Source organism: Dromaius novaehollandiae, unplaced genomic scaffold, assembly GCF_036370855.1.
Source record: "Dromaius novaehollandiae isolate bDroNov1 unplaced genomic scaffold, bDroNov1.hap1 HAP1_SCAFFOLD_41, whole genome shotgun sequence".
NCBI classification, from domain to species: Eukaryota; Metazoa; Chordata; class Aves; order Casuariiformes; family Dromaiidae; genus Dromaius; species Dromaius novaehollandiae.
In genome coordinates this window covers 85093-155626 of record NW_026991492.1, presented here as the reverse complement: position 1 = coordinate 155626, position 70534 = coordinate 85093, and the positions used below count along the sequence as shown (strand labels likewise).

Sequence of the window (70534 nt, the reverse complement as noted above, 5' to 3'; positions counted from 1 at the left end):
GATGCTGGGAAATGTGACCCAGGAACCATGAGAACCTTTCTGGAGCATTAGCTGGTCACCAGGAGAAGCATCTCCACATCTCTCAGTGGCAGGTCTATTTCCATCGACTAGAACGAGAAGTCCAGACAACTGGATTAGCCAGAGACACCTGCAATGAAGGGGTCTGGCATCGAATGAGCTAATCCCCATCCCTGTTGTCACCTCAAATGGAGTCACACTTCATGACCATGCAGGGAATGAGAAGGGAGAGTGGCTAGATGTGTAGGGACTCCTTTAAGACATCACTCTAACACAGGTACATTGAGATTGGTGCAAATTAGGGTATGGATAACTAGAGCATTTTCACTGAAGCTGATCAGCCTGCTTTCCTCTATCAGCTGTGAGCGTGCGACATCTCATGGTGCGACTCACTGTGTGCAAAGAGTGAGAAACTTCAAAAATATGAGCCCACTTTCATCAGCTCAGATGATTGGTTAATTTTAATGTCAATGCTCTCCTATGGTGAAATAGTGGAAATCTTCAGGAAGGGTTCCCAATGCAGCCAAGCCGGTCTCCCAAGATGTCCAGTAGTTTTACTAAGTATTGGGGTGGACCATCCTTGTGCGTGGCAGATGCTGTCCTTAAAGACCTGATGGCTTTCCAGAGCTCCTGGGCTCTTCAGAGCTGCCTCCCATGGGATCCCCCACCAGTCTCCTGAACAGGCCCAAGTCTGCTCCTCTGGAGTCCAGGGTCTGCGCTCTGCTACTCTCCTTCCTCACTCCCCTCAGGATCTGGAACTCTACTTTTTCATGGTCACCATAGGCAAGGCTGCTACTGCCTATCCCATCCCTGATCAGTTCCTCCTTGTTTGAAATTTCTGGATATAAGAAAGCATCATGAGTATTGTCCCATCATACACCTGTGCTAAGAAGTTGTCCCTGACGCCCTCCAGAAACTGCCTGGCCTGCTTGCACTCTGCTGCTTGCCCTTCCAGTTAATGTCTGGGACATGAAAATCACCACCACCACCACCCTAAGAACCAGGGCCCGTGATCCACAGACTTGTTCACATTGCTTAAAGGAGACTGGAGCCAAGCACTCACCCAAAGCCTTGTTTCTTCCATGGAAGAGCTCCACACATCTGAGCTGCCCCTTCACACCAAGAGCATCCCCCCTCCTCATTGTCCCTGACCGTGTCTCCTGAAGAGCTTGTGCCCTCCAAGGAGAGCCCTCCAGTCATGTGGGTGATCCCACCACATCTCAGTTATTCCAATGATGTTGCAGTCCTGTGACAGCTTGTGCTCCTGGCTGTGCCCTGGCTGTATGCATTTCCATATGTTTGTGCTGCAGAGCCTCAGCTGTGGCACAGAGAACATATCTGTAATGGTGAAACCTGTTACCAAGAGCCAAGGACACCGTGTGTGTGATGGTCTCACTTCAGAGCAGAGACCTGCTGGCATTGGTAACGGAGTACTGTAATGGTGAAAGGAGGTTCCCACTAAGAGGGAAAACCCTGCAGTGCCCAAGGCCAGGGAGAAACAGAGCTGGGCTGTGCAGGAATGCCAGGAGAGGGGTTTGGTGCTTGAGCTGATTCTGCAGCACCGTGGGGCCTGTGACAGAGGTGAACTGATCTGCAGGCAGGACAAGGTGCCATTGAAGAAAGTCCCTGGGCCAGGGCAGCCTGTGATCCAGCCACCCTGAGGTCATCATTAGCCCATTCCCTGGTCATAACATCCAGGGGTGAGAAGAGGTTCAGGGAGAGGAGAGCAAGAGGGTCTGAGAGTGCAGAGACTAGAGCAGAGATCTTGGTGTGATGTGCCTCCCAGTTATGCAGCACACTTGGATGTAGATAGGATGGACTTGGCCTGAAGGCAGTGGTGGGATCCAGTTGTTTGGGCACAGGTAGGAAAGCCAAGATGCCCCAGGGCTCTCGCCCAGCACCACTCCAAAGGGGCATGGTTTTCCTCTAGGTGCCATGGTGTATGTGCTAGAGACATGTGGTTTTGCTGGACACCCCAGGCATCTGACATGGTCCCTGCCTATGGCCTATCTTATGTCCTTAAATCACATGTCTGCACTGAATTCTGCTAGCTTTTTGGGCTGTAGAGGTCTGCCTGTGTCTCTGCTTCATGGTGAGTGGAGCTTTAGTAGGAGCATTAGGCATTTAGTGTCATTACAGCTGGCCATGGAAATTCCCCACCTGCCCCCCACCTGATGCTCTAGAAGGATGGAGGTCTCACAGTTGCTCCACCAGAGCAAGCAGACACTGGCACATGTCTTGGACCACCTCTGTCTCTTCAACTGTCACCAGGTGTTTGTGGGTGGGCAAGTGACTCCCACCCTCCATCTCCAGTGATTACAATGGGAGCTTAGACAAGGAGCTCACATTCAGACACCTCTGTTGTGCTCACTTCAGCTTGGGGAAGGGGAATCTCAGCTCCTGTGTGTTTGTGGAGTTCACGGGAGGGATATGAATCCCACTGCTGCTCAGGGGCTTCTAACCTGGTGTAAGATCCTTCAATGGACTCATCAGAATCAAAACCTGAACCATGTGTCAATGAGCTCCCTTCTTGTCCCTGTGTAGGTGTCCTGCCTAGTTAAGAGGTGGGAATAGGGACATCCACAGTGGGACATTTCCACCTCTTCCAGATAACCATCCTCTGATGAGACTAACTGTAATGCTGCAATCAGTCTTCCTTCAGTGTTTAGAGAGGGACCATCGGTGATTATTTTAGTCTACTTCAGTGAGCATTTCCCAGGAGGAGGGAGCCCAAGGGACAGAGAAATTCATGCCATCAGCTGGGCCTCTGCTCCTGAGTGGGGCCAGGCTCCTGGGATGGAGGGAGCTCATGGCAACCTGGCAGCACTGCCCAGAGACAGCTGTGTGCAGGAGCAGCTCCTCTGCCAAGAGCAGCAGGGCTGCGGGCACTGCCTGCTGCTGCTGACATGAGATGAGAGAAGGCAGAGAGAAGTGCAAGGCAGTGTGGAGTGGGAGGACAGAGGAGAGCTGATTGTGGGGGAAATCTTCACAGCCCTTGACATGGTAAGTCTCTGGCTGCAGGGCAATGCTACTGAGGATCCTGGAGGGGATTTCTGAACCCAGCCCATCCCATGAATGATGGGTTTTCTAAGAATTGCTCTCCCCGTTCTTCCAGTTCATAGGAGGAGGAGATGCTTTAGAGCAGGGATTCCCTGCCACACCATCAGAGGGACAGGGCATGCTGCTCCCTCCTGCCAGGGGCAGCTGCATGGGGGTGAAGCCTGGGTGTGCCCTCAGCTCTGGGCAGGGCTGTAATTCAGAGAAGTTCAGAGCGGTGATTCTGCCACCTGTGAGGGTCAGCACTCAGCCTGCCCAGGGAGCTCCCCATGGCACTGTGGGGAGAAGCTCTGGGTGAGAGGAGCGACCCAGCAGGGCAGGTTAATTCTCCTGCTGAGAGGGTGCTGTGTGGATCGGGGCTGTTCACAGCTCTAGCTCATGCACAGGACATGTCCAAGGATTCTTTTCAAGAGGAATATCAAGAGAAGGGCTACCTGAAAGAGAAGGAGATTTCCTTCTAATATCTGCATTTTCAGTTCCCTAATCTTGGCTGGGAGAATAAAAGAAAGAGTTTTCTGGTTTGGCGAGGAACTGGGACTCCTGAACCTTCACTCTGAGAGATTAGTAGGTCTGTGAGAAATCTCATCGAGCTGCTTTAGCCTCACCTTAGCCTACAGACAGCATTTGTGGCCTCATAGGAGTTTATCTGACTTGCTGCTTAGGACGTGCATGCACAGAGATGCCCCAGGCAAGTGCCCTGTCCTGGGAGGTTTCTGTAGGGCAGAACTGAGCACCCAGAGGGTGGGGTGGGGTCTGTGAGCACTGACTGGGAAAAGAAGCTGGGACAGAGAAAGAGCTGCCAGCAGGGACAGCTCCAGGCAGCAGAGATGATCAGGGAATGAGAGGGAATTGCTAACAGAGACATCATGGAAGAATGGATTTGAGCAAGTCTTGGTCAGTCCCTGCAATGCAGACAGCTTCTTCTGCGCAAGCTTCCCACGTCTCCCCTCCCACCCAGCAGAGCCTCTTCCCTGGCAGCCATGGGGTGCAGTGCATGAGCCCCCTCCTCTGCAGCCAGACCTGCAGCAGAGGAGAGGGGCCTCTCTCCTACCACGGGCCTGCTTACTGCTGCCCGACAAAGGGGCTGAGAGTGACTGCCCTGCGATGTCACTGTCGGTGAGGTGGCATGCCCGGCTGGGTAAGGTGGAGGCTATCCCAAGTGCCCGTCTGTCTCTCTCTCCTTGCCTGCCTTGGCAGCAGGATCATGATGTTGCTCCATGCTGCTCCTGCTTTTCTCCCAGGCTCCTTGGGGTCACTCCCTGGGTGGGGGGTGGGGGTGGGGGTGTTCAGCTGCAGTTCTGAAACCTGTCTGCAAGTTGTGCAAGAGAGGGGTCTGCTTGGGAGTGGGGTGTCCGCAGCCTTCTTCTAACGTGTGTGACTCCAGAAAATGCAGTCTGTGGGGTTAGGAGTTCAGGTGACTCTCCTTTAAGGAAATCCCATCTTCAGTCCTGATGGTCCTTTGACCATTCCCCTGTCATGTCCTGCCAGACTTTGAGCTGCCCTCCAGAAGGGCACCGCTGCCTCGTAGCATCTCTGTGATGTCCCAGAGACCCCTGAAGAAACTGTAGAGATGCTGAGAGTATGGAAATGGTGTTGGCGAACTGTATACAGGCAGCTGAAGAGAGCCCTGTGTGTCCTTGCCTAGAAGGGAGTGTGGAGACCTCCCCCTGGTGCCCTGAGAAAGGGAGAAATGGTTGGACAGCTGTGGTTTTGAAACTGGACTCCTCTGCTCCTAGCAGTAGCTGAGGTTTTTTTTTAGGGCAATGCATGAGAGTGATCGTCCTCCAGCTCAAAGCAGTGTGAGCACAGGACAGCTGGGAACAAGGCTAATAGACAGACAAGCTGTCCTCACTCTGTACCAAGTGGCAGTGAATCTTTTTGTTTTTAAAGACTCACAGTAGAAATGCTGAGAATTTCTGCCTTTGAGGAACATTCCCCAGGGGTGACAAGGACATCTCAGAGAAAATAAACATTATTAAAACTTCCCTAAAACTCTGTTCCTCAGCTGTCATTCCTTAGAGCAGGTAGTGAAGACACTGAAAAGCCATTCCACATGACGAATAGATTTTGTTTGACAGAAACTGTGAGTGTCAGAGCTGTTGACCCTGTTCCCATGTTCCCACTACTGTGCAGGAGGACTGGCTCCTCTGGAGCCCAAGGGCAGAGGCTTCTGCTCCTCACAGCACACTCAGCCAGCACAAACCAGAGCTCAAGCAAGGTGCCTGCCCAGTGATCCTCCCCAGAAAAGACAGAAGTAATGTGGTGTTTTCAAAGAGAAATGTTACTTTCTTTTTCCTGGGAAGATCTCTCCTAACTTTTCAATGTTGTTTCCTCCTTAAACAGTCCTGAAAGCCCAGTGGGACCAAATGACCAACGGCAGCTCCTTCAACGAATTCCTCCTCCGGGCATATGCAGACACACGAGAGCTGCAGCTCTTGCACTTCTCGCTCTTCCTGGGCATCTACCTGGCTGCCCTCCTGGGCAACAGCCTCATCATCACAGCCGTAGCCTGCGACCACCGCCTGCACACCCCCATGAACTTCTTCCTCCTCAACCTCTCCCTCCTTGACCTGGGCTCTATCTCCACCACTGTCCCCAAATCCATGGCCAATTCCCTGTGGAACACCAGGGCCATTTCCTACCTGGGATGTGCTGCCCAGGTCTTTTTCTTCTTTTTCTTATGTTCAGCTGAGTTTTCTCTCCTTACAGTCATGGCCTATGACCGCTTTGTGGCCATCTGCAGACCCCTGCACTACGGGACCCTCATGAGCAGCAGAGCTTGTGTCCAAATGGCAGCAGCTGCCTGGGCCAGTGGTTTTCTCCATGCTCTCCTACATACTGCTAACACATTTTCCATACCACTCTGCCAAGACAACACAGTGGACCAGTTCTTCTGTGAAATCCCCCAGATCCTCAGACTCTCCTGCTCAGACTCCTGCCTCAGGGAAGTTGGGCTTATTGTGGTTATTTCCTGTTTAGTCTTTGGGTGTTTCATTTTCATTGTGGTGTCCTATGTGCAGATCTTCACAGCCGTGCTGAGGATCCCCTCTGAGCAGGGCCGGCACAAAGCCTTTTCCATGTGCCTCCCGCACCTGGCCGTGGTCTCCCTGTTTGTCAGCACTGTCATGTTTGCCTGCCTGAAGCCCCCCTCCATCTCCTCCCCAGCTGTGGATCTGGTGGTGGCTGTTCTGTACTCGGTGGTGCCTCCAGCAGTGAACCCCCTCATCTACAGCATGAGGAACAAGGAGCTCAAGGAGGCACTGAAGAAACTGATCCGACGGGTACAAGGTCAGCACCAGTAGCTGTCCCACATTCATTCACTCACCAGGATATCCGTCATCAAGGGTGTGTGTTGTGCATTTATTTCTTTCTTACTTTTCTCTTTTACATCTACAGTAAAAAAACAAAGAAAACTATCCAGTTCATGTCATGTCTGCTCTGGAATCTCTCCTTTGAATCTGACCCAGAGACCATGTTGAAACAGGAAGCCAGGCTTCCCCCTTCATCAGCAGAGGTGGGGGAACCTCAGAGCCCACTAGTTTGAGCTCCCTCGGATGCCCCCAGTGCAATGGGTTTCCCTTTGCAGTGTCTCTTTCAGAACTGACACCAAGGATGCTCAGAGGCCCAGAGCCAGGCTCAGATGAGCATTGACAGGGTGAGACCAGAAGTCCGATGTCCATTAGGAGAGCCCAGATCTCCTAGCCACACTCAGGGTGTGACCTCACACCCTTCTCCTGCGAGGGTGGCAGACAGCTGTCACCATGGGCTGGTCCTTTCCCTCTTCAGTGCTCCAACAGTCACAGCGGAGCAGGAGCAGAAGGGAGGAGAGTCTGGACGCAGCTTGTGGGGACAGACCCTCTGCTCCTCAGGACCATCCCTACTACTCCCTACTACTCCCTACTGCCACAGCAGGCATATCCTTGCTGTAGCTTTGGAGTGGGGGCTGCAGCTTTCCTGGAGACTCGTCCACCAACAGCAGCAGGACTTTCTCTTTTCAAGGCTGTTCTCCTAATTTCCATGCTGTCCTGCTGTGCTCTCGTGTGTGTACGTGGCCTAAGCGCTCCTGTGACATGGTGCTTCCTTGTGCATTTCTGTGAGCTCAGGCAGGACCAGGCCCTGGGCACCCTTATGCCAGACCTGACCTCCAGAACAACATTTCCTTAATAAAAGAGGATCTCCTGTGTGACATGCCTGAAGTCTGGCCTTTCTTCAGAAGATGGAGTCAAAAATACACTCAAGGGGTTGCACCACTGCAGGGTCTAGCGTTCTGTTTGTGGACTCCATGGGTTGTAGGGGACGAGCTCCGAGCACCTGGGTGATCTGTTAGCAACAGAGGGCTGCACTCAGAGCTCATTTCTCGGTGACCAGTGCCAGTGGAGATGGGGAATGGTCTCTGAATCGCCTGTGCCAGGCTGTCCCACAGGTGACAGTGCTGATGAGAGATGCCCATCCTTCTGGAGGGCAATCTGAGCCCCCAGGAGAGCTCACGGGGTCTCCAGGGACAGTGTGTGCCTGGGGGTGGGCAGTGAGTGGAGCCTCACAAAGTGAGGGATGGTCCACAGTGGAGTAAGCAGAAGGTAAAGCACTAAATCCAGGTATGTAGGGGGAAACGAGGGCTCTGCAATCCCCACAGAGGCAGTGGGGACCCAGGAGGCCCAGGGCAGGGGCACTGGAGAGTGATTCCTGCACCCTCAGTGAAACACCACAGGCTGGAGCTAGTGCCCACCCAAACACATCTCCTGCCATTGCAGGTGTGCTGGGGTCACTCTGAGCACCTTCCATGAGCACAGACAGGTGCCAGCAGTATCAGTGGTGGTGATCCCTGTCCAGCCGGGTCTGATTCCTGCCCTGACCAGCATGGCCAGAGCTGAGTCAGGAGTCACCCCGTGGCCCCACAGCTCACTCACTCTGCAGAGCAGCACCACCAGCCTGGGGCCCTGCAGGGAGCACAGGGCAGGGTTGCAGGATCAACCAGGCCAGCATGGACACACTGACCTGGGAAAAGGCTCTCTGGGAAGCAGGGATGCCCCAGGAGAAGAGCAGGGCAGCATTCAGAGATAGAAAATGAGAAGGAGAAACAGGTTTCTCTGGTCACCAGCTTGGGGCAGGCTGCTGTGTCCCTGGGGCAGCAGGAGCTGCTGGAGGGGCTGCAGGCAGACAGGGAGGGGGATCTGCTGGGCACATGAGCAGGGGAGGCAGAGAATGACCAGCCTCATTGCAAGGCCTTGACCCCTTGCCAGGGAGCTGCTGCCCTTGTCCTTGGGCCCGACCTGAGTTATGCCGTGAACACGCCTGTGCCTGGTCCTGCAGCTCTCGGGTGCTGACCTGAGCCTGTCCCCATCCTGCTCACCTGACTCCTCATGTCTACCTTGGACCTGCCTCCACACTACAGTCACGAAAACTTGGGCAAGGGAAGCTGGCACTGAGCAGATCCCAGAGAAGGCTGTAGGTACAGAAGGTGACCATATGTGTCCACAGCAGCAACCCTTGCCTGACAGCCAATCTGAAGGTGCAAGGAGGGCTTCGGATTTGCACCCCCTCCCCAGGTACCACTGCACAGAAAGTCTGAGCTGGATGAAAAAGCGAGCGCAGGCACTGGGGTCTGATTTTATGATACACAGTTAGGAGAGCAGGCTTTTCTGTGTCAGAGCTCGAGTGTTTATGCACCATTTGTGACGGGTGTCCTGTTACAGAGAGTGTGTTGTTGGGAGCAGCAAGAGCAGCGCTGCTCCAGGTGGGAAGCAGAGCCGGGAGCTGAGGGTGCCAGCAAGGCAGGCAGGGCAGTGCCCCACCGATGGGAGGTGCCATCCCCCAGTGCCTGGAAAAAAAAAAAAAGCAGAGCAGGTTTGGGGATGGTAACCAGGGTCAGGCACAGTCCAGCGATCACCAGACAGGACTGTAGGGCTCCAGCCAGCCCTGCTTGGTGTGGGAGGTTGGGCTGGAGACCTCCAGAGGTCCCTCCCCACCAAAACTCCCCTGAGACTCCATGAGTTCTTGTTCCTCAAGCTCTGCTCTGGCTCGACTGGCAGCAGGATGAGAGCTCCCAGGGCAGGGCAGAATGAGCCCAGCTGGGAGAGCCTCAGGGGGAAGATCCAAAGGTGCCTGGCTCAGTCCTGGGCTTTGGATAACTCCCTCATGCATCAGAAGAGGCTTCGTCTGCCTCTTCCACCCTGCCCTCTGCTCCCTTCCCTCAGCCAAAGCAGAGTCCAGCATCGCCTGGAGACTTTCTTCCCCATGGGGAGCAGAGGGAGGGCCTTCCCCAGCCCCACACTGCCTTTCCCACCCCCAGCCTTTGCAGTTGCATGTGCCTGGCTCTGCCCACTTGCCTTCACCACAGTCACGGCTGCACTGGAAGCCCAAGAAAATCCCGGAGCTCCTACCCTCGACCTGGCATCTACCCCAAACCTGGAGCCTGGCTGCCCACAAAGGCATCACCTGTCCAGTGCCCCAGCCATGCAGCCAAGGGCAGGGGTCTGCGTCCCAATCTCCCTGCTCCTCCCCATGCTCTGGGCACCATTCACACATGGGAGCTGCCTGCTGGTATTTTTCCTCTTCCAGGCCCTTTCCAGCACAGCCCAGACCCTCCCCAGCTCTCCCCACCTCACCTGCCCTCTCCCCAGCCCACCCAGTGAAGCCCAGGCTGGGGTGGCCCCACAGCAGTGCTTGTGGCAGGGTGCTGCAGAGCTCTGGGCACTCACCCCACAGCCCCAGCGCCTCTACAGGGCACAGCAGGTGCTGGGGGGCAGAGAGGGGTGTCAGCCTCCCCATCAGCCCCACACCTGAGGGCCAGCAATGGCACAAGGAAATGGTCTCATGACCAGAGATCCTTGACCCTGGCTGCCTGCAGCCCCTCTGGGCAGCCCCTCTCCCCAGCACAGCACAAGAGTCCTGGCCCTGGGGCTCCTCAGGCAGCTCCAGTGACAGAGCAGCCTGCCCGGAGCTGACACACACAGAAACAGGTTTTAAATTATTCCTCCCCACAAGCACACAATTGCTCTTCTCCAGGGACGTCCCTGCTCCCCAGAGAGCCTTTCCCCAGGTCAGTGTGTCCATGCTGGCCTGTCTGGCCATTCCTGCACCTCTCCCCTGTGCTCCCTATGGGGCCCCAGGCTGGCGGTGCTGCTCTGCAGGGCAATCGGCTGTGGGGCCCTGGGGTGACTCCTCACTGGCCGTGCTGGTGAGGGCAGACCCAGATGGACCAGCATCATTGCACCTGACAAACCCTCCCCAGGGTCTGTGGTTGTGGAGGATGCTTGGAGCAATCACAGGGCATTTCACATTGCTCAGGAGGTGTTCAGGGGTGTCATTAGACCCAGCCCACTCCCTCTCCTGAGAGTGCAGAGCCCTGATGTGGTGCATTGCTTGGTTTGGCCCTTTACCTTCGGGTGACTCCACTTGTCTTTGGGAGTCTCCACTCACTGCCCATTCCAGGCACAAACTGACCCTGGAGATGCCCTCTGCTCTCTGGTTGGTTGCATATTCCCTTCCAGAAGGATGAGAATCTCTCACCAGCCCAGTAATACGTGAGACAGTCCCCAGCAGAGACCTCTTTACCGCTCACCTTCCTCAGGGTCACTGGGCCCCCACAACTGAGGACTGAATCCAGCCCACATTCCCTAACACATCACTTTATGAGCTGATGCCCCTTAGCCCATGGAAAACCCAGATATAGCAACAGGGCCTTTTCAGGTGCAATTCCCTGAGCACATTCCTGTCTTCCACTTTGGAAGAAGAGCCCAGCCTGCAGGCACTGTACTGATGAAATCCCCTTTTATTACAGAGATGCTGCGAAGGAGGCCAGCTCTGACACAGGGATCGGTAGATTTAGGGAAGGTCTCTGAATCAGACAGATGGGGTTTGTGCCTCTGGAGAAGTGGGATGAATTCAGACATTTATGAACAACCATGCTTATCACAGACAGAATGCCCAAACCACAAACGTTGCCTGAGATCTCTTGGAAATCACTTATGAGGAGAGATGGGCAGCTTATTGCTGCTGAAACAGTACCAACTGAACCAGTTTCTTCAGGGCCTCCTTGAGCTCCCTGTTCCTCATGCTGTAGATGAGGGGGTTCACTGCTGGAGGCACCACCGAGTACAGAACAGCCACCACCAGATCCAGAGCTGGGGAGGAGATGGAGGGGGGCTTCAGGTAGGCAAACATTGCAGTGCTGACAAACAGGGAGACCACGGCCAGGTGCGGGAGGCACATGGAAAAGGCTTTGTGCCGGCCCTGCTCAGAGGGGATCCTCAGCACAGCAGTGAAGATCTGCACGTAGGACACCACAATGAAAATGAAACACCCCAACGAGAAACAAAGACTAACCACAAGAAGCCCAACTTCCCTGAGGTAGGAGTCTGAGCAGGAGAGCTTGAGGATCTGGGGCACTTCACAGAAGAACTGGTCCACTGTGTTGCCTTGGCAGAGTGGTATTGAAAAGGTGTTCGCAGTGTGCAGGAGAGCATTGAGAAAACCACTGGCCCAGGCAGCTGCTGCCATTTGGATACAAGCTCTGGTGCCCATGATGGTCCCGTAGTGCAGGGGTCTGCAGATGGCCACAAAGCGGTCATAGGCCATGACTGTGAGGAGGCAATACTCTGCTGCAATTAAAAAGAAGAAGAAAAAGACCTGGGCAGCACATCCCAGGTAGGAAATGGCCCTGGTGTCCCTCAGGGAATTGGCCATAGATTTGGGGACAATGGTGGAGATGGTGCCCAGGTCAAGGATGGAGAGGTTGAGGAGGAAGAAGTACATGGGGGTGTGGAGGTGGTGGTCGCAGGCTACAGCTGTGATGATGAGGCCGTTGCCCAGGAGGGCAGCCAGGTAGATGCCCAGGAACAGCAAGAAATGCAAGAGCTACAGCTGCCAGGTGTCAGAGAATGCCAGGAGGAGGAATTCATTGATGGAGCTGCTGTTGGACATTTGCTTCCTTGGGGCTTTGTGGACTGTCTAAAGAGGAACAGAGAGTTTCAGGTTAGCGCAGCCTTCTCTGAGCCAAACCCATTCTGTTTCTCATAGAAAGCCCCACCTTTCCTCTGTTCTTTACCTTCGTTGAAATCCCTTTCTGGAGCTCTGTTTGCACTGGCTGAGTGTGCTGTGAGGAGCAGGGGCCTCTGCCCGTGGGCTCCAGAGGAGTCAGCCCTGCTCTGCTGGCACGGGTAAATGGAGGTGTCAAACTGAGCCTGCTATGTGGTGGGATACCTGAGCATGGGCGCTGGGTGCTGGGAGCAGGGGAATTGGTCCAGGTACCAGTGGGAATATTCTCTCTTTACCATAATGAGAGCTCAACACAGCTCTCATGCCAGCTGTATTTGAAAGAGAAGACCCTTGTGAGAGATTCATCTCCCCCAGCCTTGCCCTCTTGAACAGAGGTGTCTGGATCTGGATCAGTCACACCAGTTCTCACTCCAGGAAGGCAGAGAAACAGTCAAGTGAAGGCAGGGGGTGCCTGACCCTTTCTCGATGTCTCTGTTCCAATGAGATAGACCCTGTCCTTCCACTAGTTTACCGTTTGCACCCTTCCTCCAGGCACTGCAGAGAGAATGGGAAGTGACTAGCTCTGATGCACACATCCTACAGCAGAATATGTCCAGCCCGTATGTGGAAGGGCTGTTCAACATTTGGAAACCCATTTTTCTCTGCAAAATGATCAGTGGAGGAGTCTGATGATATATTGATATACATATATATATATACATATATATGATGGCGTATACACACACACACACACACACACACACGTATGTCCATTTTAGATGCATCCTTCTCAGCATGGGAGCATTCTTTGACGGTGTAGAAATTTTGGCATTTCAGTTGGTCTCAGCCTGAGCCCTTGTGCATCCCAAGAGGGAAAAAGGACTCGCAGTGACTTTGTAGGGGGTCATGGGACCTGGTCTGTCAGTGAGTCTTGCCCTTCCCTGTCCTGCACTTGCACCTTACTCAGATGAAGGACAACCACACTCACAAGTTCCTCTAAGAAAGACACTGGACTGAGCTGGGAGCGGAGGAGTTCAGTTTCACAGTGATTTCCAAATTCTTCTCTCTCAGCCCAGAAATGGAGAGGGTGATGAAGAGTGTGACAAGGTTTCTGACTCACATGACCAGACCAAGGACTCTCAGATATTGCAGAAATGCTCCACAGAAGCTGTACATTTTTGGAGGGCAGCTTGCAGCTTGGCAGGACAGCCCAGAGAAGCAGTCAAGGGTCCTAAAGATGGACTCTCCTGAAAGGAGAGGCAGCTCATTCTTCAACCTGATGAAATGCATTGCCAGCAGCCCCACAGGTTGGAAGGGGATTGGGGCTTCTCACTGCCATGAAGACAACACCATGCAGGACACACAGGGCTGTTGCCTTAACTGCAGCTGAACACCCCAAAAAGGTCTGAGAGAAACCTCAGCAAGTCTCTTCATCCCCACCTGAGCCTACAGACACCACCAGAATCACCTTCCTGGCCTCGTGAGGGTTTGTCTGAGCTGCTCCTTAGAACCTGCAAGCACAGAGGTGCCCCTGGACAGTGCCCTGCCTGTGGGAGGCTTCTGGAGGGCAGGAATGAGCACACAGAGGGTGGGATGGAGTCTGTAAGCACCAACCTGGAAAAGACATTGGGACAGGGAAACAGCTCCCAGCAGGGACAGCTCCAGGCAGCAGAGATGGGCAGGCAATGAGAGGGAACTGCTAACAGAAACATTGTGGGCGGATGGAGTTGAGCAAGTCACGGTCAGTCCCTGCAGTGCCGACACCTCCCTCAGTGAGCTCAGTTCTCCCCTCCAGAAACCTCCCAGCAGCAGGACACTGTCCAGGGGCATCCCCATGTTTGCAGGTGCTAAGGAGCAGGTCAGCTAAACCCTGATGAGGCCAGCAAAGGGGAAGCTGGTGTTGTCTGTAGACTGAGGGATGGGTGAAGGGACTTTCAGAAGTTCCTAGCAGAAACATTAGCTGCTCATTGAAACTTACTGTCTCAGTCTGTTGTCCAAGCTTGACAGCTCCATTTCCATTTTCCCCTTGCCAGTGGTAGGATATCTAAAGCACCATCTCAGGAAATTGGTTTCTCTGTCAGGAAATCCCTGCCTTCACTTTCCTTTTGAAAAGTCCCCTCTGGAATGTCCTGTGCATGAGCTAGAGCTATGGGCAGCCCTGACCCACACAGCACCCTCTCAATGGGAAAATGAACCTGCCCTGCTTCTCCCTGCAGCACTGTGGGGAGCTCCCCGGGCAGGCTGAGTGCTGACCCTCACAGGCGGCAGCATCACTGCCCTGGGCACACAGCACCCTGGGGCGCAGGGACAGTGCTTTGAATTACAGCCCTGGGCAGGGGTGTGTGCACAACCCGGCTTCACACCCCTGCAGCTGTTCCAGGGAGAAGGGAGCAGGATGCCCCTTTCCTGTGGCACTGTGGCAGGGAATCTCCGCTCTGAAGCATTTTATCCTCTGCAAAGGAGAAACCGGGAGAGCAATCCTAATAAATTCAATCGTATGACTGGATGGGTTTCAAGACCCCGCCAGAAACCTCAGTAGCATTGCCCTGAAGCCAGAGACTTACCATGCCAAGGGCTGTGAAGATTTCTCCCACAAGCAGCTCTCCTCTGTCCTCCCACTCCACACTGCCTTGCACTTCTCGCTGCCTTCTCTCATCTCCTGTCAGCAGCAGCAGGCAGTGCCCGCAGCCCTGCTGCTCTTGGCAGAGGAGCTGCTCCTGCACACAGCTGTGTCTGGGCAGTGCTGCCAGGTTGCCATGAGCTCCCTCCATCCCAGGAGCCTGGCCCCGCTCAGGAGCAGAGGCCCAGCTGAAGGCCTGAATTTCTCTGTCCCTTATGGTCCCTCCTCCTGGGAAATGTTCACTGCAATAAACTAAAATAATCACTGATGGTCCCTCTCTAAGCACCAAAGGAAGACTGATTCCAGCATTTTAATTTGTCTCATCAGAGGATGGTTATCTACGAGAGGTGGAAATGTCCCACTCTGGAAGTGTCTACTCCTGTCCCTTCACTAGGCAGGAACCTAGGCAGGGACAAGAAGGGAGTTCATTTACCCATGGTTCAGGTGTTGATTCAGATGAGTCAGTCTGGGCACCTTATGCCAGGCTAGAAACCCCTGTTGTGGAGTGGCATTCCGATCCCTCCTGTGAACTCCACAAACACACAGGAGCTGGGATTCCCTTGGCCAAAACTGAAGTGAGCACAACACAGGTATCTGCATGGGAGCTCCTTGTCTAACCCTCCATTGGAATCACTGGAGATGGAGGGTGGGAGTCACTTGCTCACACACAAACACCTGGTGACAGCTGAAGAGACAGAGGTGGTCCCAGGCATGTGCCAGAATCTGCTTGTTCTGACGGAGCAACTATGACACCCACATCCTTCTGGAGCATGAGGTGGTGGCCAGGTGGGGAATTGCCTTGGCCATCTGAAATGGCCCTAGATGCCTACCGCAACTAGAGCTCCACTCACTAGGAAGCTGAGGCACAAGCAGATCCCGACATTACGAACAGCTAATGCAATTCAGTGCAGACAGTAGATTCAGTGACACAAAGATAGGCCATAGGCAGGGCCGTGTCCCATGCCTGGGGTGTCCAGCACAACCACATGTCTCTAGTAAATTCAGCATGGGACCTACAGGAAAGCCACGTCCTTTTGGAGTGATTGCTGGGAAAGCACCCCAGGGCCTCTCTGGTTTCCTACCAGTGCCCAAACAACTGAATCCCACCACTGCCTTTAGGCAAAGTCCATCCTGTCTACATCCAACAGTGCTGCATAGATGGGAGGCACATCACACCGAGGTCTCCACTGTAGTCCCTGCACTCTCAAACACTTCTAGCTTTTCTCTCCATGAACAACTTCTCGCCCCATCAGATGATATGAACAGGGACTGTGCTAGTGATGTCCACAGGTTGGCTGGATCACAGGACATTCAGGTCCAGGGAATGTTTCAGTGGCACTTGTCCTTCCTGGAGATTGGTTCACCTCTGTCACAGGCCCAACAGTGCTGGAGAGTCAGCTTGGGAAGCCAGCCCCTTCCTGCCAGGGCTGCACAGCCCAGCTCTGTTTCTCCCTGGCCTTGGGCACTGCAGGGTTTGGTCTCTCAGTAGCAAACTCCTTTCACCACTACTTTGCCACCTGTTATCTATGCGAGCATCTCTCTGCTCTGAAGTGGGGCCATTGCACATTCAGTGTCCTTGGCCCTTGGTAACACGTTTCATCATGACCGGTCTACGCTCAGTGCCACAGCTGAGGCTCTGCAGCCCAGATATACACAAGTGCATGCAGCTGGGGGAACAGGCACGGGCAGATGGAAATGCACAAGCCAGATAAGGGTGATGCTTTCCTGGATCTGGAAACTGCAAAAAAGGAGGAACTGGTCAGGGCTAGGATAGTGTCAGCTTTACCTACAGTGACCATGAAAATGTGGAGTCCCAAATCCTGGAGGGTGTGAGGAAGGACAGTAACAGAGTACAGACCCTGGACTTCAGAGGAGCAGACTTCCTGGGCTGTTCAGGGGACTGGTGGGGGATGCCATGGGAGGCAGCTCTGAGGGGTCCAGGAGCTCCAGAAAGCCAGCAGGTCTTTAAGGACAGACCTGCCAAGCACAAGGATGGGCCATCCCGATACTCGCTAAAACTAGCAGACACCTCAGGGACCAACTTGGCTAAACAGGGACCTTGCACCTGAGCTCCAGGATAATAGGGAAGCATGCAGCATGGGGAAGAAGGGAGAGGCAAAGGAGGATTTTAGAAATATTGTCCAGCGCCACAGGCATGGTGTTAGGGAGGAAAAATCTCCCCTACCATTGACACTTGCAGGGGATGTCAAGAACATGAAGATGAGCTGCTATTGTTCCAGTAAGAATCAAAGAATAAAAAGAAAGATGTGGCCTCCCTGCTAAATGGGACAGAGAATCCTCTAGCAGCAGATGCAGATAGGTCTGAGGAACTCAACCCATGGTTAGCTTCCATTTCCACAAGCAAGGTCTCCTGGGCTGTTGTGCCTTGAGTCAGGACTCCAGAGGAGAAAAACAGCCAATGGTGGATGAGGTTAGTGAGGGATTCCTTGTGAGAACTCAAACTACACAAGTCAGAGGGGTTGGATGGGCTGCATGTGAGGATGCTGTGAGAGCTGACTGCTGTCACTGCAAGGCCACTCGCTACCATCTTTGACAGGTTGTGGAGATGGGGCAAAGTCCCAATGACTGGAGAAAAGCAATGGTTACCATCTTCCAAATTGTTATCCATCTTCCAAAAAGGCCACAAGGACAACCTGGGGAGCTGCAGGCAGTGCAGCCTCACATTGGTGAGGAGTGAGTCCTCTTGGATCACAGTTCTGGGCACACGAAGGAGAAGAAGGTGCCTGGGAACACTTAGCATGGAGTTGCCCAGGGTAGATTGTGCCTCGCCAACCTGATTGCCTGCTATGAATAAAAAACTCTATTTGTGCATGGAGAAGAGTCAATGTCTTTTACCCAGACTTTAGCAAGGTGTCTGACACTGTCTCCCTCAATATTCTTGCATGCATGTTAGAACGTTACAGTCTAGAAGAGTAAACAACCGGATGGGTAAAAAGCTGCTTGGATGGTCAGGCTCAGAGGGCAGTGGTGAATGGGTAGCACTCTTCCTGGAGGTCAGGGAGAAGTGGAGCACTACAGGGTCTCTCCAGCAACTTGTCCTGTTTATCATCTGTATTAGTGACATGGAACAGGCAAAACTCATCATGCTTGTGGATGACCCCAAAGTGGGGGAGGGAGGGACCAGTCATATGCTCGAGGGCTGCCATTCAGAGACACCTAGACAGGCAGGAGGAATGGGCTGTCCGGAACCTCACGGAATTCAACAAGGACACATGCCAGATGTTGTACCTCGGATAAACCAACACCCCACAGTGATACAGGCTGGGGTCTGAGTGCCTGGGGAGTGGTTCTATGGAAAAGGACCCGAGGGTCCTGGGGGACAGAAGGCAAGACATGAGCCAGCAGCATTCCCTGGCAGCAAAGAAGGCCAGAAGCATTGTGGGCTGTCTGAGCAGGAGCACAGCCAGGAGGCTGAGGAAAATGATGATCGCTTTCTAGTCAGTATTCATTAGACCATGTCTAGAATACTGCATCCAGGTTTGGGTTCCCACAAAAAGAGGCTGATAACTGGGAGCGAGTTTGACCGAGGGCCCTCACGGTAGTCAGGAAGCTGGAGCACTTGCTCTGTGAGGAAATGGGGCCTGTTCAGTTGCAGAAGAGATGGCTTTGGAGGGATCTCATAGCAGCTTTCCAATGGCTACGGGAAGGTCATCCAGAAGATGGAGCAGGGCTCTTCACCAGGGTGCACAGTGGGAGGACAAGAGACAATGGGCATAAGTTGAAAGAAGAGATGTTTGTGCAGGAAATAAGGAAAAGCTTTTCCATTACGAGGATGGTCAAGCATTGGAAGTGGTTGTCCAGAGAGGCTGTGCAGTCCCCTCCCTTGGAGGTTTCCAAGACCAGACTGGATGAAGCCCAGAGCCACCTGGTCTGATCCCAGAGCTGACCCTGCTCTTAGCAAGGAGATTGGACTAGAGGCCTCCTGAGGTCCCCTCCACCTCAGTCTCCAAGACAGCCTTGATCAGTCCTTTACTTTGTTTTCACATTTCTTGGGTTTTTTTTTCTTTCTCCCCTTTTAAGTTTGTCTCCTTTACCATCCTGATCCCTTCCCCTACAATCGGCCCCACCCCTGCTTACCCTTAACTCATTGGTGCTGTTTTGGTTTCTTTCTTTTTTGTTTCTTTGTTTGCTTGTTTGTTTGTTGTTTTGACACAGGAGGAGCTACAGTCCAGAAGGATCTTGAGGAACTTGGGTGATTCAGACAACAGGTACCTCATGAAGATTTACAAGAGAAGTCTCAGTCAAGTCCTGTGCCTAGGCAGCAATAATCCCGTCCATGAGGAGAGGTTGAAGGACCTGGGCTTCTTTAACCTGGTGAAGTGCAGGCAAAGGGCAGTAGAGTAGTTGCCTGTGACTGCTTGAAGGGTGGTTTCAGAGATGATGGAGCTTTTCTTGGTAGTGGGAAACAGTATGAGAAGGAGAAAGAGCCACAAAGAGCAGCCTGTAGGGTTTAGATGTGACTTTAGGAAAAGAAAATGTCACTTGTAGGGTAGAGCTGTGGTGCAACAGGATGCCCAGAGGGAGTCTGTGATCAGCCCCTGGCTTTGTGTTTCAAGGCAAAGCAAGTGAGGACAGGAAGACATCAGGAGAGGTCGGGAGATCTCAGGGTGGGAGCAAGGTGGGGAAGCAGGTTGGGTGTCTACAGTGTGCAAGGAAACATGCACAGGCATGGGAAAGTACAGGACAGTCTGTGGTGGAGATTGCCAAAGGCACTACCAGGGTGGAAAGCTTCTAATAAAACTAGGTCTTTGTCCTCTTGGCTATGGCTGTTGTCTCTGCCACCAAGGCCTACGAGCAGACGCCATTCCTTAAAGCGCTGTGGCCTGGCTGCCTCCTTATCCCCTGGGAACCCGGGAGGTGCCATATCATGGTCCTGCACTCGGCATTGCACACCCCCACCTGCACACTGCCCTCAGGAACAGCCCTGAGCAATGCATCATGGAAAGCATCACCCTACCCAGGGGCTGGCTGTCAGTGCCTGGCTGCTCTGCTTGATAACACACATCAGGGTTGACTTGGCATCACAGCCACCTGCACATTGCCTTTGCCTACCTGCAATCAGGGCCTCCAGCTTTCTGCTCTAATCAGCCCCTGGGGAGACTTTCTTGGTAATGGCCCTCAGTGAGACCTGTTAGCACTGCAAGAAACTTGGGATTTGCTTCTGACTTCAACTTCTTGAGAGGTTTCTTCAGTCTCTTCTCAGCATCTGCAGTTCATGGGCTCAGCACCAAGTACACCCGAGGGGTGATTAAAAACCCTCTAAGGAGCCATGCCTCTTTCCATAATTTGCTTCAGTTCTTCAGATCTTGTGTGGCTAATTAGAAAGTTTTCAGGTGTCTATTGAGATTAGGCAGATTTCAATGAGCACCTGAAAACAAAAGATGTCTGCTTCTGAAGCTTTCTTTATTCTTCAGTTTTCAGAATAAGCGATACCCACATTCTCCAATTCATACTGACCCTCTGGGTCTCCGAATGAAGCCTGGACATGTAGGAAAAGCAGTATTTTTGATAGGAGACATGTATGGACAACCTTCCTCCCCAGCTGCCCAGCCCTGCCAGTTCCCTCATCAGCCACTGGGGACTTAGAGCACTCTGGTTAAAATCTCACCTTTTTCCTCTCAAGTCTGTAGCTGAAGGTTACAGCTCATGTGCACCAATTCCCACCTGCTTGCCTTAGAGAACTAGCTGCAAACATGCACAGAAGGATTTGTCTTAATTGTGATCAAACAAAAATAAATTTTGAAACATCTTAATAAAAGAGACTGTCCTCAAGTGTATGTTAAGTCCAAGCTTCCTCCAGTGAGCTTCACCACCCGCAAGAAATAACCTTCCTTGAAATGTTTTCAAAAGATTGATAGGGAAAAACAAAAAAACAGAACAAAGGAGGTGGCTAAAGAGACAATGAGACTGCTGAAAGACGAGGCAAGCTTCAGACTCCCAGATGCTCAGAGCAGCAACTGGAGAGTTGAGAGGTATCTGAATGGAGAAAGAGCAAGGGGAGGAGGAAAACTGGAGAACTATGGGAAGTGCATACACCCAGATCGTCTGAGCAAAGAGGACTTTAAATATGATTGAGTTAATCAGGACACGTGGAAATACGTGAGAGATCACTGAGATTACATCCACAGCCTAATAGACAGAGCAGTGGAAACAGAAGGTCAAGGGCCGGTCAATATTTCTTTTCCCAAGATTAAGACCCTTCCTGAAGATATCCACTCTTTGATCATAGCAAAACATTGACATTAACATTAACCAATCATTTGAGCTAATGAAAGTGGTCTTGTATTTTTGAAATGTTGAAACAATTCTTCACCTTTCCAGGCAGAGCTCAGGTGTCCAACCACAAGCAGCCAGTGGCACTTGGAGAGGCCCCGGTGTTTCTGAGGCACCTGCCTGGGCCTGGCAGCTCTCACAAGGAATCTGCTGGAGACCGGAGCCCCTGGTAGCTGCAGAAGGCCTACACTATTAAAAATACTATTTATGTGTCTTGCACAAGTCCAGTTCCCCTCAAACCACTCCCTGCCCAGGATCATTCTTGCTGCTCCTTGCTCTTTGCACACAGCGAGTCACACCATGAGGTGTTGCACTGTCACAGCTGATAGAGGAAAGCAGGCTGATCAGCTCAGTGAAAACACTCTATTTATCAATGGCCTAATTTGCACCAATCTCAATGTACCTGTGTTAGAGTGATGTCTTAAAAGTGTCCCTACACATCTAGCCACAAACCCTTTTCATTCCCTGCATGGTCCTGAAGTGCAACTCTATTTGAGGTGACAACAGGGATGGGAATTATCTCACCTAATGCCAGACCCCTTCAGCGCAGATGTCTCTGGCTAATCCAGTTGTCTGGACTTCCCTTTCTAGTCAATGGAAAGAAAGAAGTTGTCCCCCTGAGAGGTCTGGAGATGCCTCTCCTGGTGACCAGCTAATGCTCCAGAAAGGTCCCCATAGTTCCTGGGTCACATTTCCCAGTACCGCATGGGAACACAGCTCCACAGGGCATCTCAGGCAGCAGTGGCCTCTGTATCTGTCTAGAAGGGCCAGAATGTAAAGTTCTCGTCATAGCCTTAAATGTATTCAAAAAATAGCTCTATGCAAGAACTGAAAAAAAAATCTCCATTTTCAGAACTTTAAACATTCTAATGACTATTTTCTTCCTTTTTGATTGGCAGCACCATATGCATGCGCTGCAGAAATTACCCTCTGTGAGTTTACATGTGTATACCTATGTCTATGTTATTCTTCATGATACACTTCCCGGCAACACTCTGAATGGAGAAACTTTGTTCTGAGAAATGACTACATTCAAATTGACATGTCTCCTCTCTCTTCTTCTGCCTCTCTGTCCTCTCTTCCTCTGCCTAGTGTGTCTTTACAGAGGGCTTAAGGCCCCTCTGCCCTCCAGGGAAGTCTCCTGGGGGATCCTGCCAAGAACATCCTCTGTTAGCTGAAATCAGCTCTCCTGCAGCCTTGGGCTGTGATTTGGCTTCTTGTCTTACGTCTCCACCATCCCACAATCTTTGCAGCCATAGCTGCCCTCAACCTTTACATCCCCATCCAGGTCTGCTTGTGACGGACAGAGTCCAGCTGGTGTTGGCTCATAGATCGCCTGTGCCAAGAAATTGTTTTTGGTGCTCTCCAGGAATCTCCTGGGCTGCTTGTGTCCAGGCCAACTGCCCTCCCAGCAGATTTCAAGGGGGTGAAACCACCCTGTGAGAACCAGGATCTGGGACCATGAGGCTTCCCCCAGCTGCCTGCACAAGGTTTCAGCTACTTCCCTTCCCTCCTCAGGCAGCCGTTAGCAAACACAGGATGTCACCCAGGCTGCTGTGTCCTCTTCTCCTTCCTACAAGGTCTCCACTGGCTCATCACCTGCTCCAAGGCAAAGGTCTCTGCACTCCAGCCACCCCTTTGCACAGAGCACACCTGCACCTCCTCGCCACCCCAGCAACCATGTCCATCCCCCTGGAGAGCTAAACTACTGCTGGGCACCAAGGGACCATAATGCTCCTGAGGTATGGTGACCACCAACCCCATAGTCACAAGAGGACGGCTCTCCGGTTCCAGGGTTATTTCTTTGTGTGGAAATTGCAGATCCAACCCTGCACTCCCGGGCATGGCTCACATGGGGAGGCAGGCTTGGGGGTGCAGCCGTTGCACTCTAAGCACATGCGGCCGCTCCATGGATTCCCCTTGGAAACAAGCATATGGGATAGAGCCACGGCGTGGGTGGTCCTTGAGGCAGGCAGTTGTCTGATGAATGTTTTTGCTCCAACCCCTGAGAATACCAGAAGAGGACAATCTGTGCAACTGCTCTTTGAGCAGCCTGTTCATTTGCTCTGTCAATCCTGCCCTTTGCAGATGGCAGGGTATGTGATATGTCCAGGCTATTCCCCACTCTTCAGACCAATTCCGAACATCACTGCCTGGAAAGTGAGTGCCCTGATCACTTTGGATTTCCATTGGGGAACCACATAACCCAGTCAAGACTTCTAATGCCTTAACGGTGTGAGCCTGGGTGGCTGTGGTGCAGGCGTGGGTGTACATAGACCAGAGCAGGTATCTACAGCGGTCAGGACATATCTGTGCCGCTGGCTCTCTGCTAACCGTCCAATGCAGTCAATTTGCCACTCCTCGCTAGGCTTTTGTCCTCTGCAGATATATATCCCTTATTGGTCCACAAGCGCTGTGGAGCTAAGCAGGTGCAACGGGGGGCAATGCTGCCAGGACCCTGCTTGTGCCACTGGCTGCTCCCCCTCTGTACATACTGCTGGTGGGGCAGTGGGTGTCGGGGATCCCCCTTGCGCTCTCCTGGGACCCTGTGACAGAGCCCCCATCCTGCTGAGCTCCTCTCTAGTAAAATAAACTGCCTCTGCCCCATCATCCCACAACCTTAACAGCCACTCTAAGAACCCTTCACAGGGCGGCTGCCTGCAGCACCCTGCACATCCTGCAGCTCTGAGGCTTTAAAATCGCCAGTAACATTAGCTCTGTGCTTAAAATAGGGCCTGAGGTCACAGGCTTTTAGGATAATTCAGGTTGAAGGGGCCACAGGAGGCCTGTAGTGCAACCTGCTGCTCACAGCAGGGCCAGAGAGAGGGTCAGAAACCAAAAGATGCTCCTGCCAAAGGACTTCTGGGGTGATATGGCAGGAGAAGACAGTAGAGGGTTGATGGGATGGTATACGTCTCCTGGACAAAAGGGTTTCCTTTTTCCCTTTCTCCAGAGAATTAAATCCTGAGCTTTCCAGAGGGAAGAAGCTGGGACACTAACTTTGCCACTAACATGGAGGTGGAGAAGCTCCTGAGGCCCTTACAGACAGAGGCTGGTCCAAAGGCCACCACCCCAAAGGCACCAGACCCCCAGGCATGCCTGCCTTGCTGCTGGGCACCCTCCAGCCCCAGGCAGGAGGTCTGCTGGGAACAGCGTGGGGTCTGCAGCCTGCAGCCCTGGCCACCCAGCAGGTGTGGTGGGACCCCACTCCTCTGGATGAGACTGGGCTCTGCTGCATTTCCCCAGTGTGAAGACTGTGTTCCCTCCAGCTGGGAATACAGCCTGGCAGGGAGGGCCAACACAGGAAACACAATCTCTGTTCCGGGATGTGAAGAGAGAGGGGAGGGCAGAGGGGGATCTGCTCATGCCCCAGGCAGTGATTCCCTCCCTGCAGCCAGTACAGCCCTTCTCATGCCCTGTTACCTGTGAGCCCAGGACATGGGACTCCCATCTGCCCTGGCTCTAAAGATTTCTCAGCCCTCAAGACCCAGGATGCAAAGCACCGCTCTGGGGACACCTCAGCAGTCGAAGGGGCTGAATGCCTGACATGTTCCTGAGAACTTTTCTGCAGTCTTCTGCACTGGTTTGAGGCCTGTTGCCCATGGAGCAGAGACTCCTTTTGAGGGTGAACTCACTCCCTGTGTGACTCTGAGGACAGAGTTGACCAGGCAGTACAAATGCCAGCAAGGCCTCAACCCCACAGCAGTGTCCCCTGCCCAGGACTCCTCCTTCCAGCCCCTTCCTCCTGGAGGATTTGGGTTGGGAGGGACTGCTGGAGATCTCCAGGACCACCATCTGCTCTGAGCTGGACTATCTTTACAGTTAGATCAGGTTGGTGAGTGCTTTCCTCTGGTGAGTTTCTAAAAAATCCCTGGGCCCTTGCTCCAGTGCTGCTCAACTACTATGGTTATTTCTTTATTTTTTTTCCTTAATCTCATCTGAAATTTTCCTTACTGCATCTTCTCCTTGTTGTCTCTTCTCCTTTCCTCCCCTTGGCCCCCAGCCAGACCATCCCATCTGCTTTGACCAAGGACAATCGCAGCCTCACCTCCAAGCACAGCCTTGCTGGGAACTCCTGGGACTGTGCAGGCGGGCCGTGGTGGCCAGCTCCAAGCAGAGCTATGTGCTGCAGGTCCCTACATGGTCTCAGAGGAGAGTGTATGGAGACATAACATGACCCAGGGCAGAGGCTGTGGGCTGACACCAGGGCAGAGCTGAGATCAGCAGGGGTGAGAACAGCAGACCTCCAGCAGCTCCTCTCCCTGCCTGTGCAGGGAGTGACACACCCAGCAGTGTGCCTGGGAGAGGACAGTGACGCAGGACGGAGGGCACCGTGAGCTGCGTTACTGGGCTCCAGCCACCTGTGCTGGGTCTGGGAGTCCTGGCAGCCTGTGCCGCTGGCTGCAGCCCTCGAGAAATCCCCGACTCTGCTAGCAGCAGTGGTTCCCCTCCAGGACTGTCGGGAGCTTCTGGAGTGTCGTGGCTCCTGTCTCCCTCCTGTCCCTGCGCTGGCCCAGCCCTGCTGCCCTCCGTGTGACCCCATGGCCCCACTGTGCAGGCACCGCACAGGACAGGGTGCGTTCAGGGTGGGGAAATGTCCCCCCAGCATGGTTCCCATGACAGCCCTCAGTGCCCCCTCCCCCAAGGCCCTCCTGCCCAGCAGCCTCCCACCAGTCCCCAGCCCCTGCCCAGCCCTCATCCTGTCCCCCAGGGTTAGCAGAAGGCCATGCTCCAGGGTCTGCTGGGGTCTGGGCCCAGGGAGAGAGGCCAGGCGGGGTGGTCATTCCCCCCACCCAGGTGCTGAGCCCAGCAGGCAGACGGAGCTGCTCACATTCAAAGATCAGCCCTCACCAGGACCATGGGGAATGGCCAGTGCTGGAGATGGCTGGTACCAGGGGCTGGGTGTGTGAGGAGTGTCCTGGGACAGCTTCTCCTCTCTGTTCATGCAACAAGCAGCTGGGCTGGAGCTTTGCCCTGAAGCACTCTGCTTGAGGTCTCCCATGGGAGAACGATGGTCTACAGGCCGAGTAGACGGCCTCGGGATCTCCTCTGCATGCTCCCTGCCAGCCCCGCAGAGGATCCAGGAGAGGACTTGTCCTCCCAGGGGTCACAGCTGGACGCACGGTCCTCCAGCTGGGCATGGACCCCTTTCTGGATGTGACTTTTGGGGTGAGGACCAGCATGCAGGGTGAGGGAGATTGTCTCAAGGTCATGTGCTGGGGACAGGGCCTGAGGGACAGCAGCAAACTGAAATGGCTTCTGGGTCCTGCTTCCTTCAATGCAGGCTCCCACAAAGGGTTCCAGCCTTTTTTTTTTTTTTGTGCCACCCGCCAGGAGGGACGATGGCACTCTGAGCTGGGAGGGTGGGGAGCATTAATCCTTCTTCAGGCACTGCCCAGGCCATGTGGAGGGTCAGGACAGCGAGGACTTCTGGCTCTGCACCGTAAGCTCACTTTAGTGTACTCACACTCTGAAAGATTTTTTTTTTTTAAATGTACGTCAGCATTTTTCTCTCCAAGACACTTTCAAGCCCAGTTCCACTTCCTTCTAATTTCTCCCAGTCACTCCTCTGATCTTGCTGGCCATTCCCACACCCCCTCCCCTGCTCTGCAGGGCCCCAAGCTGCCGGCACTGCTCTGCAGAATGAGCAGGCTGTGAGGCCACAGGGCCATGACATGACTCTGCACTGGCCGTGCTGGTCAGGGTGGGAGCAGACCCAACCAAATGGGGATCACAGCCTCTAATCCCTGCAGGGGGACTGCAGATGTGGCAGGTGCTTGCAAGGACTGTGGAGCATTTCCAAGGGTGCTAGTTGTGTCCAGGTATGCTTCTAGATCCTACCCATGGTATTTCACAGAGAGTGACATGAAACGCTCTCCAGGCTCCCTTCCCCGTGCCAGCTGGGTCCCCACTGCCTCTCCTTTGCCTGTGGAAACCTTGTGCTGGCACTTTATCTTTGACTCCACCTTGGTGGACCTCTCACTTTGTGAGGCTCCTCTCACTGCCCACCCATAGAACATGCTGTCCCAGGAGAGTTTCTGAGCTCTCCTGGCACCTCCATCTTCCCCGCCAGAAGGACAGGCATCTGACACTGTGCTTTAACATGTGGCACAGCTCTGGCTATGTGAATCTGTGACCATTCATCCCCTCCACTGTCACTGGACACTGATGGGGGGGTCCTAAATCCAGCCGTGGTCTCTAAGAGATCATTACATGATCATGAGCTTTTTGCTCCTGAACCCATGGAGAACCCCATCAGCAGCAGCCCCTTTGGTCATGATTTCCTTGGGCCTATTCTTGACAGCAGCTTTGGAGGAAGCCCAGCCTTCAAGCTCTGCACCAGAAAGAACCTACTTGATTTCAGAGATACTGTGAGGGAGTCAGCTCTGACCGAGTGTTGGACACAATTTTATGTGGGCACCAGGGGAGACAGAGCAGTCTCAGTAAAGGTCAAATGAATCCAAGCATTTTCACAGCAACATGATAACAAATACTACTAATCATAGTAACAATAGTGAACAAACAATGCTCAGTCCTGGTATTGGATACCGTGGGAGTCATTTGTGGAGAGCTTTGGCAATGTTACCACTGCTGAAAAATGTCCATGAAATCACTTTCCTCAGGGCATCCTTCAGCTCCTTGTTCCTCATGCTGTAGATGAGGGGGTTCAGAGCTGGAGGTACCACTGAGTACAAAACAGTCACCACCAGATCCAGAGCTGGCGAGGAGATGGAGGGGGGCTTCAGGTAGGCAATCATGACAGTGCTGACAAACAGAGAGACCACAGCCAGGTGCGGGAGGCACATGGAAAAGGCTTTGTGCCGGCCCTGCTCAGAGGGGATCCTCAGCACAGCAGTGAAGATCTGCACGTAGGACACCACAATGAAAACAAAACACCCAAAGACTAAACAGCCACTAACCACATTAAGCCCCACTTCCCTGAGGTAGGCATCTGAGCAGGAGAGCTTGAGGATCTGGGGAACCTCACAGAAGAACTGGTCCACTGTGTTGCCTTGGCAGAGTGGTATTGAAAAGGTGTTAGCAGTGTGCAGGAGAGCATAGAGAAAACCACTGGCCCAGGCAGCTGCTGCCATTTTGACACAGGCTCTGCTGTCCATGAGGGTCCCATAGTGCAGGGGTTTGCAGATGGCAATGTAGCGGTCATAGGCCATGACTGTGAGGAGAGAATACTCTCCTCCAAAGAAGAAGAAAACGAGGAAGAACTGGGCAGCACATCCTGAGTAGGAAATGGCCCTGGTGTCCCACAGGGAATTGGCCATGGATTTGGGGACAGTGGTGGAGATGGAGCCAAGGTCGAGGAGGGAGAGGTTGAGGAGGAAGAAGTACATGGGGGTGTGGAGGTGGTGGTCGCAGGCTACGGCTGTGATGATGAGGCCATTGCCCAGCAGGGCAGCCAGGTAGATGCCCAGGAAGAGCGAGAAGTGCAGGAGCTGCAGCTCCCGTGTGTCTGCAAACGCCAGGAGGAGGAACTCATTGAGGGAGCTGCTGTTGGAGATTTTGCTATCTCCAGGCATGGGGGACTGTGCAAAGGAGGAAAGACATGGAGCAGTTAGGAGAGAATCTTCAAGCAAAAAAGCCCCCAGTTGTTGCAGTTCCCATACAACCCCCCACATTGCCTCTCTCTTTACTGAGAAGATCTTTGTGCAGCTCCCTTGCTTCAGCTCCACTTTGCACTGGCTCAGTGTGCTGCTGTGAGGAGCAGGGGCCTCTGCCCATGAGCTCCAGACGAGTCAGTCCTGCTGTACAGCAGCGCACACAGGGGAATGGGGGTGACGAGCTCTGACACTCACAGTTTCTGTCAGGTGAAAACTACTCATCGTATAGAAGGGCTTTTCTTCGTCTTCTCCCCCCATTCTAAAGAATGATGTTTGAGGAAGAGAGTTGCTGGGATTTTATATTTTATTTTAGATGGTATTGTCACCCCTGGGCAGTGTTCCTCAAAGGTAGAAATCCTTGGCATTTCTACTGTGAGTCCTGAGAAAAACGGATTCACTGTCCCTTCTTGCAGCATGAGGACAGCTAGTCTGTCCATTAGTCTTGTTCCCAGCTGTCCTGTGCTCACACCTCGTGGAGCTGGTGGACGATCGCACTCATATGTTGCCCTGAAAGGAAACCAACCACTGCTGAGAGCAGAGGAGTCCACTTTCAAAGTGCAGATCTCCAACCTTCTCACCCTTTTTCCAGGCACCACAGGGAGGTCTCCACACTCCCCTTCTAGCCAAGGACACACAGGGCTCTTCTCAGATGCCCATATACAGCCTCCCACCACCATCTCCATACTCTCAGCATCTCTGCACCTTCTTCATTTGTCTCTCAGCTATTACAGATATGCTATGAGACAGCAGTGCCTTTCTGGAGCTCTCAGCCTGGCAGGACACCCTGGGGAAACAGTCAAAGGCCCATCAGGACTGAAGATGGTTTCTCCTTAAGGGAGGATCAGCTCATTTCCAAACACAACAGACTGCATTTCTTGGGGCTGCACAGCTTAGAAGGGGGCTGCAGACCCCTCACTTCCATGCACTCACAGTGTTGGTGTCTGAACTGCAGCTGAAAACCCTGCAACCCCGGACAGCCTGGGAGAAGAACAGGAGCAGCATGGATAGAAGAAACAAGGAGCAACACCATGATCCTGCTACCAAGGGAGGCAAGGAGAGAGACAGAGGGACACTTGGGAAAGCCTTCACCTTACCCAGCTGGGCATGCCACCTGGCAGATGGTGACGCTGCAAGGCAGTCACTCTCAGCCCCTTTGTCGGGCAGCACTAAACGGGCCCATGGCAGGAGAGATGCCCCTCTCCTCTGCTGGAGGTCTGGCTGCAGAGGAGGCAGCTCATGGCCTGGACTTCATGGCTGTCAGGGCAGAGGCTCTGCTGGGTGGGAGCAGAGACGTGGGGGGCTTGCTCAGTGCAGTGTGTTTGCATTGCAGGGACTGACCATGACTTGCCCAAATCCATCCTCCCATGATGCTTCTGTTAGCAGTTCCCTCTCCTTCCTTGCTCGGCTCTGCTGCCTGGAGCAGTCCCTGCTGGCACCTTTCTCTGTCCCAACTCCCCAGGCAGTGCTCACAGACTGCATCACACCTTTTGTGTGCTCAGATCTGCCTGACAGAAACCTCCCGGGACAGTGCACTGTCCAGAGGCACCTCTGTGCCTGCAGGTCATAAGGAGCAGGTACCATAAACCCCAGGGAGACCACACAGGTGATGCTGATGCTGAAGCTGTCTGTAGATGGAGGTGGGGTTGAAGGGGTTTGCTGAGCTTTCTCCCAGACCTCCTGATCTCTGAGAGGGAAGGTTTGTGAGTCCCTGTTCTTTGCCAAAACAGAAAACTCTCCTTTTTTCTTGCTGCCAAAATTAGGGAGAAAATAGAAAGCACAGACACCAGAAGGAAAGCTCCTTCCCTTGGAAGTAGCCCTTCTCTTGATCTTCCTCTTGAAAAGACCCCTTGGACATGTGCTGTGCGTGAACTAGAGCTGTGAGCAGTCTTGACACACGCAGCACCCTCTTGATGGGAGAATGAACCTGCCTGGCTGGGGGTCAATCCCCTCACACTGAGCTTCTCCCTGCAGCACTGACCCTCGTAGGTGGCAGAGTCACTGCCCCGGGCACACAGCACCCTGGGGTGCAGGGATGCTGCTCTGAATCACTGCCCGCTGCAGCCATCTCTGGAAGAAGGTGGCAGGATGCCCTGTCCCTGTGATGGTGTGGCAGGGAATCCTGCTCTGAAGCATCTTCTCTTTCTGCTGTGTCCTGCATAATCCAGGAGAGAGAGCATTAAAAAGCCTATCAGCCACGGTATGGGCTGGGTTCAGAAGTCCCTTCCAGGAACCTCAGTAGCACTGCCCTGCAGCCAGAGACTTACCGTGCAAAGGGCTATGAAGATTTCTCCCACAAGCAGCTCTCCTCTCTCCTCCCACTCCACACTGCCTTGCACTTCTCTCTGCCTTCTCCCATCTCATGTCAGCAGCAGCAGGCAGTGCCCGCAGCCCTGCTGCTCTTGGCAGAGGAGCTGCTCCTGCACACAGCTGTGTCTGGGCAGTGCTGCCAGGTTGCCATGAGCTCCCTCCATCCCAGGAGCCTGGCCCCACTCAGGAGCAGAGACCCAGCTGAAGACACAAATTTCCCTGTCCCTTGTGCTCCCTCCTCCTGGGAAATGCTCACTGCAATAAACTAAAATAATCACTGATGCTCCCTCCCTAAGCACTGAAGGCAGACTGATTCCAGCACTGCAATTTGTCTCATCAGAGGAGGCTTATTTTCAAGAGGTGGAAGTGTCCCATTCTCGAAGCCCCTCTTCCCATCTCTTCACTAGGCAGGACACCTGGACAGGGACAAGAAGGCAGTTCATTGACACATGGTTCAGGTATTCATTCAGATGGGTCAATCTGGTCATCTCAAGACGGTTTAGAAGGCCCTGGGCTGGAGTGGCATTCAGATCCCTCCCATTATATCCACAGACACACAGGAGCGGAGATTCCCCTTGCCCAAGCTGAAGTGTGCACAACAGAGAGATCTGCCCATGAGCTCCTTGTCTAAGCTCTCATTGCAGTCACTGGAGATGGAGGGTGGGAGTCAGTTGCCCACACACGAACACCCGGTGACATGTGAAGAGACAGAGATGGTCCAAGGCATGTGCCAGTGTCTGCTTGCTCTGTTGGAGTGACTGTGGGCCCCCCATCCTCCTGCAGCCTCAGGTGGGGCCAGGTGGGGAATTTCCTTGGCTCAAAGGGCACTAGATGCCCACTCCAGTTAGAGCACCACTCACTATGAAGCTGAGACACATGAAGATGCCAACAGTGCAAACTGCTAATGTAATTCAGTTCAGACACTTGATAGAAGGACATCAAAATAGTTGGGCAGGTCCATGTCAGAGGCCTGGGCTTCTAGCACAACTGCATGGGTGGGACCTATGGAAAAACCATGCCCTTTTGGAGTGGTTGCTGGGCAAATGCCCAGGCTATCTCATGTTTTTCTACCTGTGCCCAAACAAATGAGCCCCCACTTTTGCCTTTAGGCAAAGTCCATCCCGTCTACATCCAAGTGTGCTGCATAAATGGGAGAGGCACATCACACCAAGGTCTCCGCTCTAGTCTCTGCACTCTCAGACCCTCTTGCTCTCCTCCCCATGAACCTCTTCTCACCCCCCAATATGATAAGAACAGGGACTGGGCTAATGATGTCCACAGGGTGGCTGGATCACAGGCTGCCCTGGCCCAGGGACTTCTTCAGAGGCACCTTGTCCTGCCTGGACATGGATTCACTTCTGTCACAGGCCTCATAGTGCTACAAATCACCTCAGGCAACAAACTCCTCTCCTGCCATTTCAGCACAGCCCAGCTCTGTTTCTCCCTGGCCTTGGGCACTGCAGGGTTTGCTCTCTTAGTGGGAACCTCCTTTCACCATTACATTGCCACCTGCTATCTGTGCCAGCGTGGCTCTGCTCTGAAGTGGGGCCATTGCACACACGGTGTCTTTGGCTCTTGGTAACAGGTGTCACCATGACCAGTCTGCACTCTTTGCCACAGCCGAGGCTCTGTAGTCCAAATATATGCAAATGCATGCAGCCTGGGGTACACACAGGAACAGCTGGAGATGCACAAGCTGTCAGAGGTCTGAAACATCGTTGGAATGACTGAGATGTGGTGGGATCCCTCACAGGACTGGAGGGCAATGTTTGTAGGCTACAATCTCTTCAGGAGAGACTGTCAGGGAAGATGAATGGAGATGCCTGTTGTGTGAAGGGTCAGCTCAGGTGTGTGGAGCTCTTGCATGGGATGGACAAGGGTTGGGGTGGATGCTTGTGGGTGAGCATCACAGTAAGGGTGACATCATGATGGGAGATACAGACCACCTGATGAGGGGAAGGGGGTGGATGCAGTCTCCTAAAAGCAATGTGAGAAAGCCTGTCGATAACAGGCCCTGGTTCTTGTGGGGGGGATTTTAATGCCCCTGACATGAACTGGAAGGGCAAACCGCAGAGTGCAAGCAGGCCAGGAGGTTTCTGGAGGGCATCAAGGACAACTTCTTCACACAGCTGCTAGGTGGCTTGATAAGGGCGATGCTTTCTTGTATCTGGAAATCTGAAACAGGGAGGAACTGATCAGGGCTGGCATAGTCAGTGTCAGCCTTGCCTACTGTGACCCTGAAAATGTGGAGTCCCAGATCCTGTGGAGACTGAGGAAGGACAGTAGCAGAGTACAGACCCTGGACTTCACAGGAGCAGACTTCCTGGGCTGTTCAGGGGACTGGTGGGGGATGCCATGGGAGGCAGCTCTCAAGGGCCCAGGAGATCAGCAAAACCAGCAGGCCTTTAAGGACAGACCTGCCAAGCACAAGGATGGGCCATCCCGATACTCGCTAAAACTAGCAGACACCTCAGGGGACCAACTTGGCTAAGCAGGGACCTCGCACCTTAGCTCCAGGGTACTAGGGCAGCATGCAGCAGGGGGAAGAAGGGAGAGGCAAAGGAGGAATTTAGAAATATTGTCCAGCATCATAGGCATGGTGTTAGGGAAGAAAAATCTCCCCTACCATTGATGCTTGCAGAAGGTGTCAAGAACATGAAGATGAGCTGCTACTGCTTCAGTAAGAATCAAAGAATAAAAAGGGAAACATGGCCTCCCTGCTAAATGGGACAGGGAATCTTGTAGCAGCAGATGCAGATAGGTGTGAGGACCTCAACCCATGGTTAGCTTCCATTTCCACAAGCAAGGTCTCCTGGGCTGTTGTGCCTTGAGTCAGGACTCCAGAGGAGAAAAACAGCCAATGGTGGATGAGGTTAGTGAGGGATTCCTTGTGAGAACTCAGACTGCACCAGTCAGTGGGGTTGGATGGGCTGCATGTGAGGATGCTGTGAGAGCTGACTGCTGTCACTGCAAGGCCACTCGCTACCATCTTTGACAGGTTGTGGAGATGGGGTGAAGGCCCAATGACTGCAGAAAGGCAAATGTTTCATCCATCTTCCAAAAAGGCCACAAGGACAACCTGGGGAGCTGCAGGCAGTTCAGCCGCTGTTTGGTGAGGAGTGAGTCATGGAATGAATCCTCCCAGGTCACATTTCTGGGCACATGAAGGAGAAGAAGGTGCCTGGGAACACTTAGCATGGATTTACCCAGGGTAAATTATGCCAACCTGATTGCCTGCTATGATTAAATAACTGCATTTGTGGATGGAGAAGAGTCAATGTCTTTTCCTGGACTTCAGCAACGTGTTTGACACTGTCTCTCACAATATTCTTGCATGCACGTTAGAACGTTACAGTCTAGAGAGCAGACAACTGGATGGATAAATAGCTGCTTGGATGGTCAGGCTCAGAGGGCAGTCCTGATTACACACAGGAGGCAACAGTCATCATGCTTCTAGATGACCCCAGACTGGAGGTGGATGGGACAGGGGAAGGGGGGAGTCATATGCTTGAGGGCTGCCATTCAGAGGGACATAGACAGGCAGGAGGAATGGGCTGTCCGGAACCTCCTGAAATTCAACACAGACCAAATGCCAGTTCTTGCACCTGGGAGAAACCAACACCCCACAGTGTTACAGGCTGGGGCCTGAGTGCCTGGGGAACAGCTCTGTGGAAAAGGACCTGAGGGTCCTGGGGGACAGGAGGCAGAACATGAGCCAGCAGTGTTGCCTGGCAGCAAAGAAGGCCAGAAGCATTGTGGGCTGTCTGAGCAGGAGCACAGCCAGGAGGTCAAGGGAGATGTCACTCATAGGGTAGTGCTGTGGTGCTACAGGTCACCCAGAAGGAGTCTGTGATCAGCCCCTGGCTTTGTGTTTCAAGGAAAAGCAAGTGAGGACAGGGAGACATCGGGAGAGATCAGGAGATCCTGGGGTGTGAGCAAGGTGGGGAAGCAGGTTGGGTGTCTACAGTCTGCAAGGAAACAGGCACAGGCATGGGAAAGGATAGGACAGCCTGAGGTGGAGATGGCCAGGGGCACTACCAAGGCTGACACCTCCCAACACAGCGAGGTCTTTGTCCTCTTGGCTATGGCTGGTGTCTCTGCCACCGAGGCCCATGAGAAGACACCATTCCTTAAAGCACTGTGGCCTTGCTGCCTCCTTGTCCCTTGGGAGCCCAAGAGGTGCCGTATCATGGTCCTGCACTTGGCATTGTGCAACCCCACCTGCACACTGCCCTCAGGAAGAGCCCTGAGCAATGCATGATGGAAAGGATCACCCTGCCCAGGGGCTGGCTGTCAGTGCCTGGCTGCTCTGCTTGATAACACACATCCAGGTTGACTTGGCATCACAGCCACCTGCACATTGTCTTTGCCTACCTGCAATCAGGGCCTCCAACTTTCTGCTCTAATCAGCCCCTGGGGAGGCTTTCTTGGTAATGGCCCTCAGTGGGACCTGTTAGTGCTCCAAGAAACTTGGGATTTGCTTCTGAATTTAACTTCTTGAGAGGTTTCTTCAGTCTCTTCTCAGCATCGGAGGTTCATGCGCTCAGCACCAAATACACCCGAGGGGTGATTAAAAACCCTCCAAGGTGCCATGCCTCTTTCCATAATTTTCTCCAGTTCTTCAGATCTTGTGTGGCTAATTAGAAAGTTTTCAGGGGTGTATTGAGATTAGGCAGATTTCAATGAGCACCTGAAAATGAAAGATGTCTGCTTCTGAAGCTTTCTTTTTTCCTCAGTTTTCAGAATAAGCGATACCCATATTCTCCAATTCATACTGACCCACAGTGTCTCCTAATGAAGTCTGGACATGTAGGAAAAGCAGTATTTTTGATAGAAGACAAGTATGGACAACCTCCCTCCCCAGCTCCCCAGCCCTGCCACTTCCCTCATCAGCCACTGGGGACTTAGAGCACTCTGGTTAAAATCGAACCTTTTTCCTTTCAAGGCTGTAGCTGAAGGTTACAGCTCATGTGCACCAATTTCCACCTGCTTGCCTTAGAGAACTAGCTGCAAACAGGCACAGAAGGATTTGTCTTATGTGTTAAAACAAAAATAAATTTTGAAACAGCTTCATAAAAGAGACTGTCCTCAAGTGTATGTTAAGTCCAAGCTGCCTCCAGTGAGCTTCACCACCCGCAAGAAGTCACCTTCTTTGAAATGTTTTCGAAAGATAGATAGGGGGAAAAAAAAACAGAACAAAGGAGGTGGCTAAAGAGACAATGAGACTGCTGAAAGACAAGGCAAGCTTCAGACTCCCAGAAGCTCAGAGCAGCAACTGGAGAGTTGAGAGGTATCTGAATGATAAAGAGCAAGGAGAGGAGGAAAACTGGGAAACTAGGGAAAGTGCATATGTCCAGAGAGTCTGATGCAAAGATACCTTTAGAAATGATCAATTTAATCACGATATGTGGAAATATGTGGGAGATCACTGAGATTATATCCACAGCTTAACAGACAGAGCAGTGGAAACACAAGGTCAAGGGCTGATCAATATTTCTTCTCCCGAGATTAAGACCCTTCCTGAAGATTTCCACTCTTTCCTCATAGCAAAACATTGACATTAATATTAGTCAGTCATTTGAGCTGATGAAAGTGTGCTCATATTTTTGAAATGTTGAAAACAGTTCTTCACCTTTCCAGGCAGAGTTCAGGTGTCAAACCACAAGCAGCCAGTGGCACTTGGAGAGTCTCTGGTGTCTCTGAGGCACCTGCCTGGGCCTGGCAGCTCTCGCAGGGAACCTGTGGGAGACTGGAGCCCCTGGGAGCTGCAGATGGAGGCTGGGCAGAGGGGACCAGGGCACCTGCAATGGCACCACGTGTCCATGACCCTGTAACTGCATCCCACCCCAGGTCTGAAATTCTCTTTCTCTTTCAGGGAAAAAAAAAAAAAAAAAAAAAAAAGAATCTCTGTAGAAGACTAGTGTATCAAGAAAGAACTAAACAAAAAAGGGCAATAAGAACACAAAGAAGTGTCAAAAGGTCAAAAGTGTAACAAAACATTCTTTTTTTCACTTTCAATAATTTATTTAATTTATTTCTTCTTTCTTTTTTATTGACAGTTTCTAAAGTCTTCTTTTATAATATGTCCTACAGTATTAAAATCGTCTATTTTTGTATCTCATACAAGTCCAGTACCCCTCAAACCACTCCCTGCCCAGGATCTTCCTTGCCACTTCTCGCTCTTTGCACACAGTGAGTCACACCATGAGGTGCTGAGCTCTCACAATGATAGAGGAAAGCAGGCTGATCAGCTTCAATAAAATGCCCTAGTTATTGATGGCCAGAATTCAACGTACCTGTGTTACAGTGACGCCTTTAAGGAGTCCCTACACATCTAGCCACTCTCCCTTCTCATTCCCTGCATGGTCATGAAGTGCGACTCCATTTCAGGTGACAGCAGGGATGGGAATTATCTCACTTAATGCCAGACCTTTCAGGGCACATGTCTCTGGCTAATCCAGTTGTCTGGACTTCCCTTTCTAGTCAATGGAAAGAAAGAAGTTGTCCCACTGAGAGGTCTGGAGATGCTTCTCCTGGTGACCAGCCAATGCTCCAGAAAGGTTCCCATAGTTCCTGGGTCACATTTCCCAGCACCACATGGGAACACAGCTACACAGGGCATCTCAGGCAGCAATGGCCTCTGTATGTGTCTATAAAGGCCTGAATGTAAAGTTCATGTCATTGCTGAAATCTATGCCAAAAATAGATCTATGCAAGAACTGAAACAAATCTTTGTTTTCAGAACTTCAAACATTCTTTATCAATTCTAATGAATAATTTATTTCTTTTTTATTGGCAGCACTATGCCTCTGCACTACAGTAATTACTGTATGTGAGTTTACATGTTTATATGTATGTCTATGTTATTCTTCACGATACACTTCCTGGCAACCCTCTGAATGGAGAAACTTTGTTCTGAGAAACTACTGCATTCAAATTGACATGTCTCCTCTCTCTTCTTCTGCCTCTCTGTCCTCTCTTCCTCTGTCTAGTCTGTCTTTACAGAGGCCTCATGGCCCCTCTGCCCCCCAGGGAAGTCTCCTGTTGGAGCGTGCCAAGCAGATCCTGAATTAGCTGAAGCACCTACCAGAATGTCACCCAGACTGCTGTGTCCTCTTGTCCTTCCTACAAGGTCTCCACTGGCTCATCACCTGCTCCAAGGCAAAGGTCTCTGCACTCCAGCCACCCCTTTGCACAGAGCACACCTGCACCTCCTCGCCACCCCAGCCTGCCTTCCTCAGGAGCCCAGTTTCATCCTGCCACATGTGTGTAATTCTACAGGGATAGGGGAGAGGGAGGTGCCGGTAAAGAGGACATGGCTGGGATGTTGAAGGTGGGGGTCCAGAAGCGAGGATGATTCAGAAGAGGGGCGGGGGAGAAAAAGAAGTGACACTGCAGTATTGATGGTGAGGTCACCTCTTGTAGAGGAACCTCATGGGCTGTGTGCTGGTAGGAGCCATTTTGAGGTCAAGAAGAGAATCACACCACCACTGATCCCACCAGAGATGATATACGGGCAGGGGGGATGGGGAGAGGCAGGCAACGGGGACACGGCGCACAGAAGGCAGCAGGCTGCCAGCATCCCTGGCTCTCACCACCAGGGCAGCCTGGGCCCTGCGAGCCAAGTCACCTCCTCACCTCCCAGGGCTCCCCAGCTCCCCAGCCTGGCGGCACTCCCCACGCACAGCACCGCTCTCTCCAGACACCTCCTCCCATGCTGAGTAACACCAAGACACTGGGGCCACCACTCGTTCCCACCACAGGGCACCCACCACTGTGACACACCGCACCACCTGCCCCTCGCCTCATAGAGGGTTGCCAGCCAATACACACCTCTGCATCAGAGACACACAGGGGACAGGACTAGACATGGCAGCAGCCAGGGGACCCACAAGGGCCCCAAAACACACAAAGGCCACCTCTCCAGCCCTTCCATTTGCTTCCAGTCCTCCAAGGCCTTGCAACTGGGAATTCCTCTGCACATCACAGCCCTGGTCCTCTTCACTTCCCACCTCCAGCAAGCAGAGAGGAAGTGCTCTCACAGGGGCTCAGCAGGACAGCTCTTGCCTCTCTTTTTTGCCTCAACTTCTCTGAATAGGAGGCCTCTGTACACATGTGGCCCAGGCCTTTTGGAGTATGGGGGGGCATTCTCTCCGTCTCCTGCTAGAGCCTTTGCAGCCATTTGATAGGCGCCACACAGGCAAGCGCGGGACTCAGGATGGGGCAGCCCATGGAAGAGGGGTTTGCTCTGGGGTGCTCCCCAAGAGTTAAGGAACCCTGGGGACACCACGGCTGGAGTCACCACACCGTGCAGTTGCTGTAGCCTAGTGGCACACCCTGCAACGACCCCATGATCGCTGAACAAACCTGGTCAGCAAAGGGGAAGTGACACCACAGACTCACACCGCAGGCATCCAGGTACTGTGGAATTCTCCACTGAAGGACCTGCTGATGGGTGTGCTGTTATCGACTGAGTATGGTTGTCTGTTGAATATGCGTACTGTTGTCGACGGAGCACTGGGTTATCTCTTGGTATGCCTGTTGGTGTTGACTGGGGCCGTACGGCTGTTGTGTAACCATGGTCCAGCATTGTTTGACTGGATGATGAACTAAGCCCAGGAAGGCTAAGAGAGTAAGCCACACACCTCTGTGGGGACTCACACTCACCATCAGCTGGCCTGCGGACCCAACAACCCACCCATCAGTGGGGACGACGCTGAGGCCAACTGCCAGGGAGGACATGAATCATCCCAGTGCAGCTGGAGTGTGGTGAGAACAATCTGGGGAAAACTGTTACCGGAGGGGTGGCTCCATAAGGACAAGGAAAAAGCAGGAATGGTCACTACGCTGTGCATCCATGGCTTAACAGTAGGGCTTGGATATACTTTTAGGTGTGTTAATACTTACAGTTTGTAGATTGTTTGGTGTTGCCCAATGCTTGTTATATGTGTAGGACCACTTATCTCTAATGAACTGCTGTACTTGACAAACAATTTCTCTCAAGCTCAGTGTGCCTGGCCTATGAGGGCCTGAGGCAGAACTGACCTCACAAGTACAAACAGCAGCCATAGGCCTGCCACTGGCCTATCAGGGTTGCAGGCACAAGTGACCTCACAATCTGCATCAAAGACACGTGACCACTCCTGGCCCATCAGGGACTGAGGCAGAAGTGGCCTCACAAGTACGAACTGCACCAATATCCCAATATGAGGCACTGAGGCCAAGGGACACCTCACCATCTGCATCCAAGCCATGGGCCTGATGCTCGCCTAGGAGGTGCTGAGGCAGAAAGGACCCCACAAGAACAAACAGCAGCAACGTGCCTGCTCCTGGCCTAGCACATTTTGAGTCACCAGTGACCTCATCATCGCCACCAAAGCCATGTGCATGAGGCTGGTCTCTCCGGTTCTCAGGCACAACGTCCTCACCAAGACAACCAGCAGGAATGTACCTGACGCTGGCCTACCAGGTAGGGATTGAAAAGGGGCTTCACATTAAGCCCTGGAGCCATGTCCCTACAGCTGCCCTAGCAGGTACTGAGTCACCATTGACCTCACAAGCACCAATGACAGCCATGTGCTTGTTGCTGGCCTATCCAGTACCGAGGCACAAGTGACCTCACACTCAGCCTTGAAGCCATGTGCCTGCTGCTGGCCTATCAAGGACGGAGGCAGAAGCACCTCACAACCTGCACCAACAGCACTTAGGTGCCTCTCCTGGCCCAGGAGGTGCTGAGGCACAAGTCACCTCACAGGCAGCACCCAAGCCAGCTGCCTGCAGCTTGCCCAGCAGCTCCTGAGGATAAAGGGACCTCACAAGCACAGACCCTCCCCATGGGCCTGCTGCTGACCTGTCAGGTACTCAGGCAGAAGGGACCTCCAAGACTACACTGAAGCTATTAAAAGGTTTCTTGCTGATCAGGAGAAGACACAGAGGTGACATCCCAAGAACCTGCACCAACCAAGAGCCTGCTGGGCACAGCCCTTTCTCTACAGGAAGGTGCTCTGCCAAAGGATCTGTCACAGGGGGAGCTGGGAACCTCCACTGGTTCTTCAGGCATGAGAAACATCTCTGGGCCACTATGTATTTCACAAGAACACACGGGTTGAGGCAGGCTTCTCTCATGCCCGTCACAGAAGAGAAGCTCACCTGGGTCGCCCTCATGTACCTTGATGTCACTGTCATCACTCCTTTCATGACGCTCCTCTGCAAACGGCTGTCATCTCCTGGCAGGATTCTCTCCAGGTCATGTGACATCTCCACTCTGTCACCCTGGGCACAAATCACAAAAAGGAACAATTTCACTTGCATCTCCTTTACCATCAAGTCTTAGATGTGAGCCACTTATTCTGCAGCACCTGCTAAATGACAGCAGGATGCCACTTCCATTTCTAGGGCCTCAGTACAGAGATCAGCCCAGGGAGCAGCTGCACTGGAAAGGGTTTCTGACACTGTTAGATCCACTCAGCACTGCACCAGCCATCGACCTGATGCCAGACCCCGGCTGTGGCAGCTGGTCTGCAAACACACTGTCTCTGCCCCACAGAGCTGGCCCTTCTGCTAGATACAACCAAGTGCCAGCAAGCAGAGATGGGTGCAGGACACTCGCCACTTGCACACTGCCCAGGCACCGCTCTGCTCACTGCTTCCACACAGGAATCACAATGCTGGCTTTGGGGTTGACAGCTACAGGGACACACCCTGGCACCCTGCCTCCATCCTCGGGGGTTCCAGGGCTGCACTGGCAGCCTACCTGACCATGACTGGAGCAACCTAGGAAGAAAGAATTGGAGGGTTACCGTCAGTTCTGCTGGCCTTATATAGTCACAACAACCACGGGCCAATGTCTCCCCTCCATGCTGAGCTGCATTCATAAGAGCACAGACAGCTGGGCCACTGAGGAGACTCTACCTCTCTTTTTGGCACAGCTGAGGCCACATCTGGACACCGGGTTCTGTTCATGTTCTCCAGTTCCAGAAAGGCAATAGCACACAGGACGGAGCCCAGCCCAGGGCCACCAAGCAGGTTGGGGGCTGGAGCATAGGGCATATAAGGAGGGGCTGGGAGAGCTGGGTTTGTCCAGCCTAAGCAAGAGAAGGCCAAGGGGGATCTACCTGCTCTGCACAGCTACCTGATGGAGGGCACAGAGAAGATGGAACCAGATTTTCTTGGAGGTGCACAGTAACAGCCTGAGAGGCAACAAGGACAACTTGGAGCATGGGACATTCACCTTAGATGTTAAGAACAACCGTTTTTCTCCATGAGGGTGGCCAAACTGTGGCACAGGCACCCAGAGAGGTTCCCACATCTCCGTCCTTGGAGAGATTCGAAACTTCACTGGAGAACACCTGACGATACCTCATCTCCTGGGACCTGCCTTGAGCATGGCATTGGACCCCCACCTGCAGATGTCTCCCCCATTGCAGGCTCAAGGAATCTGCTCTTCTAAGACGCTATTCCAAAGGGACCAGAAGCTTTGGAGATGCCAGGTGCACAGCTGACCAAGGACAGGCATCTGAGCCACCCATTACCCCTAGATGCCCGACTTCTTGTGAGGTGGCATCTCCACTGTCTGCAAGGGTCTGGGCAGGCAAAAAGGGGAGAAGTAGCTCTGACTGCTTTGATTAACTCCCCATCTCCCTGATGGATCGGAATGGATTAGGGTCTGGGATGGGAAGATGCAATGAGGATCCAGATTCAAGAGAAAGCCTTCAAGGAGTGAGAAGGTGACTTTCCCCAGAAGTCCTGGTACAATCCCAAAGAGTCAGGGAAGCATCAAGAGCTTCAGAAACTGCAACCCTGAACCTCAGCTGACAGGAACCAGCAAACCGCGAGCATCCCTGGCTCACACCAGGATGCTCCAAGGAGGGACCATGGTCACCAATGGTCCCCACCCCAGGTCTCCCAGGAGAACACTGTAATGGCAGGCTATGGCCTGGGAGCACAGCACTGCTCTCTCCAGACACCTCCTCTCGTGAAGAGCACTAAGACATGGGGGCCGCCACCAATTCCCACCACAGGACACCCACCACTGTGACACCCTGCACCTCCGCCTCTCGCCTCACAGAGGGTGGCCAGCCAACACGCACCTCTGCAGCAGGGACACACAGGGCACAGCACCACACATGGCAGCAGAACAGGCCACCTCCAAGGGACCCAAAACACACACAGACCAACTCTCCAGCCCTCCCATTCCCTCCCAGTCCTCCAAGGCCTTGCAACAGGCCCTGCCTCTCAGCAGCCAGGCACAGCCCTGCGCCTGCTCACTTCCCACCTCCAGCAAGCAGACAGCAAGTGCTCTCCCAGGGGCTCAGCAGGCCAGCTCTTGCCTCTCGCTTTTGCCTCCCATGCCCCCGGGGTGCTCACCCAAGGGGCCTCCCTACAGAGGTGCCTTTTAGGCCTCCAATGCAGGAGGCCCAGTCTCTTTGGCACCACTCACCCTCTCACAGAGCTGGCGCAGGGGGCTCACAAATGACCACATGGTGACACACAGACACACTGCCCAGCACGCACAGGGCCAGGGCACCAGCCCTAGACAAGCAGGCTTCCAACCAGGAAAATGGCACAAGGCTTCCGCTGCTCTCAAGCATCTGCATTCCTCTGTCTCGCCAAGGGCTGGGATTTGTCTCCCAAGCAAAGCCTGGAGCCAAGCCAGCAGGTTTCAGCAGTGTGTATGACACGTGCAAAAGCCAGTTGAGGCCCTGCCTCCAAGGTCTCACATGGCATGGCACAGGGAGAGTCTGAGAGCACCAGCAGAGTCACCCACTGAAGGAGCTGGGGGTGTGGGAGAGCCAAGCTCCTTTGTCCTCAGGTTTGGTACAAGGAGCTCTCCTCTAAACCAGCACTGGGGGCAGGCTGGAGGAAGGACCACTTCTCTCTCTTCTCTTAGTAAGCAATTGACCCCCAGTGCTCCACTCCTTGGCACCTGGACTTTGCAGGGCTGGATTGAGACGATCCCATCAGGGCCTCAGCTGGGACGAGCTGGAAAACAAGAGTGGTCACAAGGCAAAAGCTCTAGGACTCTGCCCTCAAAAAAGGAGGAGAAACTCTAAAAGCACTCATCTGTAAGAAGCCAAGGGAAAGTGCTTCCAGCACACAGGGTCCACAATGCCTGCACAAAAGCTGGCAGCCTCCTTGGAGGACGACTGTGTTCCCCACCACTCCCTTGGCTCCAGCTACTTGCAGCAATGCATCTAGGGCTAAGTGGGACTCCTCACATCCACCCAAAGCTCAGGAAAAAACAGCCCCTTGCCCGTGGCAGCAGTGGCAGCACCTAACAACACCACACCTAGCACACTCATGCCTGCACGTGGGCTGCTCTCTTTCTTCCCCTGCTGCAGCACAGGAAGGTCACACTACAGCAGGACAGTGGAGGAACTTGCAGTGACTGCAGCTGGAAGGAAGAGAAACCTGAGCTGTGCATCCCTTGCAGGGCACTCTGGCTTGGCTTGCCTTCTCAAAGGCCCTGCTTGCCTAAATAGATCCGGCATGTGAAAGTAAAAGCCCCTTAACAGTCATCTGCCAAGAACAGTCTTGCCTGTCTCCAAAGACCACCTCTCCACAAGGCCTTCACTTCTCCAAAGAGCTGCCAGCACGCTAACAGCCAGCAGGCAGTGAGCATCTCCCACCGCCTCCTCCTCCCTCAGCAAACACTGCTGCAGGGGAAAGCTCTCATTGCAGAAAGCAAACAAGAGGGAAGGAGGGAAAAAGCAGGCTTGGTTCACATCTCAGAGCAAGCAGAAACACCGCCTGGCCTTTAGGCAGCATCCCGCCTGCACATCCTGCACAGACGGCAGCATGCTCCCAGATTCCCTTGGTCACGTCACCAGGGCAGCCTGGGCCCTGCGAGCCAAGTCACCTCCTCACCTCGCGGTGCTCCCCAGCCTGGTGGCACTCCCCACGCACAGCACTGCTCTCTCCAGACACCTCCTCCTGTGTGGAGCAGCACCAAGACACTGGGGCCACCACCCATCCCAATGACAGGAGACCGCAGCGTTGTGACACGCCACACCCCTACCCCTCACCTCACAGAGGGTGGCCAGCCAACACGCACCTCTGCAGCAGGGACACACAGGGCACAGCACCACACATGGCAGCAGCCAGGGCACCCCCAGGGCCCCAAAACACACACAGCCCAACTCTCCAGCCCTCCCATTCCCTTCCAGTCCTCCAAGACTTTCTAATAGGCCCTTCCTCCCAACAGCCAGGCACAGCCATGCGCCTGCTCACTTCCCACCTCCAGGAATCAAAGGACAGAGATATCCTTCAGATCTGGGAGAAAAATCCCAGAAGCCCCCTGGCATTTTGATGAGGCAGAATATTCTGTAGCACACAGACACTGGAGATCAGGTTACTGATCTCACTGCTCACACCAGCACTTCATTCATTTAGGAGCATAAAAATTGTAGGTGGACTCCTTCATCTACCAGGAGCAGGCTGTAAAGCTATGCTTAGCAAGAAGTACAAAGTCAAATGCTGTGTTTACATTTACCAGAGAACATCATCCTCATTTTAAATGTAGCACTACTAATTCACCATGATGGAGTGGAATAAGATTTGTATCAGATGATGTGGAATATTGTCTACTTCTGCTTGATTTATTAGTTGCATCTCTATCCTGCTGTAGAGCTCTGCAGGTGTCAATCCCTCCTCCCGGCACACTCACCAAACCCAGAAGTGATCTCACCACCACCATCCAAGCCATGGGCCTTCTCCTGGCCTATCAGCTGCTCAGACAGAAGTGACCTCACAAGTCCATACCTCCACCAGGTGCCTGCTGATGGCCTATGGGCTTCAGAAGCAGAAGTTCCCTTGAAATAACATCCCCTGCCATGAACATGCTGCCGACCTACCAGGTACTCTGACAAAGGAGACCTCATGATCTGCTTCCACACCTGTCTGCCTGCTGCTGGCCTATCAGGGACTCAGGCACAAGTGACCTCACAGGCAAATGCCCAAGCCATTAGCCAATTGAGAGAGCCTTGCAGAGACAAATGACCTCATAGCGACTCTCCCAGCAATGTGCCTCCACATAGTCTACCAGGCACTGAGACAGAGCTGAGCTCACAAACATTTCCCTGCCATGTGCCTGCTGCTGGCCTCCCTGCTGCTCTGGAGGAAATGACCTCAAAGTCAGTTCCCAGCAATGGGCCTGCTGCTGGCCTATCACAGATGGACACACAGCTGACCTCACCAGCACATTCCCCACTTCAGAGCCTGCTGCTGGCCTATCAGCTTCTCACCCAGAAGGCACCTCACAGGCACCTTTACAGCCAGGCGCCTGCTGCAGCCCCAGAGGCTGCTGGGACGGGAGGGACCTCAGAGTCAGTTCCCAGCCAGGGGCCAGCTGCTGCCCTGCCAGCTGCTCTGTCTGCAGTGACCTCACAAGGAACTTCCCAGGCAGGGCCTGCTGCTGGCCTATCAGGGACTCAGAAGGAGGTGACCTCACAGTCACCACCACAGCCCTGTGCCTGTCCCTGGCCTACAAGCCTCTGAGACAGCAGCTACCTCACGATAACTTCCCCAGCCATGAGCCAAATCCTGGCTTATCAGCTGCTCAGGCAGAAGTGAGCTCCAAAGCACATGTCCCAGCCAGGCACCTGCTGCTGCCCCATCAACTGCTCTGGCAGAAGTGACCTCACAATCACCTTTCCAGCCACAGCTCTGCTGCTGTTCAATCAGTTCAGCAATCACAAATGACCTCACCACGAACATCCAAGCCGTGCTCCTGTTGCTGGCCTATCAGGGACTCAGACAGAAGTGACCTCATCATCAACAGCTGAGCCACGGGTCTCCTGCTGGCCTGGCAGCTACTGACCAAGAGCTGGTCTGACACTGGGGATCTCCTGGCCCAGCTCTCGCACACAGCCGTGACCTCCCTGCCCACAGCCCGGCCACGTGGCTATTGCTGCCTGCAGCTGCCCCTGCCTCCCCCAAGGCTCAGCCAGCTCCTGAGCAGCCGCCCAGAATCACCCCGGGGCCTCACAACAATCACAGTGCAGAAAAACATCCATTATGCACCAGCTCCTGCCTCGGTAGCGCCTACACCTGGCCCATGAAACTCAGCAATTGCAGAAAGGCCTGCAAGTAATTCTGGGCAACATCTCCTAACAGGAGGATTGCATGGGAGCGGCGACCATGGAGCTGCAGACAGCAGGGCCTCATGGCCCAGGCAGAGGGAGAAGCCTTCCCACAACTCCCAAGTCTGGTTCCTGCCCCAGTGCTGAACACATCCAGCAAATCCTCCACACCCCCAGGACAACAAGCACTCTCCTGCTTGGGGCCCTGACACTCTGAGACATGGGGAAGGACTGCAGCCAGGGCATCTCAGCGGGGGAAACCAGCAGAGCCAGGATTCAGCAGCTCTGCAGCCCGGCCTGGGAGCAGGGCTAATGGCACCGGCCAGGGCAGCACTGGCCGCCCAGCAGCTGCCAAGGCCCTGCAGGAGCCCAGCAGCTCCCAGCACAGAGCTGCTCTGCAAACACCCTCCCGGCTGCTGCCAGGGCCGCAGGGCTGCGGCCCAGCAAGAGGCCCGGAGCAGCCGCAGCGGCTGGGGCCCGTCGGGACCCGCGGGGACAGCCTCTCTGCGAGCCCTGGAAACGCACTGCTCAGGACAAAAGGGAGCCTGGGTCAGGGCCCTGGTGAGGCCCCCAGCAGCCTGCTGCACTGCCATCGGCTGACGGAGCCATCAGTCCAACCCAGCCTGCCCTCCTCCCATTGCTGGCCAACAGGAGGAGAGCACTGGGGGCGATGCCATGGCAACGCTGCAGCCCTGTGAGACTGGGCAGGCAGCTCCTCCCCTTCCCTTCCTTTCCCTCCCCTCCCCCCAACCCCACAGTGGGGCGCCATGTTGTGGGCAGCAGCGCGGGGTGTGGTGGGGCCTGGGGGCAACCAGGCGCCACTGTGCCCGGGCAGTGCGGGGCCCCGGGACCTGGCCGCTGCCCCGCAGCGTCTGGGCTCTGCCACAGGGGCCCTGCAGGGCTCCTGGCTGCCCTGCGCCCGGGGGCCGTGCCGGGTGCAGGGGAGCAGCCCTGGGGCTGGTGCTGGTGCTGGCCCTGGTGCCAGTGCGGGGGCCCTGGGCATGGCTGGGGCGCCGGAGCCCGCAGGCAGCATCTGGCAGGGCAGGGCCCTCTGTCCCCTGGGGCCCTGGCCCCCTGCCTGCAGCAGTCCTGGGGGTCAGCAGCTCTCGCGCTGCGCCCGGCAGGGCTGGGCCACGGCCAGGCAGGGGCTGCTCTCTGCGGGGCTGGGCTGGGCCCTGGCGTGTTGCTCCACAGGGCTCAGGATCCTATGGGGGCACAGGGCAGTGATGGGGGGGCAGCAATGGGGAGAGCAGCTCTGGGCCTGCTGGTGGTGTAGGGCCTGGAGGAGGGCTCAGGTAGATGGCCCTGTTGGACCCCCCGCCCCCAGCACTGCCCACTATGACTCAAAGAAGAATGCTTGGGATCAGCCAGGACTTGTGGGGTGGCAATGGCACCCCCACCTGTTTCCAAGCTGCTCTCCCAAGCTTGCTTTCTTCTGGGTGCAGAGGTTTGATGGCAGTTTGTGGGACGACAGAGGCTGTGACCATCTGAAGATGGCACCTCTGAGGCCAGAACATGCTCTGCCAAGCTGCAGGCAGAAGAGGATCCATGGGGAAGAACAGAGGTTCTCCCAAACAAGTAGACTACTAGGACTTATTGCAAGGTGAAGGATCCATTTCCAGCAGGGTCTTGAGAGCCCCACAGAACTGCAGGACACCCCAGCCTCTGGGATGCAGCACCCCTTTCCTCTCAGAGCCAAATCCCAAAGGGGGACCCACTCCCAGGGAAACCCAGACATGGATTGTCCCCACCCCCACAGGATCATTAGGGCTTAGGCCAGAGCCCCAGGACCCAGGAGTCCTGGCTGCCACATAGTCCCCCCAAGCTAGTCAGGACTCTACAACAAGGCTCTCTTGGCAGCCCCCACCCTGTGCAGCCACCCCCACAGCCCAGGATCCACAGCCCTTTTTACAGTTTACAATCTTTGTGCGACCCCTCAGGAAGGAGCTCCCAAAGCCCTTACCCTCAGTGCAGAGCCGCAGGAGCACTGGGAACAAGGAGCTGTGGTCCGGGCTGGTGGTCATGGACCATCAATCCTCCATCTTGCTTGTCCCCTTGTCCTTGGCTCGCTTCTCCAGACGAGGAGGAAGGACGCTCTTCCCATCTCATTACACAATACTCTCTGATGTGCCCTTGCTCCTCTGCCTGTCAGTGAGGGGCCCCAGTGTGGCTCCCATCCCCTCTCCTTGCCACAGAGTGGCTCCATAGGGCAGTGGCAGGCAGCACGTGAGCGGTGCCCAGCAGTGACCAGGCCTTGCAGGGAAGTGAGGGTACCCCTGTGGCACCATCAGGGAGACCTCTGTGTGAGGTGGCACATCCCACTGTGACCTCAGCTCATGTCATCAGGGGGCTCAGGAGGTCACTGCCATGGAGATGACACAGCTAGGGAAAGAGCAGAGAGATTTCCCCTCATATCCTCGAAAGCAGTCACCTCCCTTCACCCCAGTTATTTTCCAGAACTTGCTGATAAATCCTTCAGGAATGTCTGCAGATGGTGTTAAAGGCTGTGAAATATCTATAATGGCACAGTGGAGAAGTCACTTCTGCACCCCTGCACTAACAAGTCTCTGCCCTGGGCAGACCTGTGCAGGAACCCAGGGCTTCAGGGCTGGTTTAAGGTTTGGCATTTTTCAAAGCCAGGATCAAAGTCATGTGGGATGAAACAGCACAAAGTGTGGCCACAGGCTGAGATGCTTTGGTGAGCCTCAAAACTGGTTTCTGCTGTTGGTTGGTCTTTTTGTCGAAGTAGGTTGTAGGACAATATGGGACAGGACATGGCCTTCCTCCTTTAGGCACCAAAGCAGGCTCTTTGTTTTAAAAGTCCTCAGCAAGGTTTCTCCATCTGCAGTGCTTAAGATGAAGATGATAGGGCAGAGAAGAGTCAATGTGCCCTTAACACCCATCATCTGGAGGGCCAGGACAGGGAGCAAATCTGGGGAAGTTTTCCCTTTTCCCATGCATTTTGCCCAGCTTTCCTTCTGGCTGAGCCTAGGGAAAGCCATTTCTCCTGCCTCAGCCTCAGCTGGACCTTGGGCTTTTCAGTGTCACCTCAAAGCAGTGCTTCTTGCCTGGGGGTCACTAAGGCTTCTGGAACCCTGGACATATCTAGCTGCCACCCAAGCTCTCCTGGGGGTCTGTACAACCCTGCCACCCTGGATCTCCCACATTTTTGACCCTGGCCATCTCAGGACATGCCCACACACTGCAGTGCTGCTGTCCAGGCTCCAGTGCAGAGCCTGTAAGGCAGTGCAATGCCTCAGGACCTGCATTTGGAATCATTCAGAAGTTGGCGAGTTGACCAGCTCCCACCTCAGCAGCTGCTGAAGCTTGAGAACGTCCCTACAACCAGCTTTCCTGCTCTTCCTAGTCTCTGCACAGTCCTGGGGTGACTCTTGCAGAAGGGAGACTCCATCCCCCTTGAATACTGTCAGAGATGGGGCTTTCCAAGTCACTGCCAAAGGAAGGACTCATTTACTTCTTTGGATTGCTTATGCAGCCTGTGGCACCTCCTCTGTGACGCTGTGAGCCCAGCTGTGCACCCTGAGGTCTCTGCCCTGTCTCCTGGGTGTCTGCCCAAAGTCTTGCCAGTGTACCAGGGCCATGGGCAGTGTTGCTTTAGAGAGCTCACTTGAAGCTGTGACATGTTGTGGAGCTGAAGGCCTGACAGAGGCTAGCCTGGGACTTGGCCATGCCCCCATGCTCCCTCCTGCTTCTGGCCCGAGGGCCCAGGAAGGTCCCAGAATTGAGAGTGGTGGGTTTGGTGTGGGTGGGCTGGGTTTCCCTTGACATGCCTGAGTCTTGCCTGGGTAGCTCTGAGGGCCCAGGAAAATCCCTCTTCTCTAGGGGCTTGTGTAGAGTGTTTTCCAGACTTCTGTACAGAAACACAACTTGGCCCAAGATGCCCAAGAGCAGCACAGCCCCCAGCATGGTCCAGGACCCCCAGGAGCTGTATGGCTCTCTCTTTTGTTTCCACATGTCCTGATTAAATTGGTAATTTCTAACATCCCCTTTACAGCACACTCTCTGGACATTGTAACATTGCAACTCCTTCCATCACTCTCTGTTCATTCCCATACAACGCTGCTGATTTGTGCTTTGGGGAGTTTAAAGCTTGCTCCGTCTTTCAGTAGTTAGTTCCTCTGGGCAAGTCCTTCATTCTGTTTCTGTCTAGCATTTCCTATCTATCCAAAAGCTTTCTAGTCCATCTATCCCTTGTGGACCTCTTTGGAGGCAGCTTAGACTTAGCATAAGGTTGAGAAGTGTAATTATTTTTAGGAAACTGCATCATCATTTTTTTTTCTGGCTTGCAATTAAGAAAAATTCTTCTGTGTCTGATTGCAGCTCGTTCTCTAAGGAAAGCAGGGGGGAACTGGTGCATATGAGCTGTAACATTTAGTTGCAGACTTCAGTGAAAAAAGTTAGACTTTAACAAGAGCAATGCAAGTCCCAGGTGGCCGATGAGGGAAATGGCAGGGTTGGGGAGATGGGGAGGAAGATTGTCTGTACAGTGTCTGACCTCCAGGACACTGCTTTTCCTACATGTCCACACTTCATTAGGAGACACTCTGGATCTATATCATTTGGAGAATGTTGCTGTCACTTATTCAGAAAGATGAATAAGAATACTAATCATAAAAACCTTGAAAAGCAGAAATACCTTTACACTATGCTCTAACTGAAGTCACTATCATTCTGCTACACTGCTGAAACCAGTCCAATTAGCTGTATATTACTTGAAGAAAATCATAGAGAGAAACATGGTTCATTGGGGCTTTTTGCATTGTAATGAGTCCCATGGTGTATTTGGTGCTGAGTCCATGAACCTCAGCTATTGCGAGGAGATGGAGCAAAATGTTCAAGTCAAAGTCAGAAGCAAATCCCAAACTTTTATAGAGGGTTAATAGATCCCTCTGAGGGCCATTACCAGCAAAGACTCACTGGGGGCTGATTAGAGCAGAAAATTGTAATCACCAATTACAGGTAGGCAAAGGAAATGTGCAGGTGCCTCTGGTACCATGTTAACCCTTGATGTGTTTTTCAAACAAAATGGCCAAGCATGGACACTGAGACCCTGGGAAGGGAGATCCTTTCCCCCACATGTTTTCCATGGCTCTTCCTGGGGTCACTGTGCAGGTGGGAGTGTGCAATGCTGAGTGCAGGACAATGACATGAGACCTCCTGGACTCTCCAGGGGACAAGGGGACAACGAGGCCTTGGTGTCTACTCATAGGCCTCGGTGGCAGAGACACTAGCCATAGCAAAGGGGACAAAGACCTCAGTTCTTTCGGAGGCTTTCAGCCTTGGCATTGCCCTCAGTCATCTCCACCACAGGCTGTCCTAAGCTGTCCCAAAGCTGTGCTTCTTTCCGTGCAGCCTGTAGACACCCCAGCTTCCTGTCACTGCAGGATCTGCCCACTGTTTCTGATGTCCCTCTGTCCTTGCTGGCTGCTCCTGGAAACACAAAGCCAGGGGCTGATCACGGAGTCCCTCTGGGTGTCCTGTTGTACCACAGCACTACCCTACAGGTGACATTCTCGTTACCTGAAGCACAGTCAACCTGCAGTTTGTGGCTCTTCCCCCTTCTCATGCTGCTTCCCACTACCAAGAAAAGATCCAGCATCCCTGAAACCACCCTGTCACAGGCAGTCACAGGCAGTCACAGGCAACGACTGTATTGGCCTTAGCCTCCACTTCACCAGGCTAAAGCAGCCCAGGTCCCTCAACCTCTCCATACAGGCCATGTGCTTCAGGACCACAGCCCCATCTTCACAGACCTCCTCAGGACAGGATGTGGGGTATACCCCTGCATATCCCACCTTTACCTGGCTGCCTGGTAAAGCATGACCCATTCATGAAAACCCTCTGAACTCCATCATCCAAACAGCTTTTTGCCCATCTGCATGTCTACTGCACATCCACTACTCTCCTTTCCTCCACAAGTGCAGGTCTTTCATCACAGAAGGCAATCAGGTGGCTCAGGAATGATTTACCTTCAGGAAATCCATGCTGACTGTTGCCAGGCACCTTCTTCATGTGCCCAGAAATGGGATCGGAGAAGATTTGCTCCATGACACACTCCTCACCAGAGTGAGGCTGAATGGCCTGCAGCTCCCTGGTTTGTTCTTGGGGCCTTTTTTGAAGATGGGCACAGCATATTCCTTCTTCTCCTCATTCAGACCTCCCCTGATCTCCACAACCTTTCCAAGATGACAGAGAGCAGCCTTGCTGTCATAGCAGCCAGCTCTCTCCATGTCCATGGATGCCAGCCATCCAATCCCAGAGACTTCTATGGGATGACTTCTAGAGACTTAGGCACTGCAGGTTGGTTTTCTCCTCAGGACTCCTGACTTGAGCCCACAACAGCTGACAACAGCTCAGGAGACCTTGTTGGTGAAGGCTGGTGAAGCCAGGAAGGACTTGACTTCCCCAGACCTACCTACCTCTGCTTTTGCTAGGATCCCTGCCCCATTCTGCAGTGAGCCCACATCTCCTTGTTGATTCTTTTACTGTCACTGAAGCAGTAGCAGCTCTTCTTCCTGTCCTTCACATCCCCTGCAAGTGTCTCTGTCCCAGGGGACCTTTGGCTTCCTTAACACCATCCCTACTTTGCTGGACAATACTTCTAAACTCCTCCTTTGCAGCCTCTCCCTTCTTCCCCTTTCCGTATGCTGCCTTATTGCCCTGGAGCTCACGTGTGAGCTCCCTGTTTAGCCAAGCTGGGGTCCAGAGATGTCTACCAGCTTTACAAACTGTTCCTGTGGAGCATTCTTGTGCCTGATGGATGCTGTCCTTAATTACCTGCTGGCTTTCCTGAACTCCTCTGCCCTTCAGAGCTGCCCCCTTTGGTCCATCCCATGGAAGAGCTCCATACATCCAAGCTGCCCCTTCGCACCTAGGATACCCCCCTCCTCATCTTCCCTGGTGGTCTCTCCTGAAGAACTTGCACCCTGCCATTGAAGGACTCCAGTCATGCGAGTGATCCCACCACATGTCAGTTTTTCCACTCGTGGCACTCCTGGGAGAGCTTGTGCATCTCCATTTGCTCCTGGCTGCACCCCAGGCTGCAGGTGTTTGCATGTATGTTGGCTTCAGCACTTCAGCTGTGGTGCCGACTGAAGATTTGTCACAGGAAACATGTTACCAAGGACCTCGTGTATGCAAAGGCTTTGATTGCAAGTGGGGACATGCTGGCATGGATAGCAGGTGCAATGTGATGGTGAAAGGAGGTTCCCACTAAGAGAGCAAACCCTGCAGTGCCCAAGGCCAGGGGCATGAACAGAGCTCGGTTGTGCAGGAATGCCAGGAGAGCGGTTTTCTGCCTGAGCTGACTCTGCAGCACCATTGGACCTGTGACAGACTTCTTGAACCAATCTCCAGGCAGGACAAGATGCCACTGAAGAAGTCCCTGGGCCTGGACAGCCTATGATCTAGTGACTCTGAGGTCATCATTAGCCTAGTCCCTGCTCATATGATCTGGCAGGGTGAGAGGAGGTTCAGGGGAGGAGAGCTAGAAGGGTTTCAGAGTGCAGAGACTAGAGCGGAGACCTTGGTGTGATGTGCATCTCCCATATGTGAAGCATGCTTGGATGCAGACAGTAGAGACTACCCAAAGGCAGAGGTAGGATTCATTTCTTTGGGCACAGACAGGAAACCCAAGATGCCCTGGGGCACTTGCCCAGCAGCAACTCCAAAGGGGCATGGCTTTCCTGAACGTGCCCTGCTGTGTGTGCTAGAGAGATGTAGTTGTGCTGGACTCCTCAGGAATCCGACATGGCCCTGCAGGCCTGTATTAAAGTCGTTAAATCAAGCGTCTGCACTGAATTACGTTACCTGCTTGTAACACTGATATCTGCTTGTGTCTCAGCTTCCTAGTGAGTGGGGCTCTAGTTGTAGGAGGCATCTAGTGTCATTTCAGATGGCCAAGGAAATTCCCCACCTGGCCCCCACCTGATGCTCCAGAAGGATGCAGGACTCCCAGCTGCTCCATCGGAGCAAGCAGACACTGCACATGCCTTGGACCACCTCTTTCTCTTCAAATGTCACCAGGTGTCACCAGCTAGCTGACTCCCACCCTCCATCTCCAGTAATTGCAATGGGAGTGGAGACAAGGAGCTCACGTGCAGACCCCTCTGTTGTGCACACTTCATCTTGGTAAGGGTAATCCCACCTCCTGTGTGTTTGTGGAGTTCACAGCAGGGATCTGAATCCCACTGTAGCCTGGGGGCTTTTAAACAGGCATGAATGCCCAGACTGATTCATCTGAATGAAAACCTGAACCATGTGTGCATGAGCTCCCTCCTTCTCCCTGTCTAGGTGTCCTGCCTAGTTAAGAGATGGGAATAGGGGCATCCACAGTGGGACATTTCCACCTCTCATAGATAGCCATCCTCTGATGAAATACATTGCAATGTTGGAATCAGTCTCTCTCCACTCTTTAGAGAAGGACAATAGGTGATTATTTTAGTCTGCCTCAGGGAACATTTCCCAGGAGGAGGGAGCACAAGGGACAGAGAAATTTGTGCCATCAGCTGGGCCTCTGCTCCTGAGTGGGGCCAGGCTGATGAGATGCAGGGAGCTCATGGCAACCTGGCAGCACTGCCCAGACACAGCTGTGTGCAGGAGCAGCTCCTCTGCAAGGAGCAGCAGGGCTGCGGGCACTGCCTGCTGCTGCTGCTGACATGAGATGAGGCAGTTGCACATCTCTGACAAGGCAGACGGAAGTGCAAGGCAGTGTGGAGTGGGAGGAGAGAGGAGAGCTCCTCGTGGGAGAAATCTTCACAGCCCTTGCACGGTAAGTCTCTGGCTGCAGGGCAATGCTACTGAGGTTCCTGGAGGGGACATCTGAACCCAACCCATCCCATGACCGACAGGCTTTTTAAGAAATGCTCTCCCCGTTCTTCTAGTGCACAGGAGAAGGAGATGCTTTAAAGTAGGGATTCCCTGCCACGCAGTCACAGGGACAGGGCACGCTGCTCCCTTCTGCCAGGGGCAGCTGCATGGGGGTGAAGCCTGGGTGTGCCCTCAGGTCTGCCCAGGGCTGTAATTCAGAGTAGTGATTCTGCCACTTGCGAGGGTCAGCACTCAGCCTGCCCTGGGAGCTCCCCACAACACTGCAGGGAGAAGCTCTGGGTGAGAGGAGCGACCCAGCAGGGCAGGTTTACTTTTCCCACCGAGAGTGTGCTGTGTGGATCAAGGTTGCTCACAGCTCTAGCTCATGCACAGGACATGTCCAAGGATTCTTTTCCAGAGGAATATCAAGAGAAGGGCTACCTGAAAGAGAAGGAGATTTCCTTCTGGTATCTGCATTTTCAGTTGCCTAATTTTGGCAGGGAGAATAAAAGAAAGAGTTTTCTGGTTTGTCAAGGAACTGGGACTCCTGAACCTTCATCAAGCTGCTCAGCAAGCTCAGCAAGCCACTTCATCCCCACGTTAGCCTAGAGACAGCATCAGAATCACCTTTGTGGCCTCATAGGACTGTATGTGACCTGCTCCTTAGGACGTGCATGCACAGAGATGTCCCTGGACAGTGCCCTGTCCCAGGAGGCTTCTGTAGGGCAGAACTGAGCACACAGAGGGTGGGAAGGGGTCTGTGAGCACTAACAGGGAAAAGATGTTGGGACAAAGAAAGAGCTGCCAGCAGGGACAGCTCCAGGTAGCAGAGATGGGCAGGGAATGAGAGGGAGGCTAACAGAAACATCATGGGAGAATGGAGTTAGGCAAGCCATGGTCAGTCCTTTTAATGCTGACGTCTTCCTCAGAGCAAGTACCCCATGTCTCCTCTCCCACCCAGCAGAGCCTCTGCCCTGAAAGATGCGGAGTGTAGGGCATGAGCCATCTCCTCTGCAGCCAGACCTCTGGCAGAGGAGAGGGGCCTCTCTCTTGCAACAGGCCCATTTTATGCTGCCTGAAAAGCAGCTGAGGGCAACTGCCCTGCAATGTCACCATCCATGAGGTGGCATGTCCAGCTCAGTAGATCTTTCCTGAGTTCCCATCTGTCTCTCTTATTCCTTGCCTCCCTTGGCAGCAGGATCATGGGGTTGTTCCTTCTTTCTCCTCCTGTCCACGCTGCTCCTGTTCTTGCTCTCGGATCTCAGGGGTGGGGTTCAGACATCAGTGCTGCAAGTTGTGCAACAGAGGGATCTGCATGGAGATGAGGTTTCCCTCATCTGACCTGTGGAGCTCTGTGGTTGGGAAATGAGCTGACCCTCCCTTAAGGAAAGCCTATCTTCAGTCCTAATGGTCCTTTGACTGTTTCCCTGTTGGGTCCTGCTGGGCTGCAGGCTGCCCTCTAGAAAGGCGCTGCTGTCTCACTGCTCTCTCTATCTGAGAGACCCATGTGAAAGGTACAGAGATGCTGAGAGTATGGAGATGGTGGTGGGAGGCTGTATATGGGCAGCTGAAAAGAGCCCTGTGTGTCCTTGGCTAGAAGGGGAGTGTGGAGACCTCTCTCTGGTGCCCTGAGTAAGGCAGAGAAGGTTGAAGATCTGAGCTTTGAAACTGGATTTGTCTGCTCTTAGCAGTGACTGGTTTCTTTTTAGGGCAACACGTGAGTGCAGTCGTCCATGAGCTCAAAGAGTTGCAAGCACAGGACAGCTGGAAGCAAGAATAATAAACAGACTAGCTGTCCTCACTCTATACTAAGGGACAGTGAATCCATTTTTCTCAGGACGCATAGTAGAAATGCCAAGGACTTTTTCCTCGAGGAACAATCCCCAGGGGTGGCAAGGACATCTAGCGGAAAATAAGCACCATTTAAAAATCCCTAAAACTCTGTTTCTCAATGCTCCTTCTCTATAATACAGAGTGAAGATGCTGAAAAGTGCTTCCACGTAACGGGTGGATTTCACCTGGCAGAAACTGTGAACGTCAGAGCTAGTCACCCCCATTCCCCTGTTCCCACTACTGTACAGCAGGACGGACTCCTCTGGAGCCCCTGTTCCTCACAGCAGCACACTCAGCCAGTGCAAAGTGGAGCTCAAGCAAGGGAGCTATACAAACATCCTCTCAGTAAAGAGAGCAGCAATCTGGGGGGTTGTATGAGAACTGCAAAATTTTTTTTGGGGGGGGAGGTGCCTGAAACTTCTCTCCTAACTTCTCAATGTCTTTTCTTCTTTGGACAGTCCTCCATGCCCAGAGACAGCAAAAAGTCCAACAGCAGTTCCCTCAATGAGTTCCTCCTCCTTGCATTCACAGACACACGGGAGCTGCAGCTCTTGCACTTCTCGCTCTTCCTGGGCATCTACCTGGCTGCCCTCCTGGGCAACGGCCTCATCGTCATAGCCATAGCCTGCGACCACCGCCTCCACACCCCCATGTACTTCTTCCTCCTCAACCTCTCCATCCTGGACCTTGGCACCATCTCCACCACTGTCCCCAAATCCATGGCCAGTTCCCTGAGGAACACCAGGGCCATTTCCTACTCAGGATGTGCTGCCCAAGTCTTCCTGTTTGTCTTCTTGTTAGGAGGAGAGTTTTCTCTCCTCACAGTCATGGCCTATGACCGCTTTGTTGCCATCTGCAGACCCCTGCACTACGGGACCCTCCTGGGCAGCAGAGCTTATGTCAAAATGGCAGCAGCTGCCTGGGCCAGTGGTTTTATCAATGCTCTCCTGCACACTGCGAACACATTTTCAATACCACTCTGCCAAGGCAACACAGTGGACCAGTTCTTCTGTGAAGTCCCCCAGATCCTCAAGCTCTCCTGCTCAGACTCCTACCTCAGGGAAGTTGGGCTTCTTGTGATTACTCTTTCTTTACTCTTTGGGTGTTTCATTTTCATTGTGGTGTCCTACGTGCAGATCTTCACTGCTGTGCTGAGGATCCCCTCTGAGCAGGGCCAGCACAAAGTCTTTTCCATGTGCCTCCCGCACCTGGCCGTGGTATCCCTGTTTGTCAGCACCTCATTTTTTGCCCACCTGAAGGCCCCCTCCATCTCCTCCCCAGCTCTGGATCTGGTGGTGGCTGTTCTGTACTCGGTGGTGCCTCCAGCAGTGAACCCCCTCATCTACAGCATGAGGAACAAGGAGCTCAAGGAGGCCCTGAGGAAACTGATTTCATGGACATTATTCGGCAGTGGTAAAATTGCCATTTCCCTCCACAGTTGAATCCCACTGTCTCCCATACCAGTACGGTGTGTTGTTCACTTTATTTTTATTATTACTATTATTACTATTATTACTATTATTATTATTTGTTTTCATGTTGCTGCGCAAATGCTTGGATTCATTCCACCTTTACTGAGACTGCTCTGTCTCACCTGGTCTCTACATAAAATTCTGTCTAATTAATAATAACTGGGTCAGAGCTGACTCTGTCACAGTATCTCCGTAATAAAATAAGTTCTACTCAGTGCCATGCCTGAAGGCTGGGCTTCCTCCAATGCTGGTGTCAAGAATAGGCCCAAGGAACTGCACTCCAGAAGGGCCTGCTGAGCAGGGTTGTCCATGGGTTCAGGAGCAAAAAGCTCCTAATCATATAATGATCTCTTAGAGACCAGGGGCTGGATTTAGGTCTCCCCCATCAGTGTCCAGAGACAGTGGAGGGGATGAATGGTCACAGATTTACATACCCAGAGCTGTGCCACATGTTAAGGCCCAGTGTCAGATGCCTGTCCTTCTGGAGGGGAAGCTGGAGGTGCCAGGAGGGCCCAGGGGATCTCCTGGGACAGCGTGTGCCTGGGGTGGGCAGTGAGTCTGTGAGATGTCCTCCAAGCTGGAGTCATCTAAAGGTAAAGTGCTAAACCCCGGTATGTGGGGGCAAAGGAGGACTCCGCAATCCCAGGAGAGGCTGTGGGGACCCATCTGTCATGGGGAAGGGAGACTCGAGAGCGATTCATGTCACCCTCTGTGAAATACCAGGGGCAGGATCTAGAGGCACACCTGGACACAACTAGCACCCTTGGAAATGCTCCATGGTCCGTTCAAGCACCTGCCACATCTGCAGTCCCCTGCAGGGATTAGAGGCCGGGATCCCAATTTGTGGGTCTGCCTCCCACCCTGACCAGCATGGCCAGTGCGGAGTCACGCTCTGGCCCCACAGCCCGCTCGCTCTGCAGAGCAGCACTGCCACTGAAGGCCTTGGAGGAGAATGGGGGGTGGGGGGGGTGGGAAAGGCCAGTGAGATCAGTGTTATGGAAATTGGGCTTGTCGGCCACCATAACAGGGCTCAACCCTAGGTTCCCGCAAATGAAGTTCAGAGCCAAATCAAAACAAATTAAATTTTAATCACACGTATGCCATAATTACAGCTTGAGCTGGGTGCCTCCGAAGAGGGACCCTAACATAAACAAATCCTGGGCAGTTATAGTTTTTTCAACTTACATTTCCCACCCCTCACGCGGTAGTTAGACCAATAGTAATTTTTAGGTCTGGGGTCTCCTGCTCCTCATTGGGTCTCATCGGCATTCTGAGGCAAGCTGTTTTTCTCCTCATTTTTGTTTTTTGCAGTCTCTGCTGACGGTTGTACCTCTGTTTTTGTTGGGTCTTACTGTTGTCTCTCAAGGTCCTGAGGAGGAGGAGGAGGAGGTGATTCCAAATCATAACAATTAACACTGCCCCAGCAGTGAGAGGAGGCTTTGTCCCTCAAGGTCCTAATGCCCTGCACTGGTGTTATTTCAAAGCCTTGACACCCTCCCTTTGGGAGTGTGAGATGCAGGAATGCAGACTGCTTGTAGCTTCCTTATCTTCCCAGCTGGAACCAGCTCTGAGGCCCTTTTCTTCCTGGACTAAGTAAAAGTTCATTATTTTATCTAAGTGTGGCCTAAGGCTTCAGCAAATTTAGTTCCTCATGCTAAACAAGTTTTATAGAAGTTGTGCTAAGCGGCTACCTCTAGACAGTTTCAGTTCAATATTCTTTAACGTGAGAAACAGGTTTTTCTGGTCACCAGCTCAGGGCAGGCTGCTCTGTCCCTGGGGCAGCAGGAGTTGCTGAAGAGGCTGCAGGCAGACAGGGAGGGAGATCTGCTGGGCACAAGAGCAGGGGAGGCAGAGGGTGACCAGCCTCATTGCGAGGTCATCTACAGCATGAGGAACAAGGAGCTCCAAGATGCCCTGTGGAAACTGATTTCATGGACATTTTTCAGCAGTGGTAACATTGCCAAAGCTCTCCACAAATGACTTCCATGGTATCCAATACCAGGACTGAGCATTGTTTGTTCACTATTGTTACTATGATTACTAGTATTTGTTATCATGTTGCTACACAAATGCTTGGATTCATTCCACCTTTACTGAGACTGCTCTGCCTCACCTGCTGCCCATATAAAGTAAAATTGTGTCCAACACTGGGTCAGAGCTGACTCCCTCACAGTATCTCTGAAATCAAGTAGGTTCTTTCTGGTGCAGAGCTTGAAGGCTGGGCTTCCTCCAAAGCTGCTGTCAAGAATAGGCCCAAGGAAATCATGACCAAAGGGGCTGCTGCTGATGGGGTTCTCCATGGGTTCAGGAGCAAAAAGCTCATGATCATGTAATGATCTCTTAGAGACCAAGGGCTGGATTTAGGACTCCCCCATCAGTGTCCAGTGACAGTGGAGGGGATGAATGGTCACAGATTTACATACCCAGAGCTGTGCCACATGTTAAAGCACAGTGTCAGATGCCTGTCCTTCTGGAGGGGAATATGGAGGTGCCAGGAGAGCCCAGGGGATCTCTGGGACAGCGGGTTCTTTGGGTGGGCAGTGAGCGGAGCCTCATAGAAGGAAAGATCCTCCAAGGTGGAGTCATATAAAGGTAAAGTGTTAAACCCAGGTGTCTGGGGGCAAAGGAGGCCTCTGCAATCCCAGGAGAGGCTGTGAGGACCCAGCTTGCAAGGGGCAGGGAGACTGCAGTGATTCATGTCACCCTCTGTGAAATGCCAGGGACAGGATCTAGAGGCGTGCCGGGACACAACCAGCACCCTTGGGAATGCTCCATAGTCCTTGCAAGCACCTGCCACATCTGCAGTCCCCCTGCAGGGATTAGAGGCTGTGATCCTCATTTGGTTGGGTCTGCTCCCACCCTGACCAGCACGGCCAGTGCAGAGTCACCTCATGGCCCTGTGGCCTCACAGCCTGCTCATTCTGCAGAGCAGTGCCGGCAGCTTGGGGCCCTGCAGAGCAGGGGAGGGGGTGTGGGAATGGCCAGCAAGATCAGAGGAGTGACTGGGAGAAATTAGAAGGAAGTGGAACTGGGCTTGAAAGTGTCTTGGAGAGAAAAATGCTGACGTACATCAAAAAAAAAAAAAATCTTTCAGAGTGTGAGTACACTAAAGTGAGCTTACAGTGCAGAGCCAGAAGTCCTCGCTGTCCTGGTGCTCCACATGGCCTGGGCAGTGCCTGAAGAAGGATTAATGCTCCCCACCCTCCCAGCTCAGAGTGCCATCGTCCCTCCTGATGGGTGGCACCAAAAAAAAAAAAAAAGGCTGGAATCCTTTGTGGGAGCCTGCATTGAAGGAAGCAGGACCCAGAAGCCATTTCAGTTTGCTGCTGTCCCTCAGGCCCTGTCCCCAGCACATGACCTTGAGACAATCTCCCTCACCCTGCATGCTGGTCCTCACCCCAAAAGTCACATGCAGAAAGGGGTCCATGCCCAGCTGGAGGACCGTGCGTCCAGCTGTGACCCCCTGGGAGGACAAACCCTCTCCTGGATCCTCTGCAGGGCTGGCAGGGAGCACGCAGAGGAGATCCCGAGGCCGTCTACTCGGCCTGTAGACCATCCTCCTCCCATGGGAGACCTCAAGCAGAGTGCTTCAGGGCAAAGACCCAGCCCAGCTGCTTGTTGCATGAACAGGGAGGAGAAGCTGTCCCAGGAAACTCCTCACACACCCAGTCCCTGGTACCAGCCATCTCCAGCACTGGCCATTCCCCATGGTCCTGGTGAGGGCTGATCTTTGAATGTGAGCAGCTCCGTCTGCCTGCTGGGCTCAGCACCTGGGTGGGGGGAATGGCCACCCCGCTTGGCCTCTTTCCCTGGGCCCAGACCCCAGCAGACCCTGGAGCATGGCCTTCTGCTAACCCTGGGGGACAGGATGAGGGCTGGGCAGGGGCTGGGGACTGGTGGGAGGCTGCTGGGCAGGAGGGCCTTGGGGGAGGGGGCACTGAGGGCTGTCATGGGAACCATGCTGGGGGACATTTCCCCACCCTGAACGCACCCTGTCCTGTGCGGTGCCTGCACAGTGGGGCCATGGGGTCACACGGAGGGCAGCAGGGCTGGGCCAGCACAGGGACAGGAGGGAGACAGGAGCCACGACACTCCAGTAGCTCCCGACAGTCCTGGAGGGGAACCACTGCTGCTAGCAGAGTCGGGGATTTCTCGAGGGCTGCAGCCAGCGGCACAGGCTGCCAGGACTCCCAGACCCAGCACAGGTGGCTGGAGCCCAGTAACGCAGCTCACGGTGCCCTCCGTCCTGCGTCACTGTCCTCTCCCAGGCGCACTGCTGGGTGTGTCACTCCCTGCACAGGCAGGGAGAGGAGCTGCTGGAGGTCTGCTGTTCTCACCCCTGCTGATCTCAGCTCTGCCCTGGTGTCAGCCCACAGGCTCTGCCCTGGCTCATGTTATGTCTCCATACACTCTCCTCTGAGACCATGTAGGGACCTGCAGCACATAGCTCTGCTTGGAGCTGGCCACCACGGCCTGCCTGCACAGTCCCAGGAGATCCCAGCAAGGCTGTGCTTGGAGGTGAGGCTGTGATTGTCCTTGGTCAAAGCAGATGGGAGGGTCTGGCTGGGGGCCAAGGGGAGGAAAGGACAAGAGACAACAAGGAGAAGATGCAGTAAGGAAAATTTCAGATGAGATTAAGGAAAAAAATAAAGAAATAACCATAGTAGTTGAGCAGCACTGGAGCAAGGCCCCAGGGATTTTTAAAAACTCTCCTGGAGAAAGCACCCACCAACGTGATCTAACTGTAAAGTTAGCCCAGCTCAGAGCAGATCGTGGTCCTGGAGATCTCCAGCAGTCCCTCCCAACCCAAAGCCTCCAGGAGGAAGGGGCTGGAAGGAGGAGTCCTGGGCAGGGGACACTGCTGTGGGGTTGAGGCCTTGCTGGCATTTGTACTGCCTGGTCAACTCTGTCCTCAGAGTCACACAGGGAGTGAGTGCACCCTCAAAAGCAGTCTCTGCTCCATGGGCAACAGGCCTCAAACCAGTGCAGAAGACTGCAGAAAAGTTCTCAGGAACACGTCAGGCATTCAGCCCCTTCGACTGCTGAGGTGTCCCCAGAGTGGTGCTTTGGATCCTGGATCTTGAGGGCTGAGAAATCTTTAGAGCCAGGGCAGATGGGAGTTCCCATGTCCTGGGCTCACAGGTTACAGGGCATGAGAAGGGCTGTACTGGCTGCAGGGAGGGAATCACTGCCTGGGGCATGAGCAGATCCCCCTCTGCCCTCCCCTCTCTCTTCACATCCCGGAACAGAGATTGTGTTGACCCTCCCTGCCAGGCTGTATTCCCAGCTGGAGGGAACACAGTCTTCACACTGGGGAAATGCAGCAGAGCCCAGTCTCATCTAGAGGAGTGGGGTCCCACCACACCTGCTGGGTGGCCAGGGCTGCAGGCTGCAGACCCCACACTGTTCCCCGCAGACCTCCTGCCTGGGGCTGGAGGGTGCCCAGCAGCAAGGCAGGCATGCCTGGGGGTCTGGTGCCATTGGGGTGGTGGCCTTTGGACCAGTCTCTGTCTGTAAGGGCCTCAGGAGCTGCTCCACCTCCATGTTAGTGGCAAAGTTAGTGTCCCAGCTTCTTCCCTCTGGAAAGCTCAGGATTTAATTCTCTGGAGAAAGGGAAAAAGGAAACCCTTTTGTCCAGGAGACTTCTACCACCCCATCAACCCTCTACTGTCTTCTCCTGCCATATCACCCCAGAAGTCCTTTGGCAGGAGCATCTTTTGGTTTCTGACCCTCTCTCTGGCCCTGCTGTGAGCAGCAGGTTGCACTACAGGCCTCCTGTGGCCTCTTCAATCTGAATTATCCTAAAAGCCTGTGACCTCAGGCCCTATTTCAAGCACAGAGCTAATGTTTCTGGGACAGGAGTCATTTGTGTTTTATGTGACCATCTAAAAGAAGGCAGGTGAACACCTCCTCCTCCCTGTGGACTGTAAGGGCAGCCTGGGAGGCTCTGCCTCAGACTTATCTACATCACCCTGGAAATTCTTTGCATCCACCTTTAACCACATAAAAATCCATTGCCTGGACCCCTCTGTGGTGAGGGGAGAATGAGAAGGATGTTGACAGCCATCCAAGGAAAATGTGGTCTCCCTGCTCAGTGGAGCAGAGGACCTAGTGGCAAAGACGGGGAAAGGATGAAGTGCTCATTGCCTCTTTTACCTCTTCTTTTACTGGTATTGTCTACTGCCAGGCCCCCAAGGCCTTTGGCAGCATCTATGTTAGCAAAGCCTCACCCATGGCAGAGGACGATGCAGCTGGGGAGGACTTTTGTCCAGTGGGCACACACAAGTCCATGGGACCAGACGGGAAGCACCCCAGGGTGCAGCGAGAAGTGGCTGGAGTCATTGCAACACTGCTCTTCATCATCTTTTAAATGTCAGGGTAATCAGGGAGGTTCCTGATGACTAGGAAAAGGCAGACCACATCCATCTTCCAGAAGGGCAATAGGGAGGATCTGGGGAACAATAAACTGGTCAGCTTCATCTCCAACCCTGGCAAGATGATGGAGCAAATCCTCCTGAAAGCCATCTCCAAGCATATGAAGGAGAAGGGTTGGAAGAGGCAGCATGGGTTGACCAAGAGGAAATGGAAACCATGCCTGACCAACCTGATTGCCTCCTATCATAGGACTAATGGCTTTGTGCACGAGGGGAAAGCAGGGGATTTTTGTGAACCTTCACTTTAGCAAGGCCTTTGACACAGTCCCTCGTAGTCTCCTTATAGGCAAATTGCTGAGCTCTGCTCTGGATCAATAGACAATAAGGCAGATGGTAGATTGGCTGGACCATCAGGCTGAAACGCTGTGCTCAGTGGTACCAGTTCCAAGGGGCAGTCAGTTCCTTGTGGCATCAACATGTGGGGCAGGACTGTTTAACATCTTTTTAATGGCCTGGACCATGGGATGGAGCGCACTCTCAGCACCTTTGTGGAAAATGCATAAGTGGAGGGAGCCCCTGAGCAACCCCATCTAGTTCCCTCTGCACTGACCGGGGGGGGGTTGGGACTAGATGAAATCCAGAGGTCTCGTCCACCCCAAGGGCTGTGATTCAGGGAACCATTCCCTGTAAAGAGAGAAGAGGCAGAGGAAGAAGAAAGGACAGAGAGGCAGAAGAAGAGATCTGAAACCTGTCGATTTAAATAAAGCAGTTCCTCAGAACAGACTCTCTCTGTTCAGAATATTGGCAGCAAATGTATTTTGATGAAGAATGTGTATATAGGTATGGAGACTCACATAGACGGACTAATGACTCTAGTGCATGAACATGGTACTACCAAGTCATAAAAAGGAAAAAAATATTTGGCAATGGTAAAAACTTTGTAAAGTTGTTGGAAAAGATTGGAGAAGATTTCAACTTATGACTGGAATCTACTTTTTGGGCTTGATTCATCTGACAACACAGAGAGGCTACTGCTGCCTGAGATGCCCTGGGGTAGCTGTGTTCCCATGTGGTACTGGAAGTTTTTGATCTGTCTCCTACGGGGCCTTAACTTGCGGTTAGGAAATGTATCTCAAAACATCTCAACTTATTTCCCTCCATAGACTAGAAAGGGAAGTCTGGACAACTGGATTAGACAGAGACTGACAGGATCTGGCATGGGGTGAGATCAGCTTCCTCCCTGTTGTCCCCTAAAATGAAGTCACACTTCACTGACCATGCAGGGAAGGAAAAGGGAGTGTGGCAAGATGTTTTCGGGACTCCTTTAAAACACCACAGTAACACAGGTATGTTGGCCATCCAAAACTAGAGCATTTCCTTGAAGCTGGTCCCCTGCTTTCCTCGTCGGTTGAGAGAGCCCAACACCACAGAGTGTGACTCGCTCTGTGCAAAGAGTGGGGGGTGGCACAGAGAGCCTGGTCCTTACCCCAAAAGTCACACCCAGACAAGGCTCCATGCCCAGCTGGAGGATTGGACATCCTGCCGTGAGCCCTGGCAGGACGAGCCCTCTCCTGGTCCTCTGCAGGGCTGGCAGGGAGCATGCAGAGGAGATCCTGAGACCATCTACTGGGCCTGTAGACCATCCTCATCTTGTGGGGGGCCTCAAGCAGGGTCTGTCAGACCAAAGACCCAGCCCAGCTTGTTGTTGCATGAACAGAGAGGAGAAGCTGTCCCAGGAAACTCCTCCCACACCCAACCCCTTGTACCAGCCATTTCCAGCACTGGCCATTCCCCACTGTAGTGAGAACACCTGTGGAAGACCTGGTGAGGAGTCAGGGACTGGCAGAGTACGTGGCAGCAGGCCCAGCATGTGAAGCTACACGCTAACCAAATTCCCATCACGGCCAGGCATGCATATTCCCTTTTGTCAACAACATCTAACTGCTTCCCGGACAGTAGTTTCTCAAGGTTAGCACAGCTGAGATAGGGAAATGGTTCTAGTAGATTTAAGGGGCCCTTAGGATACAATGAGTCGAGCCCTGCCTGGGCGTCCGACCCATGCATCCGTCCCATGCCTCCAGCAGCCTCCCATCAGCAACCCCTCCTCACGGTTCCCGGGGCTCCTCCTTCAGTCTGTGGTGTAAATCCTTTATTAAATCCATCCTGTATAACCCCTTATGAACCTTGAGCGTCTCTCTCTGCTGGTATCCAACCTTCTCTTGACTGCCTTGAGGTCACATTTGGCGTAGTCGGCAGGAGACCAGTGTGGAGATGCCTCTTTGGGTGTGAAAGGACAAGAGGGAGGCAGGGAGCCACGTTCCTGGGAGGCCACTACGGGTTGGTGGTTACCCATGGCTCGCAGGCTGGCGGGGTGAGTCGCCCCACCGCATGGCCAGAGCTAGAGAGTGAGCTGGGAGTATCCCCAGAGCGGCTCCTGGAACTGGTTTCCAAGCTCCAGCTGGAAAAAGCAGGGCTGGCACTGTGAAAGGCGACAAGGGATCTGGGGCGGATCCTCCTGACTGCTCTCCACACCCTGGACAAGGCGTTACTGATGTAGCACCAGGGAAATGGGCAGCTGGGAAGCGATCTCAAAGCCGCTAAGGAGTCTTGCCAACCTACCCAGGAGGTTGCAACTGCAACCACAGATGGAGCTGACAAGCTGTAGCACCAACATGCTGTTTTGGCCACCCACATTGCAAATTGCTGGTGGTGACAGGGGGGTCGGCAAGATGTCCGTCCCCTGGTGGTGCGGCCACTGGTGTGAAAAGTGCATTGGGATCGAGAAACTTGGGATGGGAATGTCTGGGACCCTGACGAGGCCCCCAGCTCGGAGTCAGACTCAGAGCAGGAGGTGGACACAGCTGCCCAGCTGGTGGTGGAGCAGCCACTTACCAGACCGAATGCAGCCAATCTACAAGGGACCACAACTACCGGCGATTTTAAAGCCTCAGAGCTGCAGGATGTGCAGGGGCGCTGCAGGCAGCCGCCCTGTGAAGGGTTCTTAGAGTGGCTGTTAAGGTTGTGGGATGATGGGGCAGAGGCAGTTTATTTTACTAGAGAGGAGCTCAGCAGGATGGGGGGTCTGCCCCAGGGTCCCGGGAGAGCGCAAGGGGGATCCCCGACACCCACTGCCCCACCAGCAGTATGTACAGAGGGGGAGCAGCCAGCGGCACAAGCAGGGTCCTGGCAGCATTGCCCCCCGTTGCACCTGCTTAGCTCCACAGCGCTTGTGGACCAGCAAGGGATATATCTGCAGAGGACAAAAGCCTAGCGAGGAGTGGCAAATTGACTGCATTGGACCGTTAGCAGAGAGCCAGCAGCACAGATATGTCCTGACCGCTGTAGATACCTGCTCTGGTCTATGTACACCCACGCCTGCACCACAGCCACCCAGGCTCACACCATTAAGGCATTAGAAGTCTTGATTGGGTTATGTGGTTCCCCAATGGAAATCCAAAGTGATCAGGGCACTCACTTTCCAGGCAGTGATGTTGGGAATTGGTCTGGAGACTGGGGAATAGCCTGGACATATCACATACCCTGCCATCTGCAAAGGGCAGGATTGACAGAGCAGATGAACAGGCTGCTCAAAGAGCAGTTGCACAAATTGTCCCCTCCTGGTACACTTGCAGTGTGGAGGGAAAACGTTTGTCAGGCAACTGCCTACCTCAGTGACCACCCACCGCGTGGCTCTACCCCGTATGCTCATTTCCAAGGGGAATCCATGGAGTGGCCGCATGTGCTTAGAGTGCAACGGCTGCACCCCCAAGCCTGCCTCCCCATGTGAGCCATGCCCGGGAGTGCAGGGTTGGATCTGCAATTTCCACACAAAGAAATAATGCTGGAACCGGAGAGCCGTCATCTTGTGACTATGGGGTTGGTGGTCACCATACCTCAGGAGCATTATGGTCACTTGGTGCCCAGCAGTAGTTTAGCTCTCCAGGGGGATGGACATGGTTGCTGGGGTGGCGAGGAGGTGCAGGTGTGCTCTGTGCAAAGGGGTGGCTGGAGTGCAGAGACCTTTGCCTTGGAGCAGGTGATGAGCCAGTGGAGACCTTGTAGGAAGGAGAAGAGGACACAGCAGTCTGGGTGACATCCTGTGTTTGCTAACGGCTGCCTGAGGAGGGAAGGGACGTAGCTGAAACCTTGTGCAGGCAGCTGGGGGAAGCCTCATGGTCACACATCCTGGTTCTCACAGGGTAGTTTCACCCCCTTGAAATCCGCTGGGAGGGCAGTGGGCCTGGGCACAAGCAGCCCAGGAGATTCCTGGAGAGTGCTGAGAACAATTTCTTGGCACAGGCAATCAGTGAGCCAACAGCGGCTGGACTCTGTCAGTCACAAGCAGAACTGGATGGGGATGTAAAGGTTGAGGGCAGCTATGGCTGCAAAGATTGTGGGATGGTGGAGACGTAAGACAAGAAGCCGAATCACAGCCCAAGGCTGCAGGAGAGCTGATTTCAGCTAATAGAGGATCTGCTTGGCAGGATCCCCCAGGAGAGTTCCCTGGAGGGCAGAGGGGCCATGAGGCCTCTGTAAAGACAGACTAGGCAGAGGAAGAGAGGACAGAGAGGTAGAGGAAGAGAGAGGAGACATGTCAATTTGAATGCAGTCATTTCTCAGAACAAAGTTTCTCCATTCAGAGTGTTGCCGGGAAGTGTTTCGTGAAGAATAACATAGACATAGGTATACACATGTAAACTCACATAGGGTAATTTCTGCAGCGCATGCATATGGTGTTGCCAATCAAAAAGAAAGAAAATAGTCATTAGAATGTTTAAAGTTCTGAAAATGGAGATTTTTTTTTCAGTTCTTGCATAGAGCTATTTTTTGAATACATTTAAGGCTATGACGAGAACTTTACATTCCGGCCCTTCTAGACACATACAGAGGCCACTGCTGCCTGAGATGCCCTGTGTAGCTGTGTTCCCATGTGGTGCTGGGAAATGTGACCCAGGTACCATGGGAACCTTTCTGGAGCGTTAGCTGGTCACCAGGAGAGGCATCTCCAGCCCTCTCAGGGGGACAACTTATTTCTTTCCATTGACTAGAAAGGGAAGTC

The 70534-nt window shown here is 53.4% G+C and overlaps 1 protein-coding gene and 1 pseudogene across 1 annotated transcript; both read right to left on the bottom strand.

Moving 5' to 3' along the window:
- Positions 1 to 11136: 11136 nt before the first annotated feature.
- On the bottom strand, positions 11137 to 11997 carry LOC135326920 (olfactory receptor 14A16-like; annotated as a pseudogene).
- Positions 11998 to 18946: 6949 nt separating this feature from the next.
- Positions 18947 to 43369, bottom strand: LOC135326919 (olfactory receptor 14C36-like). Its single transcript, XM_064504561.1, has 4 exons — positions 43328 to 43369; positions 41038 to 41160; positions 27580 to 28317; positions 18947 to 19003 (listed from the first exon to the last, which is right to left on the bottom strand). Exons 1-4 carry the CDS (start codon positions 43367 to 43369, stop codon positions 18947 to 18949), a joined length of 960 nt encoding a protein of 319 aa, XP_064360631.1.
- Between the last annotated feature and the right edge of the window lie 27165 nt (positions 43370 to 70534).

Excerpts from the sequence above, each read along its gene's own strand:
- LOC135326919 (XM_064504561.1), bottom strand. The coding sequence starts at position 43,369 with ATGTGGTCATTTGTGAGCCCCCTGCGCCAGCTCTGTGAGAGG. Across the intron at positions 41,161-43,327 it reads TGCGCCAGCTCTGTGAGAGG|GGTGACAGAGTGGAGATGTC; the intron begins GTGAGTGGTGCC and ends ATTTGTGCCCAG. Across the intron at positions 19,004-27,579 it reads TGAAGGATGCCCTGAGGAAA|GTTAAAGAAGCCCAGGTCCT; the intron begins GTGATTTCATGG and ends GCACTTCACCAG.